At 37.4% G+C, this 72,089-nt stretch overlaps 4 protein-coding genes and 1 pseudogene across 4 annotated transcripts; 1 reads left to right on the top strand and 4 right to left on the bottom strand.

Moving 5' to 3' along the window:
* Positions 1-2,566: 2,566 nt before the first annotated feature.
* On the bottom strand, positions 2,567-3,499 carry LOC118854337 (olfactory receptor 1013-like). The gene has a single exon (XM_036764694.1). It carries the CDS (start codon positions 3,497-3,499, stop codon positions 2,567-2,569), a length of 933 nt encoding a protein of 310 aa, XP_036620589.1.
* Positions 3,500-27,223: 23,724 nt separating this feature from the next.
* On the bottom strand, positions 27,224-28,156 carry LOC118854429 (olfactory receptor 1013-like). The gene has a single exon (XM_036764788.1). It carries the CDS (start codon positions 28,154-28,156, stop codon positions 27,224-27,226), a length of 933 nt encoding a protein of 310 aa, XP_036620683.1.
* Positions 28,157-46,881: 18,725 nt separating this feature from the next.
* Positions 46,882-47,833, top strand: LOC118855378 (annotated as a pseudogene).
* Positions 47,834-50,252: 2,419 nt separating this feature from the next.
* Positions 50,253-51,176, bottom strand: LOC118855176 (olfactory receptor 1013-like). Its single transcript, XM_036765268.1, has one exon. It carries the CDS (start codon positions 51,174-51,176, stop codon positions 50,253-50,255), a length of 924 nt encoding a protein of 307 aa, XP_036621163.1.
* Positions 51,177-70,649: 19,473 nt separating this feature from the next.
* LOC118854442 (olfactory receptor 1013-like) lies at positions 70,650-71,573 on the bottom strand. Its single transcript, XM_036764800.1, has one exon. The coding sequence runs from the start codon at positions 71,571-71,573 to the stop codon at positions 70,650-70,652; it is 924 nt and encodes a 307-aa protein (XP_036620695.1).
* Positions 71,574-72,089: the final 516 nt, after the last annotated feature.

Genomic DNA, 72,089 nt, shown 5'->3' with positions numbered 1-72,089 from the left:
TTAAAGTGCTTTAGAAATTCTTGCTGTTCAGTCATTTTAATTGAATACAACTCTTCATAACCCCATTTAGGGGTCTTGGTGAAGATACTGGAGTAGTTTGGCATTTCCTTCTCCAGTTCATTTTACAGATTTGGATGGAAAGAAGGAAGGGAGGAAAGAAGGAAGGGAGGGAAAAGAGATAGGTATGGGGAGAGAGAGGGACAAAGGGAGGAAAGAAGAGGATCTTTTTTGACATTATATAGAAGAAAATGAAAAAAAAAAGTTCAGAAGAATATACAAAACAAAAGGACAGTTCCCTTACTACTTTGTTAAATTTGCAATATACTTCTTAAAAACAACATCATAAGTTCATGGTTTCATACAAAATCTTCTTTTTCTTCTTTGTGTATTGAAATGTTTCTCTCTTTTGATAATGGAGAAATTTATAATAAATAAAAATTATAAGGAAGATCATCAAGGGAAGGGAGAGGTTCTATGTTGGTACAGAGACTTGCTATCGCATAGTGGATAGAAAGGTAACCTTAAAGAATCAGTTAGGTGGTGTTGTGGATAGAGCTATAGACTTGGAGTCAAGATCTGAGCTAAATTTTGCCTCAGACACTTACTAGCTATGTGACCCTCAGCAAGTCGCTTAACCTCTGTATGTCTCATTTTCCTCATTTAGAAAATGGAGATAATGATAATACCTACCTCCCAGGGTTACTGTGAGCATCAAATGAGATAATATTTGTAAAAACATTGCCTAGTTCCAGTAGCAGAGTAAATGCTTATTTTCTTTACCCTTCCTTTCTTCCTCCCTCCTCCCTCCCTTCCTTCCTTTCTCCCTCCCTTCTTTCCTCCCTCTCTTCCTTCATTTCTTCCTTCCTTTGTTCCTTCCTTCCTTTCTTCCTTCCTTCCTACCTTCCTTCCTTCCTTCCTTGTTTCTTTTCTCAAAGCCACAAGATATGAGATCCAATCTCACCTCTGACACATACTGGCTGTGTGACTTGCAGCTAGTCATTTAACCCCTTAGAAAGTTGTTCTAATCAACTCTTTATGAGAATAAGTTGCATAGAAGGTGCCAGCTGGTCTTGGTAGAGGCAAATCCTTAGCTCACAGAACTTCCTAGACCAAGGAACAACAGGTGCAAGCCCAATTCTTTTTGTAGTTATCAGGATTGCTTATATATTAGTTTAGGAAATGTAATGAGCTGAAGTACATACTCCATTTGTGCAGCTTCATTGAACAACTTCTACCATTTCCCACCAGCCAGTAAGTTTGTACTCTTCCAGCATAAGCTTTACGTAATTCCTTGTGGAAGCTTTCAGATAAGGAATCACCATCCTAAGCCTTTTGTTTATATAAACAAATCCACTTAACATTTTTTTTCTATTTAGACTTGTTCTTGGTTTAGTTTATGTGGGTGCCTTGGTGTTGTTGCCATTCTTTTCGGAATTATAGGCTTAGTTACTGTTCTGAAATGAGGACAGAGTAGGGGTGTGCTGGTTGTTTCTTTCTTTGAATCACAGTCTTATTTATCCACTTTTTTATATTTTATTTCTCAGACTCATGTTTCTAATGGAAATAATCTGCAACCAGGAATAATGAGAAATGGCTCTGGTCTCAACACTACTGCTTCTTATTTGTGTGATCTTGATCACCTTATCTCTTTAGATTTCAATAGCTGCCTCTGTAAAATTAAGGGAATTCAAGAATTCCAGAGGCATTGAGAAAATAAAAACAAAGTGGTACCAATTGACTAAGAAAAGTCTAAATAAACCATTGCCTACAAATGTAATGGAATGTTATACTGAAAGGAAATGATTGCTGTGTGGAATTCAGAGATATTTGGGAAGATTTTCTTATGCTCTGATGCAGAATTTTAAAAAGCAGAAACAAGGAAGAATATACCCAAAAGACTAAAATGTTAGTGAAATAGCATTAAAAGAAATCCAGAATATTGATTTGATTATTATGTAATTATAATTAGATATCATAAATATTTTGATTGAACTTTACCCAAGATTCAAAGACCATTGGCATGGGAGTCTTTTCTCATTAGTGGACATCAATATGCATAATTAATTATTATGGCCAATCTTTGGTGCTGAATAACAGAAGATGAAAAACACCTTTATCTTCATAGAGTGAATTGGAAGACCACAAATAAAAGATGTTTTATATTCTACCAGTAGTGTTCACTAAAACACTTGGTTTTGCTGAGTCATTTTTTTAATGAGGCATGATTTGATTAAAATAATTGGATGAAGCATAAAAGGCATGAATTTGTTTTTATTATTTCTAAATTAATGGGTGGGATCAGATAATAACTAAGGTTCTTCCTGCTTTGAAATACTGAAGACCACAATAAATCAAAAAGAGAAAACTGAGCCTCCTTATATCCCAAGAAATTAATAAATGCATTCAAACCAGCACATTAATACAAAATACAGTATTAAATTAGAGACATAGAGTGATTTCTCTACCCTGAGAAAAGTTTTTTTTAATTTAAAAAAATTTTTGGAGAGAATACTATAATGAAAAATGCATATACATTTTACTTCCTTTTCTGTATTAAAACATCTGTTTAGGAAACTCGCATTCGATCTCGCATTTTCTTCAAAGCATCTTTAACATCTTTGTTCCTGAAGCTGTAGATCATTGGGTTCAACATGGGCATTGCCACAGTGTAGAAAACAGACACAATCTTATCCCTCTCCAGAGAGTAGCTAGTACTAGGACGGGAATAAATGAAGAGAATGGAACCATAGTACAGGGTCACAGCTGTCAGATGGGAGCCACAAGTGGAGAAGGCTTTAAGTCTGCCCTGAGTAGAATGAATCTGCAAAATGGCAGCAATAATGAAGAGATAGGAGGCCAGGATGAGCACAGTGGGACTGATGACATTGGAGGCCAGGATGAAATAGAGCACATCCTGGTAACTGTCCTTCACATCACATGCCAGCTTCACCAGGGGGGGCAAGTCACAAAAGAAGTCATCAATAACATTATCCCCACAGAAAGTCAGGGTGAATGTTTCACTTGTAATGATGATAGAGTTAATGAAGCCTCCAGTATAAGAAGCTGCTACAAGAAAGGAAGATAATCTTGGGGACATAGCCTGAGTGTAGAGCAGTGGCTTAGAGATGGCTACGTAACGGTCATATGCCATAGTGGCCAACAGGTAACATTCACTATATGCCAGCCCAGCTGAGAAGAAGAACTGAGCTAGACATCCAGCAAAGGAAATACTCTTATCCTCAGAGATACATGTCAACATGATTTTAGGGGTATAAACAGTGGAATACCAGAGATCAAGAAATGACAGGTTCCCAATGAAGAAATACATGGCTGTGTAGAGCCGGGAGTCTGTACAAATTAACGTAATCAGAGTAATGTTCCCAACTACAGTTACGCAATACATTAGAAGGAATAACACAAAGAGGACCAGCTGCATCACAGGGTCTGTGGTAAAACCCACCAGAATGAATTCAGTTACAGTGTGATTACATTTCTCCATGTGTAAGTAAAAATATTCTTAGGAATTAAAATTTTTTCAAAGAATGTTTGCTTTGGGATATAATGAGTTCCCTGGCAAAGGTCATTTTCAGGAAGTTGTATGATCACTTATTCAGGACTTGGCCAGGTTGTATTTGATGTCTTCCAACTCTTCAGTTCTATTATTCTGTGGCTCCATCTATATATGGGAAAAAAGAGACTGAATTAGATCAGGGCCTTCGCTTTTGAAGAGGAAATTACTAATTACTTCAGAACCTGAAATAGAAAATGAAGGAAGAAAAAAGAAAAAAAAAAGAAAGTAGTTTGTAAGACAAAGCAAACTACATAGTATAAGGTAAGTGGAATATTAAAGAGTAAAATAAAATTGATAGAGTGGATTGGAGAGGGTTGAAAATTAGTAAATTAAGAGGGTGATTTTTGCCAGGCTGAAGAAGAGGTGGAGTACAGTTATTGAGTTTTTTAGACTAGAGAAAGGAAGCTGAGTGGGGATGTGAAGTTATTGTGAGTTGATAATACACTAGGGCTCACATATAAATATCCACAAATTATTTTTAAAGTTAAAAATATCAGGATGTTTGAGCAGAAAAATATTAAACAGAGGAGAAAGATGGAAAAGGATAGTCAAGAACAAAAATCGACTTTTTTCCAAAAGAGGAAGGGGAAAATGCACAGAGGAGGAAGAGAAAGCTGCTCATGCTCCAAACAATGATAGTGTACAGATGCAGAACCAAACAAAATGGGTCAAGGGTGTTTTGTAGTAGTTGATTCATTCTGACAAGTATCGAGATAGCTATGTTTGGTCTGATAAAAGCAATAGAAAAGTCTGCTTTATCCAAGTCACAGCAAAGAAACTCTTAAGACATATTAACATGGATGACAACTAGCCACTAATAATGATTCATATGGGCACAATGATTCTTCATTAGGAAATATTGGACAAGAATCTTGGGTCTGTATAGACAGGCTGTGTTTTCCCCACTCCTTCCTACTAAAATCAAAATTTAGAGAAGAAAACAATAAATTTGAGAAATAAAGAGCTGGCCTCATAGCAGAGGTTTGGTCCTTGACTCCTCATTCTCTCTCATTCCCCCATAGCCAATCTGTTGCCAAGGTCTGTCAATTTTACCTTTATAACATTTCACTCACATGGTTTTCTCTCTTCTGATACTGTCGCCACTCTGGTACAGGCCCTCATCATCTCATCCTTGGATTATTGCAATAGGCTTCTGGTTGGTCTTCCTGCTACAAATATCAAGGTCTAAGGGCCACAGTTTTAAAAGTATGTTAATGGAGGAAGGTAACCCAAATAGTGAAGAGCCCAGAATCTCTATTGTATGAGGGTCAATTAAAGGGATTTAGGATGTTTAGCTTGGAGAAGAAAAGACTCATTCAGGACAGGAAGAGGACTTGATGACTGTTTTCAAGTATTTGAAGGACTTTCACCTGAAGTAGAGATCAAATTTTTTTCTGTTCAGCCTCAGACGGTCAAAGTAGGAGATACGGTTAGAATTCGCAAAGAGGACAATTTAGACTTGTGGTCCGAAAAATATAACTCAATAATAAAAACTGTCCAAACATAGAATAGGTTGCCTTAAGAAGGGATCAATTGGTTCTTTTTGGAATTCTTCAAGTAATGAATAGATGACAGTTTGTCAATGATGATTTTAGTAGCAATTCATTTCTTGAGTTGAACTATGTCTCCCTATGGTCCCTTCTTCCCCTCAAATTCTGTGATTGTGTGATTTTTTGTCAGCTTCATATCAGGATTTCACCTCTTTTATAAGAAGATTTGACAACATTTCGCAACACCCATATAATGTTCTGAACACTATCACAACTGTAGTAAATTTTCACACAGCTCCAGCCATATGATAATAGAGATCATGCAGACATCAGTGCCTGGGATCCCATTGCTCATATCTATCCACAGAAATTGTCTCAGCTGAGAGAATAGTACTCAGTGGATGAATACTCTTTCAATTGACTTGATTGCCTGTATAAGAAAATGTGTGGCTTTTTACGGCAGGCCTCTTCATGAAGAGGAAACTAACATAAAAATCAAAAATTTAATTAATACATCAAGTATAACACTAATATTTACATGAATTTTGGTTCATATTGTTATTTTCATAACTTACATAACGTTACTTAACCTTGTGGAATTCATTTCCCCTCTTTGAAATTCAGGTTATTAATCTATAAAATGATGGAATCAGGCAAGATGGTCCTTATGGTCTCTTCTGTTCAAAGTCTATGAGTCCATAATTTTATATTTTGGATACACTATTATTTCATATAGATCTCTTAAAAATTATCAGTGTTAGTAATGTACCTTATTTTCAAATATCCTGCAGTTGAAACTTCAACAATTCTTAATTGCTTTGTTTCTTAATTATTCCAAATTAATAGATATTTTTTTCCTTCTAGGAAAGAGCTAGTCTAATGTCTAACCAGAATGCATAGATGTCTCTAGGTTCTCAAACCCTGTGACAGCAAAACAGCAAGGGAAGGAAAGGAGGGAAGGAAGGAATGAACAAAGGAAAAAGGAAGAAGGAAGGAAGTAAAGAAAGAAGGAAAGAAGGAAGGAAGCAAGAAAGAAAGCAGGGAAGGAAGGAAGGAAGGAAAAGAAGAAAAAAGGTAGGGGGTGTCTTTTTCTAACGTCATTGACCGTAGTCTCCATAAGGGTGTTTCCCCTGAAGGTAATCTGTTGTGAAGCACTCTATTGGCCAGCCTAAAGTACTTTTTGAAATTGTTATTTACCAAGGTGGGACAGTAAGAATAGTTAGTACAAACATTCACACACATGTCTACGATACACTTTTTCATACAGTTCAGGTGATACTGGGCTCCAATTTAAATAATGCATGTGACAAAAGGGAACTCACTGATTTTAGATCCTGGAATTTTTTTTTCCTTCCCCCATTTGTGAAAGGCTCAAATATGTCCCCTTCATTACAGTGAACTTATTTCCATTTGACCTTGACTATTCATACAGAAACTCTCATCAATTGATCCAGGAAATGCAGGTAGAACACTGATCATAGGGAAGATAATAGGTTGAACATCCTAGGAACATTTGAAGCTTGCAAAGAGGTCGTCCAGCCAAAGATATAGTAGAGACAGAGAAAGAGCCCAAGACAAAAGTCGAAGCTAGAGAATATATATTTTTCCCCTAAAGTAGTTTCTTATCAGAGGATTTTGCCAAAACCATTCTTGATCAATTTTAAAATGACTCTAGTTTTCTAGGTTGTTTATTTATAAATGATCCTTAGGCATGGCAAGTTCCCTTGACCTATCCAAATACGGATCTTTTGCAATATATCTCAAGTTCAAAAGATTTTTTGTCTTTAGTCTAAACCTTATGGAGAAGAGTAGGGTGTGTTGACCTCATTCTTACCTTGCTATTTTGTATTTACAGATCTTCTTGTATTTCATATCCACCCTAAAGAATGTAAGGTAGAATATTTTTTTTTGAAATTTGTATCTCTAGTGCCTAGTATTTTATCTCTGACACAAAGTAGCAATTAATAAATGATGGTTGACTCACCTTGCACGATATCAGCATATAATAAATGTACCTTGAATTTTCATTAAAGTGATTGTGATCTTTTACACCAGATGCCATACCCACACAAAGACAATCCTTCAAGTAGTGAAGTCTTACTAACATCTATTTCATAGCTGGGAAATGAACCCAGAATCTTTCTCAGTCACAGGAAACCACTACCAAGAGTCAACCCAATCAGATTTGGATTATACTGTCTCCTTCTTTCCATCTCCAAGCCTCATATTCTCAGATAAACAGTCAGAAATTATCCACAGATAGAAAAGAGAAGCTCACTCTCTCCCGTGTCTGCACGAGTTATGAGAATCCATCTCTCCCTCAAGCACCCAGTAATCCCTGGGGCTACGAAAGAGACTCCTTCTGTCTCAGCGCTAACTCCTACGCCTCACACTCCTCCTGTCCCTTATCTCTCCAGCTAAATGTTCTTTTCTGTCATGAGTGACAAGTGTATATGGAATTAAATAGGGAAGATATATTTACTCATATTTGAAGCTCTTAAAGGTGCTTTGAAAAATCTTGCAGAAATTAAAGGAAGAACAAATTTGACAGTGAGGATGAATTTTCTAAGTGGACTAAGTGGAAGAACAAATTGACTCTGATTTCTAAATTACAAATTCTTCCTTCTTTCTCCCTCAGATATAGGAGTATTTGAAAAAAAATGTGACTGTAACTTAGTTTCAGAAATACAGTGAGGGTACATGACTATGAGCTATTCAAAGCTTGCTTTCTTTTCCTGCAGACCTTTGCTTTGTGCCTGCCTCCCAAACCCTCAATGCCTAATGCTCTCTTACCTATTAGCTGGCTATCCAGTGACCTCTTCTAAAAATATATTGGGAAATCTTAATCTGGCCATTATCCCATATTGTGGCAACCTTCTGTTATACATCAAAATTCCCTCCTCTATCCCTAGACTTCTAAGCCTCAGATATCAAATCTGATTCCATCATACACGGTACAGTTGGTGAGCATGAACGGGCTACTGTGTTACCTGTCTCAAGTGATATTTTTGGATCTTAATTTTGACTTTCTAAGGTGATAATGACAGATTAATTAGTGATTCTAATGGAATTTTAGATACTGAGACAGGTCAGTGGAGGACGTATTTCAAGACAGAAAAGGCGTTATGCCTTAGGTCCAGATCTCATGATATAAGCAGGTTTTAACTTTTCCAATTTGAAGGGGCAAATCTTGTAAAAACAGGAAGGTGTGTGTGTGTGTGTGTATGTGTGTGTGCGTGTGTGCATGTGTGCATGTGTACATTGCATCCTGGTTACTGGAATAAAAAAACTTACCAACAACTGCAGTACTGCTATTATCACCATGGAATCTAAATCTGTGGATACTACAACCTTTATATATCTGTTCTCACATCCCCAGAGTACTACCAGAGTATATTGAGATTCCTAACCCCACAGGGATCCATGTCTTGGGCAATCTCTAAAAAGGCAATTAGACAAAATGATATGTTCTCTGATTCTAAATAATTGTCATAGAAGATCTTGAAGCACAGATTTAGCAGTCTTAGAAGAACAAAGAAAGTTAGCTTTTGGACATGGCAGGCCAGAACTAGGTGCAATCTTAGAAAATAGAATATTATGATGGAGAAAATCAGGCTTGGAACACAGAATTGCAATGCTGGAAATGGTCAACCAAACAGGTCTGGAAGGGACCTTTTAATGGAATATCAGATTTAGAAGGATCTTTAGAACATAAAATGTAAAAGGTGGAAGGAAACTTAGGACATAGAATACCAAAAGTAGGAGGGAGTTTGGAACATAGATCAGAGAATTTCAAGTTAGAAAGGAATTTAGAATATTGACTATCAGACCTGAAAATGACCTCAGAAATCACTGAGTCCAATGTGCTCATTCTTTTCATAATGGCAAAGTAACATGGTGGTGGTCTCTTTACTTCCTGACCTTATCTCTTTATGAAAACATTCCATCTTCTATTATATGGATGTATATTATATTCTACTATACACATGTATTACTGTTATAAAAAATAATTTAATATATATTATAATATATGGTATAATATATATTACATGAATAGATTTCCTCATACAAGTTGAAATATAGAGAGTTCAGGCAATGAAAATCAGTCTATAATACCACAGACACTGATTTATACTGTGCCTAAATAGACTAAATTCACAAGATACTCATTCCTTTCTACCCTAATATTTGATTTCTACCCCATAAGTGGCTTTACAAATTTTTACACTATTTAAGCTAGAACATCAGAATAAATACCTAACCCCTAGAACTGATATACATGCAGAATTACTTAATTTAATTAGGAATTTTCAATCATGAATACAAGAGGATTTGAGAGCTAGAGGTATATTTTATAGACTTAAATGATATAGGAATACACACACAGACAAATATAGATGTGTGTGTGTGTGTGTGTGTGTGTGTATGTATATTCTACATGACAAAAATCTCTCTTTTCACTGTAACTCAGTGTCTCTGTCCTTCCTTCCAGGCACACTAACATCAGGTGATTTTGCCTTTGGTGTTTTATAAAGAGCACTAGACCTGGAATCAGGAGATCTGACCAAATGAACAAACTGTTTCTCCTCTTAGAACCTCAATTTTCTAAATTGGAAAACAGGCACTACCTATCTCAAAGGGCTGAAGTCAGGAAAGCCCTTAATGTTATCAAAATGTAAATTATAGTTAAGTAGGTGAAAATTGTATTCCTACTCATAATGTGAAGGAATTTAAGTTCAGAAGACTGATGGGCATAGCAGTAGGTGACACAATCCCTAAATTTCAAATGTGGCTTCAGATACGTTACCAGCTATGGAAACCCAGGAACATCATGTAACCTTGATTTGTCTCAGTTTCTTCAAACGTAAAAGGGATCAATAATAGCACCTACCTCATGGTGTTGTTATAAGGATCGAAGGAGATAGCAACTGTAAAAGAAAATGCTTAGCACAATGCCTGGTACACAGCAGGCACTATATGAATATTTATCACCTTCTTTTTCCCCATCAATGTTCTCATATGTAAAATGTGGTTAATGACATCTACTTCCCAGGGTTATTGTAAGGATAAAATTTATGTAATTACATTTATATAATTTAATTCATTATTTACTGAGTGCCCATTTTGTTTAAGGCTCTGGGCTAGGTCACTTTCATTTTCTAAAAATGATTCTAGAGGAGAATCAATGTCGGATGCCCCAGGGGCAAGGGGTTCTTGGCCTTGGATCTTTGAATTTTTTTTAAAATTAATTATCAATATTGTCATCACTATTATTAATGTAACAATTATATTTCAATATAATTGGTTTTATTTTAAATATTATATATTTTATTTCATGTATTCAAAAACATTATTTTGAGAATGGCAAGGGTGCATGAATTTCAACAAAATGCCAAAGTAGCCCATGATAAAAAGAAGATAAAGAGTCCCTGCCTTAGGAGAAACCATGGGCATAGCAAATTCTGATTTCCAACGGGAAATCCTCAATGGCAACATAATCCAAAGGATATTATTGTAAAGACCTGAAGACTAAATCCAAGATATGTAAACCAAGAGATTTGTTTGTAGGCTACAGATTGCTCATACAAAAACCTTTATTAGGTGCCTAACATAGAAAAAGAGTACAATATTGAACACTGGAAAACAAACCAAGTGTTTAAAGATAACATTCTGGCTTTGTGAAACAATTTAAAGGGAAAACAAAAAACACAGCAAAATATGGAATAATAAAATATATTAGAAAGATACTAAAAATACTACGTGTTTTAGCAGAAAGGTGACTACTGAATGAGTAATCACTGAAGGCTTCTTGGAAGAGGTGCTATTTGGGATGGGCTTTTAAAGGATGGGCTTGAATCCAAATGGCAGAAGAATTCAGTTCTTGGCACAGACAAGTTTGAACAAAGCCCAGAGGTCGGAGAGTGAGTGGCCACTTGGGGGCAAGAGAGGTGTAGAGTTTTCTCTACTGGCTGGAGAGTAAAAGGTCCAAAGGGAAGTAATTGAAGCCAGCTGGATTAGAAGACTTAGATAACCAAGACTTAATTCTGTTGGCCTCAGGAATATGAAAGACTAAGGATTTCCTGTGACCTCTTTCTCCTGGTGCTGCTTGAAGCCCCCAAGGACCAGAAGTTGCTATTGATCCCAGTTCTAACAAGCTGCTCTGGGCACTATTAAGATTGATTGAGTGCTGAGAGACAGACAATTACCAAACTTGGAACCAATTTCATTCCTCATTCCTAAACAAGTAACAAATGACCTAATTAAGTGAGATGGATTGTAAACAGGAAAACTTTCTGGGTGATAACAAATTTCAGTCAGATTTTGGAGGTCAATTTCTATGGCCTGACATGATCAGGGCACTTCTAATACAGACTGATGGGCTATAAAATTCATTTGGAAAAACAAACAAAAAACAATATCAAAGGAAATAATGAAAACAAAATGTAAAGGAAGGAAGTTTAGCAGTACCAGATGTTAAATTGCATTTTAAGGCACTAATTTTTGAAACCAAATGCTACTGGCTAGGAATTAGAAAGGTAAATCAATGGAATATAACAGACATACCATTTGCAGCAGGAAATAAAATAACCTCGTATATGATAAGTGTCAAGACTTAACATGTTGGGATAAGAATTCACCATCTGGTAAAAAAAAAAATGTTCAGAAAATTGGAAAACAGTGTGGTAGAACTATGAATTGGCCAATGTCTCAAACCACTTACCAAGATAAGATCAAAATGGATACATGATCTTGATATAAAGATTTTACAGTAAAACTAGAAGAACATGAAGCATATTACTTATCAGATTTGTGGATAGATGAAGAATTTAGGAAGAGACAAGAGAGAGGAAAGTCAGGTGTGAAATGGATAATTTTGATTACATTAAATTAAAATGTTTTGTACTAATAAAATGAATACAGCCAAGATTAGAAAGAAAGCTAATAATCTGGGGAGAAGTTTTACAGTGGGTTTCTCACATAAAGGTCTCATATCTAAGTTTTTTAAAGGAATTTGGTCAAATCTGCAAGAATATGAGTCAATCTTCAAGTGATAAATTGTCAAAGGGTATGAACAGGCAATTTTCCAATGATGAAATCAGAATAATTTATAATCATGTAAAATGCTCTAAGTCTTATTGATTAGTGAAATGAAGGTTAAAACAACCTTGAGATATCATTTAAATCTTCCAGATTGTCTAAAATGTTAGAAGGGCAAAGTAACAAATGTTGAAGGGAATGTGAAAAAATTGAGACAGTAATTCATTGTTGGTGGAATTGCAAAATGATCCAAACATTTTGGAGAGCAATCTGGAATTATACTCAAAGAGTTCTTAAACTACCTCTACCTTTGGATACCACTACTTGTTGTGCTTCCAAAGATGATTAGGGAAAAAGAAAAAGAACCTGTATTTCTAATAGATTTATAGCGGCTCTCTTTGTGTTGCCAAAAAGTGGAAACTGAGGGGATACTCATCAATTGGAGAATGGCTTAATAACTTGTGGTATATTATTTTGATGGATTTTACTGACCTATTAGAAACAATGAGCTCAATAATTTTAGAAAAGCATGGAAAGACTTGCATGAAATAATGAAGAGAAATATGAGCAGAACCAAGAGAACATTGTACAGAGTAACAGCAATATTGTTTTAAGAATAACTTTGAGTGAAGAAGATATTGTGTCAGTTATAAAGACCAAAATTAACTGTAAAGAACATAGGAAGACAGTATTTGCATCCATTGAAAGGTACTATAAATAGAAGTATGCATAGAACAATTTATATATATATAATATATATAAAAAATATATAATATATGTGCATATATATATATATATATATATATATATATATATATATATATATATATATCATTGTATTTTTTGTGTCTAAAAGTAGCCATCTCCAAGGATGGATGGAGGGAAGAAAAAGGGAAAAAGAAATTTACATTATAATTTTGTTGTGGAAGCCCCAAGGGGGCAGCCAAGATGGGAGCATGAAAACAGCATCTTACCGGAGCTCTCTCGCAAGATCTGTCAGATTCCTATAAAAAAGTGAATTTGACCAGATTTGAGAGAGTTAGAAACTGCGAGCAGTCTGAGTGGGGCAACTTTCCAAGCTGGGAGAGTCTGAAAGGCGGAAGGCAAAAAACTGTAGGCTTGGAGAGGGCTCTGCGTGCGGAGCTGCTCCAGACCAAAGCGGAAGCTGCTGGCTGGGAAACCCACGTGGGAGACAGGCTGGGAGAAAGCTGGGTGCCCGAAACTGGCAGAGATCTCCAGGCCTCCCAGCACAGGACGGCAGTCTGTGGAAGTGACAAGAGGCAGTGCAACGCCACTGGCCATGAAACATCAATTCCTGAGGCTGGCAGCCCAAAGGTATGAAACACAGCTTCTTGAACTTCCAGGAGACATAATGACCAGGGAAATGGCTCTAATCCCTCCCCCCCCCCCTCACCCAGATAATTCCTCAGAAAAAAAGAAACCTGGAACAGAGGAGATAGAAGTAGGGTTTCAGTGGCCAAATAGCAGAAGTTCTTTAGTCCCAGAGGGGCAGAGCCGGCAGGGGTCAACACCAGGAGGCCAGACTTAATCTTACTCCCCTAGGGGAAGTGCCCACACCAGCTCAAACAATAAAGAGCTGAGACCATTGCTGAAGAGCAACAGTGCTGGAGAGCACCCCTAGGGAAAGAGACATCAGGGAGCCAGAACCCTCCGCCCCACCTCAGGAAACTGAAGGGTATAATTCACAAAGACAACAACTAGACTCACAATCCCCAGAATAAGAAAGCTGGGACAGAGAGCCCTGAGGCCCAAAGGCAGATATTTGTTGTAAAGCCAGGAAAAGGCTAACCAACATGAAGAAGAACACAAAAACACCAAGGACCATTGATTCTTTTTATGGAGACAGGCATGATCAAAATACCAATTTGGAAGGGGACAGCAATGACACTACAGATACATCTGATACCTAAAAAGGTAATGTGAATTGGTCTCCATCCCAAAAACATTGCTGGAAGAGTTAAAGGAGGATTTTAAAAACCAAATTAGGGAGCTAAAAGAAAAAAATGGAAAAAAATCCACTGATGAAATCAAGTCCCTAAAGAATAAGACTGGTGAAATGGCTATGGAGATTCAGAATCTAAAGAGAGAAAATGACACCCTGAGAGGTAAAATCAACCAATTGGAAAAGGAGACTCAAAAGCAAAATGAAAACACTAACTCATTAAAAATTAGAGTTGAGCAAGTGGAAGCTAATGAATCTGTGAGGCACCAAGAAGTAGTAAAACAAAATGTAAAGAATGAAAAAATAGAAAAAAATGTGAAATATCTGATTGGGAAAATAGAACCAAGAGAGACAATTTAAGAGTTATTGGTCTACTGGAAACCCACGATGGAAAAAAGAGCCTTGGCAGTATCTTCAAAGAAATTATCAAAGACAACTGCCCAGAGGTCCTAGAACCAGAGGGAAAAATAGTCATTGAAAGAATTCACCGATCACCCCCTGAAAGAGATTCCAAACTGAAAACACTAAGAAATATTATAGCCAAATTTCAGAACTACAAAGTCAAGGAGAAAATACTATAAGCAGCCAAAAAGAAACAATTCAAATATCATGGAACTACAGTCAGGATCACACAGGATCTCTCAGCTTCCACATTAAAAGGCAGGAAAAATTGGAATATGATATTCCAAAGGGCAAAGGAGCTGGGACTACAACCAAGGATCAACTACCCAGCAAAACTAAGCATAATTTTTCAGGCAAGGAGATGGACATTCAATGAAATAAGGGAATTCCAGACCTTCCTGATGAAAAGGCCAGAACTCAATGGAAAATTTGATCTCCAAATACAAAACTCAAGAGAGATATAAAAAGTTAAACAGGGGGAAAAAACCCCCACAAACCTCATTAATCAATAAGGGCAAATTATTTGCATCTTTATATAGGATTATATCCTCTTATGTAAGTTATATATATATATATGTCAGTCTTGAGAATAGTACAGCTATTATTACAATTGAAAGGGATACACAGAGATTGTGAATGCATGTATAAAATAACAGATATAAGGATAAAAACATAAGTAAGAGATATAAAGGGAGGGCTATGAAAGAAGAGGTAAGGAGGTAATACAAAAGGTTAAAATACACCAAATGAAGAGGCACAAACACATATTATAGTAGAGGGAAAGAAGGAAGGGAGAAGAGCAGTATTTGAGCTTTACTGTCATCTGATCTGGTTCAAGAAGTGAATAACATACTTTGATAAGTACTGAAATCTAACTTGTCCTACAGGAAGTAGGAGGGGAAGGGGGGAAAAAGGGAGGGGGTTGGGCAGAAGGGAGGGGAGAAGTAGCAAGTGGGAAATGGTGAGATAAGGGAGGGGAATAAAGAGGAAGGGTAAACTGAGGAAGGTGGCAGTCAAAAGCAAAACTTTGTTGAGGAGAGGAAGGGGAAAGGGAGATATAGAAGCATAAACAGGGGGAAATAGGATGGAGAAAAAGACAGACAGAAATCAAAACTGTGGATGTGAATGGGATGAACTCTCCCATAAAACAGAAGGAGATAGCAGAATCAATTAAAAACCATAATCCTACAATATGCTGTTTACAAGAAACACATTTGAAACAGGGGGATACACACAGGGTAAAGTTGAAAGGCTGGAGTAAAATATATTGTGCCTCAGCTAAAGTAAAAAAGGCAGGTGTAGCAATCCTAATCTCAGACAAAGCACAAGTAAAGATAGATTTAATTAAAAGAGATAAGGAAGGACATTATATCCTGCTAAAAGGCACCAAAAACAATGAAGCAATATCATTGTTTAACATATATGCATCAAGTGGTATGGCATACAGATTCTTAGAGAAGAGGTTAAGGGAGTTACAGGAAAAAATAGACAGCAAAACTATAATATTGGGAGACCTCAGCCTCCCCCTTTCTGAACTTGATAAATCTAACCTCAAAATAAATAAAAAAGAAGTTAAGGAGGTAAACAGAATTTTAGAGAAGGCAGGTATGATAGACCTCTGGAGCAAACTAAATATGGATAAAAAGGAATATACTTTATTCTCAGCAGTACATGGCACATACTCAAAAACTGACCATGTACTAGGGCATATAAACCTCACAATCCAGTGCAGAAAGGCAGAAGTAGTAAAAGCATACTTTTCAGATCATGATGCGAAAAGAATTATTTCTAACAAAGAACCATGGAAAAATAAGCTAGAGATTAATTGGAAAATAAATAATCTAATTCTAAAGAATGAGTGGGCCAAAGAACAAATCAGAGAAACAGTTAATAACTTCATTCAAGAGAATGACAATAATGAAACAACATACCAAAACATATGGGATAGCAAAAGCAGTTCTTAAGGGAAGTTTTATATTCCTAAATGCTTACATGAATAAAATAGGGGAAAAGGAGATCAATGATTTGGGCATACAGCTGAAAAAGAAGGAAAAAAAGCAAATTGAAAATCCCCAATTAAATACCAAATTAGAAATACTGAAAATCAAAGGAGAGATTAATAAAATTGAAACCAAGAAAACTATTGAATTAATAAATAAAACAAAGGGCCGGTTTTATGAAAAAAAACAATAAAATTGATAAAACTTTGGTCAATTTGATTAACAAAAAAGAAAGAAGAAAATCAAATTACCAGTATCAAAAATGAAAAGGGTGAGTTCACCTCTAATGAAGAGGAAATCAAAACAATAATTAGGAATTATTTTGCCCAATTGTATGCCCATAAATTTGAAAGCTTTAGAGATATCGATGAATATCCACAAAAACATAAATTGCCCAGGTTAACAGAAAAGGAAGTAAAATTCCTAAATAAACCCATCTCAGAAAAAGAAATTGAGCAAGCTATCGATGAACTCCGTAGGAAAAAATCTCCAGGGGCAGATAGTTTTACATGTGAATTCTTTTTCTTTTTTTTGGTTTTTGTTTTCTGGGCAGCCCAGGTTTTCTCTGAGCTCTCTTCTTTATTTTTTTAATTTAAATTTATTTATTTAACATATTTGGTTTTCAGCATTGATTTTCACAACACTTTGAATTACAAATTTTCTCCCCATTTCTACCCTCCCCCCCACTCCAAGATGGCATATATTCTGGTTGCCCTGTTCCCCAGTCAGCCCTCCCCTCTATCACCCCCCTCCCTTCTCATCCCCTTTTCCCTTCCTTTCTTGTAGGGCAAGATATATTTCTATGCCTGTCTATCTTATTTTTAATTGCATGCAAAAACTTTTTTTTGTTTCTGAATATCTGTTTTTAAAACTTTGAGTTCCAAATTCTCTCCCCTCTTCCCTTCCTACCCACCCTCCCTAAGAAGTCGAGCACTTCAACCTAGGCCATGCATGTATCATTATGTATAACCCTTCCACAATACTCATGTTGTGAAAGGCTAACTACATTTTGCTCCTTCCCAACCCATCCCGCTTTATTGAATTTTCTCCCTTGACCCTGTCCCCTTTCCAAAGTGTTTGTTTTGATTACCTCCACCCCCATCTGCCCTCCCCTCCATCATCCCCGCCCCCTTTTATTTTTTTTTATCTTCCTCCCTCTTCTTTCCTGTGGGGTAAGATACCCAACTGAGTATGTATGGTATTCCCTCCTCAGGCCAAATCTGATGAGAGCAAGGTTCACTCATTCCCCCCTCACCTGCCCTCTCCCCTCCTCCCACAGAACTGCTTCCTCTTGCCACCTTTATGCAAGATAATCCACCCCATTCTGTCTCTCCCTATCTCCCCCTCTCAGTATGTTGCTCTCTCATCCCTTAATTTCATTTTATTTCTTTTAGATATCTTCCCTTCATCTTCAACTCACCCTGTGTCTTCTCTCTTTCTTTTACATATATGTATATATATACATATATAAAAACATATATATATACATACATACACATGCATACATATACACATAGATACATACATACATACACATTCACTTACATATATATATATATATATATATATATATATATATATATATATATATATATATAAAATATGCATATTCCCTTCAACTACCGTAATACTGAAGTCTCATGAATCATACACATCATCTTTCCATGTAGGAATGTAAACAAAACAGTTCAACTTTAGTAAGTCCCCTCAATTTCCGTTTCTTGATTACCTTTTCATACTTCTCTTGATTCTTGTGTTTGAAAGTCAAATTTTCTATTCAGTTCTGGTCTTTTCACTGAGAAAGCTTGAAAGTCCTCTATTTTATTGAAAATCCATATTTTGCCTTGGAACATGATACTCAGTTTTGCTGGGTAGGTGATTCGAGGCTTTAATCCTAGCTCCATTGACCTCCAGAATATCGCATTCCAAGCCCTTCGATCTCTTAATGTAGAAGCTGACAGATCTTGGGTTATTCTGATTGGGTTTCCACAATACTCAAATTGTTTCTTTCTGGCTGCTTGCAGTATTTTCTCCTTGATCTGGGAGCTCTGGAATTTGGCGACAATATTCCTAGGAGATTTCTTTTTGGGATCTATTTGAGGAGGCGATCGATGGATTCTTTCAATTTCTATTTTGCCCTGTGGCTCTAGAATATCAGGGCAGTTCTCCTTGATAATTTCTTGAAAGATGGTATCTAGGCTCTTTTTATGATCATGGCTTTCAGGTAGTCCAATAATTTTTAAAATTATCACTCCTGGATCTATTTTCCAGGTTAATGGTTTTTCCAAGGAGATATTTCACATTGTCTTCCATTTTTTCATTCCTTTGGTTCTGTTTTATAATATCCTGATTTCTCATAAAGTCACTAGCTTCCACTTGCTCCAATCTAATTTTTAAAGTAGTATTTTCTTCAGTGGTCTTTTGGACCTCCTTTTCCATTTGGCTAATTCTGCCTTTCAAGGCATTCTTCTCCTCATTGGCTTTTTGGAGCTCTTTTGCCATTTGAGTTAGTCTTTTTTTTAAGGTGTTGTTTTCTTCAGTGTATTTTTCAGTATTTTTTTGGGTCTCCTTTAGCAAGTCATTGACTTGTTTTTCATAGTTTTCTCGCATCCTTCTCATTTCTCTTCCCAATTTTTCCTCTACTTCTCTAACTTGCTTTTCCAAATCCTTTTTGAGCTCTTCCATGGCCTGGGACCAGTTCATGTTTTTCTTCGAGGTTTCTGTTGTAGGCTCTTTGACTTTATTAATTTCTTCTGTCTGTATGTTTTGGTCTTCTTTGTCAGAAAAGAAAGAATGCAAAGTCTGAGACTCAATCTGGGTGTGTTTTCGCTGCCTGGACATATTCCCAACCAAGTAACTTGACCCTTGAGTTTTTCAGTGGGGTATGACTGCTTGTAGACTAGAGAGTTCTATGTTCCACGTTTGGGGGGGAGGTGCCAGCTCTGCCACACCAGCACTGCTGCTTCCCCAAGAACCCCCAACCCGAACTGGGCTTAGATCTTCAGCAGGCTGTGCACTCCTGCTCTGATCCGCCACTTAATTCCTCCCACCAGGTGGGTCTGGAGCCGGAAGTAACAACAGCTATAGCTGCCCCACCTCCGCTGCCCCCCGGGCTGGAAGCTGAACCGCGAACTCCTTCCACTCCCGCAGCTTTTCCCACTATCCTTCTCCGCAGTCTTTGGTGTTTGTAGGTTAAGAAGTCTCGTAACTGCTGAATCAGGGTGCTAGGGGCCCCTGCGCCCAGCTTCTGGTCTGGATGGTCCACGCTGCTCAGGCTGGGCTCTGCTCCACTCCGTTCCCAGCTCCCAGCTCCCAGCTCCCAGCTCCGTGTGGGATAGACCTCACCCAGAGACCATCCAGGCTGCCCTGGGCTGGACCCCTGCTTCCCTCTGCTGTTTTGTGGGTTCTGCCATTCTAGAATTGGTTCAGAGCCATTTTTTATAAGTTCTTGGAGGATCTCTGTACGGAGCTCACACTATTCCCTGCTTACCAGCCGCCATCTTGGTTCCACCCCCTACATGTAAATTCTATCAAACATTGAAAGTACAACTAATTCCTATACTTTGTAGACTATTTGGGAAAATAGGTGAAGAAGGAACCCTACCAAATTCTTTTTATGACACAAATATGGTACTAATACCCAAACCAGGTAGAGTCAAAACAGAGAAAGAAAATTATAGACCAATTTCCCTAATGAATACTGATGCGAAAATTTTAAATAAAATATTAGCAAAAATATTGCAGCAACTTATCACAAGAATAGTACACTATGACCAGGTAGGATTTATTCCAGGAATGCAAGGCTGGTTCAATATTAGAAAAATTATTAGCATAATTGACCGCATCAACAACAAAAGTAGCAGAAACCATATGATCATCTCAATAGATGCAGAAAAAGCCGTAGGGAAAATACAAAACCCATTCCTATTAAAAAGACTAGGAAGCATAGGAATAAATGGAACCTTCCTTAAAATTATAAATAGCATCTACCTAAAACCATCAACAAGCATTATTTGTAATGAGGATAAGCTAGATGCATTCCCAGTAAGATCAGGGGTGAAAGAAGGATGTCCATTATCACCCCTACTATTCAATTTGGCACTAGAAACATTACCTGCAGCAATAAGAGAAGAAAAAGAAACTGAAGGAATTAGAATAGGAAAAGAAGAAACTAAATTATTGCTTTTTGCAGATGATATGATGATTTATTTAGAGAATCCTAGAGAATCAAGTAAAAAACTAGTTGAAATAATAAACAACTTTAGCAAAGTTGCAGGATATAAAATAAACCCACACAAATCCACAGCATTCCTATACATTACTAGCAAAGCCCGACAGCAAGAGACAGAAAGAGAAATTCCATTCAAAGTTACTGTAGACACTATAAAACATTTGGGAGTCTATCTGCCAAGACAAACCCAGGGCCTATATGAACATAATTATGTAACATTTTTCACGCAAATAAAGTCAGATCTAAATAAATGGAAAAATATCAGTTGCTCATGGTTAGGCTGAGCAAATATAATAAAAATGACAACTTTACCTAAATTAATCTATCTATTCAGTGCCTTACCAATTGAACTACCAAAAATTGTTTTACAGAGCTCAACAAAATAATAACAAAATTCATCTGGAAGAACAAGAGGTCTAGAATATCTAAGGTATTGATGAAAAGAAATGCTAGAGAAGGTGGCCTAGCCATACCGGTTGTTAAACTGTACTATAGAGCAGCAGTCATCAAAAGTACCTGGTACTGGCAAAGAAACAGAGTTGTGGATCAGTAGAATAGGATAGGAACACAAGATGGAGAAGTCAACAACTATAGCAGTCTACTGTTTGATAAACCCAAAGAGGCCAGCTTTTGGGCTAATAATTCACTATTTCACAAAAACTCTTGGGAAAATTGGAAAATGGTAGGACAGAAATTGGGCATAGACCAATATCTTACACCATATACCAAAATACAGGCAAAATAGGTTCATGATTTAGGAGTGAAGGCTGATGCTATAAGTAATTTGGGAGAGCAAGGAAAAGTTTACTTATCAGATTTATGGAAAAGAAAAGAATTCATGACCCAACAAGAGATAAAGAGCATTACAAAATGCAAAATGGATAATTTTGATTATGTTAAATTGAAATGTTTTTGTACCAAAAAAGCAATGCAACAAAAATTAGGAGTGAAGCAGAAAATTGGGAGAAAATCTTTACAACTAGTGTCTCTGATAAAGGCCTCATTTCTAAAATTTACAGGGAACTGAGCCAAATATATAGGAATACAACTCATTCCCCAATTGAGAAATGGTCAAAGGATATGAACAGGCAATTTTCAGAGGAAAAAATTAAAGATATCTATAGGCATATGAAAAATGCTTGAAATCACTACTGATTAGAGAAATACAAATCAAAACAACTCTTAGATACCACATCTCTCCTGTCAGATTGGCTAAAATGACAAAACAGGAAAATGATAAATGCTGTGGGAAAATTGGAACATTGTTACATTGCTGGTGGAGTTGTGAGCTGATCCAGCCATTTTGGAGAGCAATTTGGAACTATGCCCAAAGGGCTATAAAAATGTTCATACCCTTTGACCCAGCAATACCACTTCTAGGGTTGTATCCCAAAGAAATCACACAAGCGGGAAAAGGAACCATATGTACAAAAATAGTTATAGCAGCTCTTTTTGTGGTAGCTAAGAATTGGAAATCAAAGCGATGCCCATCAATTGAGGAATGGCTGAATAAGCTGTGGTATATGAAAGTAATGGAATACTATTGTGCTATAAGAAATAGGGATGATACGGACTTCATGACAACCTGGAAAAACCTACACGACATAATGCTGAGTGAGAACCAGGAGAACATTGTACACAACCACAGATATATGGATTCTGTGAGGACTAACCCTGACATATCTCACTCTTCTCAGCAACACAAGGTACAGAGACAACTCCAAAGGACTCACGATGGAGAATGCTATCTACATCCAGAGAAAGAACTATGAAGTATGAATGCACGCTTCATGCTAGCCTTTCCTGCCCCCCTTTTTTTTCTTTTTCTCTCTTTTGTTTTTGTTTTTGGGTTGGCTTTTTTTTTTGGTCCTGTTTCTTCTTTCGCATGATTTATTTCATTGATCACAGTTCTTCTCCATAACTTGACTAGTGTGTAAATTAATTCAATGCGAAGATATACATGGAAGCTATATGGGATTCCATGCCATCTTGGGGAGGGAGGGGGGAGGGAAGGAAGAAAATGTGGAACTCAAAATTATGTAGAACCGAATGTTGTAAACTAAAAAGAAAAAAAAAGACACAAAAAATCTTGTTGTATATTTGAAAGCAATAGCAAATTGTGCATAATAGATTTTCAGTTTCAAGTACAATCATCCTTTCTATTGTACTATGTCATGGAAATGCTTGCTTATTCCATAAATGAAAAATAAGATTTTTTTTTTAAAAAATGGGAAAAAGCATTTAACTCAACAATATTTATTAATAAGATTAGTGAGAGGAGTTGTGCTAGAAAGTGCTTTTTTTAAAAGTACTTTAAAATTTTTGTGTGTGGTGGGGGGGGTATGTGTGTGTGTGTATTTGTGTCTGGGTGGGTGGGGGGTGTGGCAATCCCAGGGTCACATAGCTAGTAACTGTCAAGTGTTTGATTTGAAGTCAGGTCCTCCTGACTCCAGGGCTGCTACTCTGTCTAATGTGCCATTTAGCTGCCCCTTATTATCTATTTTTGATATTTTTTCTTCCTCGTTAAATTTTGAGTTCCTAGGTCTCTTCCTCTTTCTCACCTCTGGCCCCACCTACTGAGAAGGCAAGCAATATAATATCAATTACACATATGACATCAAGCAAAAACATTTTCATATTAACCACATTTCAAAAAAAGTGAGAAAAATAAAGAAAGGGAGAATATTATATTTCAAACTTTACTGAGAGTTCATGAGTTCCCTCTTTGGAGGTGGACAGCATTTTTTCATGATGAGTCCTTTGGAATTTTTTTGGATCTTTGTATTGATCAAAGTAGCTGAATCTTTTACAGGTGATCATCATTACAACATTGCTATTATTGTGCACAATGACTTCCTGGTTCTCCTCACCTCACTTTGTGAAACTGCCCATCTCATCATTTCCCAAAGCATGATAGTACTCCATCACAACTTGCCACCATATCATATGTCACAGCTTGTTCAATCCTTTCCCATTTGCTGAACATTCTCCTGAAGAACTGTCATACATGCTTTTGTACACATAGCTCCTTTTGCTTTTCCTTTGATGTCTTTGGATAGAGGCCTAATAGTGATATTGCTGGGTCAAAGGTATGCACAGTTTTATAGCCCTCTGAGCCTATATCCATTTTTTTTTTCTCCTAAACGGTTGGACCAGTTCACTACTGCAAAAACAGTTCATTAGTTTCCCTATTTTGCCCTCGTCACCTCTAGCATTTGTCATTTCTGATGGATTTGAGGTGGTACCTCAGAGTTGTTTTAATTTACATTTCTTTAATCAATAGTGATTTAGAACACTTTCATATGACTATAGATAACTTTACTTTCTTCTTCCGAAATCTGCATGTTTATATACTTTGAGCATTTATCAACCGAAAATGGCTCTTATTTTTAAAATTTTTACTCTGCTCTAGGTTCAGTATACATTTAAGAAATGAGACCTTTCCTCATCTCTAAAATATAAAGGCAACTGAGCCAAATTTATAGGAATACAACTCATTCCCCAATTGAGAAATGGTCAAAGGATATGAACAGGCAGTTTTCAGAGGAAGAAATTAAATATATCTATAGGCATATGAAAAAATGCTCAAAATCACTATTGATTAGAGAAATGCAAATCAAAACAACTCTTAGATACCACATCTCTCCTGTTAGATTGGCTAAAATGACAAAACAGGAAAATGATAAATGATGGAGAGGATGTGGGAAAATTGGAACACTGTTACATTGCTGGTGGAGTTGTGAACTCATCCAGCCATTTTGGAGAGAAATTTGGAACTATGCCCAAAGGGCTATAAAAATGTTCATACCCTTTGACCCAGCAATACCACTTCTAGGGTTGTATCCCAAAGAGATCACACAAGTGGGAAAAGGACCTATATGTACAAAAATATTTATAGTGGCTCTTTTTGTAGTAGCAAATAATTGGAAAGCAAGGGGATCTCCATCAACTGGGGAATGGCTGAACATATTGTGGTATATGAAGGTAATGGAGTCCTGTTGTGCTATAAGAAATGGGGAAGATACAGACTTTATAATAACCTGGAAAAACCTACATGATATAATGCTGGGTGAGTGGAGCCGAACTAGGAGAACATTATACACAACCACACATATATTGATTCTGTGATAACTAGTCTTGATAGACCTCACTCTTCTCAGCAATACAAGGTTCAAAGACAACTCCAAAGGACTCATGATGGAGAGAGCTATCTACATCCAGAGAAAGAACTATGGAGTCTGAATGCAGATTGAGGCAAACTGTTTCCTCTCCTTTTTTTTCTTTTGTTTTTTTTTTGTTTTTTCTTTTGTTTTTGTTTCTTCTTTCTCATGATTCATTCCATTGGTCATAATTCTTCTTTACAACTTGACTATTGTGTAAATAAGTTTCATGCAAAGTTATATGTAGAAGATATATCAGATTCCATGCTGTCTAGGGGAGGAAGAGGGAAGGGGGGAGAAAATCTGGAACTCAAAATCATGCAGAACTGAGTGCTGCAAACTAAAAATAAAAAATCTTAATTAAAAAAAGAAATGAGGCCTTTAACAGAGAAACTTGCTACAAAAACTCATGATGTTGCTTAATTGTCTATGATACTACTTGGCAACATGTCATTTCCCTGATTATCCCTTTTACTTAGGTCTATTTTGCTTTTGCCTCATCTAAGATCAAGAGTATTCTTCCTGCCTTATTTTTAGTTCAGCTGAAGCATATTAGATTCTACTCCAGGTTTTATTTTAACTCTGCGTGTGTCTTTCTGTTTCAAATGTGTCATGTGTAAATGAATTCTAGTTTCTAATTTGTTCTGCTATCTGCTTTCTTTTCAGGGGTCAGTTTATTCCATTCACATTTAGCTGTGATTAACGGTGTAATTCCTTCAATTCCATTTTCTTCTGGTCTCTCTCTGTCTCTGTGTCTCTCCTCTTTCTCTCTCTCGGTCTCTCTTTCTCCTCTCTCTCTCTCTCTCTCTCTGTCTCTCTCTCTCTCTCTCCTCTTTCTCTCTCTCTTTCTCTATCTCTCCTACCACTCCTCAAAGGCTATATGCTTCTGACCACTGTGTCCCTTAATATGTCCTGTTTTTTATCATTCCCTACCTTCCACTTATCCTCTCCTCCTCCTATTTCCTTATTGGGCAAGTTACATTTCTATATATCACTTAGAGTGTATACATATTTTTTCCTCTTTGAACAAATTCTGATAAGAGTGAGGTTCAAGCACTGTCTACCAGCGCCACCCCCATTTCCCCTGCACTATGAATGCCCTTCCTTCCTTGTGCATTTCTTTTTTGTGAGATTATTTTCTCCATTCTACCATTCCTTCATCCTTCTCCCAATGCATCCTTCTTTCTCACCCCTTCATTTTCATTGGATATCTTCCTAATATAGCTGACTCCATCCCATGTGTCTATGTAAACCCCTGTTTAATAACCCTAATAACGATAAAGTGCTTAGGAATCACATGTATAATTTTCCCACATAGGAATGTAGATAGTTTAGTTTTATTGAGACCTTTATGGTTACTCTTTCATGTTTCCCTTTTTATGATTCCCTTTAATCTTGTGTTTTAATTTTTATTCAGTTCTGGTCAATTTTCTTTTTAAATTCAGCTCTCATCTTTTCATCAGGAATGCTTGAAATTCCTCCATTTCATTAAATGTCCATTTTTACATGAAATATTGTATTCACTTTTCCTGGAGAGGTTATTCTTCGCTTGGATCTTAGCTCTTTCACCTTCTGGTTTATCATTTTCTAAAGCCTCCATTCCTTTAATAGAGAAGAAACTAAATACTGTTCGTTCCATACTGTGGCTCCTGACTCTGTCTTTCTCACAACAACCCAGTGACATAGGTCTTATTATTATGCTGTAACAATCTCTCCTCATGAGATGTAATTTCCTTATAAATCAGGACTAGCTACTTTTTGTTATTCTATGCTCAGTGTATAGAATGAAGGAGATGGAAGGAAATAAGCAATTACATATCACCTACTATGTGCCAGATACTTTTCTGAAATATTATCTCATTCAATCCTCACAAAAATCCTGTGAAACAGGTGATGCTATTATCCCCATTTAGAGCTGAGTTAACTGAGGAAAGCAGATTATAAATGATTTCCCTAGGGTCACACAGTAAATATCTGAAGCCAAGTCTGAACTCAGATCTTCCTGACTCTAGGTCAGGAAACAAGTGGTTTAAAAAGACTTAAAAGACATGAAGTTATTATTATTATTATGATGATGATGATGATTTATTGAATTGGTGGGAATAGATAACAACTAAGGTCCTTCATGCTTTGAAATAATGAAGACCGCAATAAACATAAAGGAGGTAACTAAGCCTCCTTTTATTGTAAGACATTTAGTAAATGCATTTAAACAGACCACATGTCAATAAAACATACAGTTTTAAAACTAGACATATAGAATGATTTTTCTACCCTGAAAAATGACTTTTTTAAATTTTTTGAAAAGAATTCTACAATGAAGAATACATATACAATTTCTCTTCCTTTTCACCATTGCAAGTTCTGTTTATGAAATTCGTATTCGATCTAGCATTTTCTTCAAGGCATCTTTGACATCTTTGTTCCTGAAGCTGTAGATCATTGGGTTCAACATGGGCATCGCCACAGTGCAGAACACAGACACAATCTTATCCCTCTGCAGAGAGTAGCTGCTACTAGGACGGGAATAAATGAAGAGAATGGAGCCATAGTACAGGGTCACAGCTGTCAGGTGAGAGCCACAAGTGGAGAAGGCTTTGAGTCTGCCCTGGGTAGAGCGAATCTGCAAAATGGCAGCAATGATGAAGAGGTAGGAGGCCAGGATGAGCACAGTGGGACTGATGACATTGGTGGCCAGGAGGAAATAGAGAACAGCCTGGTAACTGTCCTTCACATCACATGCCAGTTTCACAAGGGGGAGCAGGTCACAGAAGAAGTCATCAATAACATTATCCCCACAGAAAGTCAAGGTGAATGTTTCACTTGTGAGGATAATGGAGCTAGTGAAGCCTCCAGTATAAGAAGCTGCTACCAGATAGGAAGATAATCTTGGGGACATAGCCTGAGTGTAGAGCAGTGGCTTGGAGATAGCCATGTAGCGGTCATATGCCATGGTGGCCAACAGGTAGCATTCACTACATGCCAGCCCAGCTGAGAAGAAGAACTGAGCTAGACAACCAGCAAAGGATATACTCTTGTCCTCAGAGATACATGTCAACATGATTTTAGGAGTATAAACAGTGGAATACCAGAGATCAAGAAAAGACAGGTTCCCAATGAAGAAATACATGGCTGTATAGAGCCGGGAGTCTGCACAAATTAATGTAATCAGAGTAATATTCCCCATCACAGTTATACAATATGTTACAAGGAACACAACAAAAAGGAGCAGCTGCATCACGGGGTCTGTGGTAAAACCCATCAGAATGAACTCAGTTATAGTGTGATTAACTTTCTCCATACTACAACGAGTATAAAAGGGGATGTGGAATTATTTTTTTTCAAAAGGGAATGTTTGCTTTGGTATATAATAAGATACCTGGCAGAGGTCATTTTCAGGAAGTTGTACGATCACTTATGGGGACTGTAATGTCTTCCAACTCCTCAGCTTTGTGATTCTATGGCTCCATCTATATGTGAAAGAGAAAAAAGACTGGCTTGGAACAATTATGGCCAATGCTTTGAAAAGGAAATTACAAATTACTTCAGAACCTGAAGCAGAATATGAAGGATGAAAAAATATATTTAACAAGACAAAGTAAGCTAATTAATATGGGGTAATGGGAACAGTTAAAGAGTAATGTAAAATTAATAGAGCGGATTGGCGAGTGGGGAAAATTGGTAAATTTGTGATTTGTATTAGGCTGAAGGAAAAACGGAGCACACCTACTGAGTTGTTGACCCTAAAGAAAGAAAGTTAAGTAGGGATATGAAGTTATTGAGAGATGATAATTCACTAGGGTACATATGTAAAAATACATAAATTATTATTTTAAAAGCTAAAATTATCTGGATGCTAGAATGGAAAAATAGTACACAGAGGAGAAAGAAATGGTAAAAGAGTTAAGTGGAGGAACAAATACTTGAGTTTTTTTTTCCTTAAGAAGCAGAGTAAAAATGCTCAGAGGAGGAGAAACCTGCTTGTGCTCCAAACAATGATAACTTACAGATACAGAAGCAAACAGAATGGGTGAAGAGTGTTTTGTAATAGTTGTTGATTCATCATCAAAAACATTAAGATAGCTGTTTTCTGTTCCTATAAAACAGAGAGGTTTGCTTTTACCCAAGACAGAGCAAAGAGTCTCCTAAGACCTGTCAACATGGAAAACAACTAGCTAATTCTAATGATTCATGTGGGCACAAATGATATTTCATTAGGAAGTCTTGGGCAAATATTTTGGGTCCATCTGGACAGACTGTTTCCCTCACTCCTTCTTAATAAAGTCAAAGTGTAGAGAAGAGAACAACCAATTTGTCTTTTTTCTTTGTTTTTAATTTATTTATTTATTTAACATATTTAGTTTTCAGCATTGATTTTCACAAGAGTTCGAATTACAAATTTTCTCCCCATTTCTACCCTCCCCCCCACTCCAAGATGGCGTATATTCTGGTTGCCCTGTTCCCCAGTCAGTGCTACCCTCTGTCACCCCACTCCCCTCCCATCCCCTTTTCCCTTCCTTTCTTGTAGGGCAAGAAAAATTTCTACGCCCCATTGTCTGTGTATCTTATTTTCTAGTTGCATGCAAAAACATTTTTGTTTGTTTTTGAACATCTGTTTTTAAAACTTTGAGTTCCAAATTCTCTCCCCTCTTCCCTTCCCACCCACCCTCCCTAAGAAGTCAAGCAATTCAACATAGGCCACATGTGTATCATTATGTATAACCCTTCCACAATACTCATGTTGTGAAAGACTAACTATATTTTGCTCCTTCCCATCCCATCTCCCTTGATTGAATTTTCTCCCTTGACCCTGTCCCCTTTCCAAAGTGTTTGTTTTGGATTACCTCCACCCCCATCAGCCCTCCCCTCCATCATCCCCCTCATTTTTTTTTCTTCTTCCCTCCTCTTTCCTGTGGGGTAAGATTCCCAATTGGGTATGTATGGTATTCCCTACTTAGGCCAAATCTGATGAGAGCCATGTTCACTCATTCCCCCCTCATTCGCCCTCTCCCCTCCTCCCACATAACTGCTTCCTCTTGCTACCTTTATGCGAGATAATCCACCCCATTCTATCTTTCCTTATCTCCCTCTCTCAGTATGTTGCTCTCTCATCCCTTAATTTGATTTTATTTCTTTTAGATATCTTCCCTTCATCTTCAACTCACCCTGTGTCTGCTCTCTCTCTCTCTGTCTCTCTCTCTCTCTCTATCTCTCTCTATCTCTCTCTCTCTCTCTCTATATATATATATATATATATACACACACACATACATAGATATATACATACATACACATTCACCCATATATATACATAAATATATATGTATGCATATTCCCTTCAACTACCCTAATACTGAGGTCTAATGAATCATACATGTTATCTTTCCATGTAGGAATGTCAAGAGAACAGTTGACCTTTAGTAAGCCCCTTGCAATTTCTGTTTCTTGTTCTTTTTCTTGATTACCTTTTCATGCTTCTCTTGATTCTTGTGTTTGAAAGTCAAATTTTCTATTCAGTTCTGGTCTTTTCACTGAGAAAGGTTGAAAGTCCTCTATTTTATTGAAAATCCATATTGTGCCTTGGAACATGATACTCAGTTTTGCTAGGTAGGTGATTCTAGGTTTTAATCCTAGCTCCATTGACCTCTGGAATATCATATTCCAAGCCCTTCGATCTCTTAATGTAGAGGCTGCCAGATCTTGGGTTATTCTGATTGGGTTTCCACAATACTCAAATTGTTTCTTTCTGGCTGCTTGCAGTATTTTCTCCTTGATCTGGGAGCTCTGGAATTTGGCAACAATATTCCTGGGAGATTTCTTTTTGGGATCTATTTGAGGAGGCGATCGATGGATTCTTTCAATTTCTATTTTGCCCTGTGGCTCTAGAATATCAGGGCAATTCTCCTTGATAATTTCTTGAAAGATGATATCTAGGCTCTTTTTTTGATCATGGCTTTCAGGTAGTCCAATAATTTTTAAATTATCTCTCCTGGATCTATTTTCCAGGTTAATGGTTTTTCCAAGGAGATATTTCACATTGTCTTCCATTTTTTTCATTCCTTTGGTTCTGTTTTATAATATCTTGATTTCTCATAAAGTCACTAGCTTCCACTTGCTCCAATCTAATTTTATAAGTAGTATTTTCTTCAGTGGTCTTTTGGACCTCCTTTTCCATTTGGCTAATTCTGCCTTTCAAGGCATTCTTCTCCTCATTGGCTTTTTGGAGCTCTTTGGCCATTTGTGTTAGTCTATTTTTTAAGGTGTTGTTTTCTTCAGTGTATTTTTCAGTATTTTTTGGGTCTCCTTTAGCAAGTCATTGACTTGTTTTTCATGGTTTTCTCACATCCTTCTCATTTCTCTTCCCAATTTTTTCTCTACTTCTCTAACTTGCATTTCCAAATCCTTTTGGAGCTCTTCCATGGCCTGGGACCAGTTCATGTTTTTCTTGGAGGCTTTTGGTGTAGGCTCTTGCACTTTATTGACTTCTTTAGGCTGTATGTTTTGGTCTTCTTTGTCAGCAAAGAAAGAATGCAAAGTCTGAGACTGAATCTGGGTGCATTTTCGCTGCCTGGCCATATTCCCAGCCATCTAACTTGACCTTTGAGTTTTTCAGTGGGGTATGACTGCTTGTAGACTAGAGAGTTCTATGTTCCATGTTTGGGGGGGAGGTGCCAGCTCTGCCACACCAGCACTGCTCCTTCCCCAAGAACCCCCAACCCGGACTGGGCTTAGATCTTCAGCAGGCTGTGCACTCCTGCTCTGATCCACCACTTAATTCCTCCCACCAGGTGGACCTGGAGACGGAAGTAACAACAGCCGTAGCTGCCCCACCTCCGCTCCCCCCAGGGCTAGAAGCCGAACTGCGAACTCCTTCCACTCCCGCAGCTTTTCCCACTAACCTTTTCAGCAATCTTTGGTGTTTGTGGGTTGAGAAGTCTGCTAACTGCGGCAGCTCACTGATTCAGGGCGCTAGGGCATGCTCTGCCCAGTTGCTGGTCTTGTTGGTCCACGCCACTCAGGCTGGGGTCTGCTCCACTCCATTCCCAGCTCCCAGCTCCCAGCTCCCAGCTCCCAGCTCCGCGTGGGATAGACCTCACCCAGAGACCATCCAGGCTGTCCTGGGCTGGAGCCCTGCTTCCCTCTGCTGTTTTGTGGGTTCTGCCATTCTAGAATTGGTTCAGAGCCATTTTTATAGGTTTTTGGAGGGACTCGGTACGGAGCTCACACTAGTCCCTGATAACCAGCTGCCATCTTGGCTCCGCCCCCCAAGAACAACCAATTTGAGAAACAAAGAGCTGGCTAAGAAGTCTTTCAAGCTTACAAAACAGGTGTGACCCTTGGATCCTCATTCTATCTCATTCCCCCATATCCAATCTATTGCCAAAATCTGTCGATTTTACCTTCATAACATCTGACATACACCCTCTTCTCTCCTCTAACATTGCCACCACTCTGGTACAGGCCTTCATCATCTCATCCTTGGAGTATTGCAATAGGTTGCTTGTTCATCTCACTGCCACAAGTTTTTCCAACTCAAATCCACCCTCCACTCAGCAGTCAAATAGATTTTTTTAAAAGCACAGGTATGACCATGTCAATGCTCTCAATAAATCCAATCAACTCCAGAGGCTCCCTATCACCTGTAGAAGAAATTCTAAAATCTTCTATTTGGTAGTCAAAGCCTTTCATAACCTTGCCCCTACATATCTAGGCTTGTAACACCTGACATCTCGAATTTCACTTACTCTGTGATAGAGTGACACTGGCCTCCTTGCTGTTCTTATAACAGGAAACTTCATCTTGTGACTTGGCTAGTTTCTACATCTCGAACACTCCCCTCCTCTTCTCTGTGTCCTGGATTGAGACTATCTTTTAATTTTTGTATATTCACTGCTAAATTCAGCACATAATAGATGCTTAATAAATATTTATTGACTTCTGACAATGTATTTTGGATGATAGCTTAAAATATAAGGATGAGAAATCCTGGCCAACAATAGAATATACCTAATAAAGGCTGGTAAAAATGAATTTTCCAAGACTCATATGAATCCAATTAAAATGGCTTCAAGTGATTAAGTATGGGAGATTACCCTCTATGTATATCACCCAAGTTAGATACTAGAGAATTACTACAAAAATCAAGGTACAGTAGAAAATTACATTGCTTTATAGTCCATATGGAAAAGTCCAAATTTTAGGGAACAAAAAAAGTATCTAAAAGTCATGACAAAAGGACAAATTTGAACACACATTTATATGAATGTATGTACATTCCTCCACATGTAGAGACAGATAGATGGGTAGATAGATAGATGATAGATAGATTCCCCTCACCTAGACTTGATGAGATAAAATCCATGACACAAGAATCATAAAGAGTAAGATAGAGGGAAAGTTTGGGAAAAGAATTCAGTGGAGAACAGAACAGAGAATCATTGGTACAGACTACAGAAAATTTGAACAGAAAGAAAAAAAATAGTAATAGAGAATTTCAATTGTACAGACACTTAATTAATATTTTTCTCCGTCAAAAACAAAGAAGCTAATGAGTTCTTAATTTGTTTTAGTCATAATTTCATCTTTCAAAAAGTAGAAGAGTCAACAAGGGAAAAGGCTATTCTGGGTCTAATTTTCACTACTAGGGAGAAATGATGTTGGGGACAAAATTATGTGATCCTGTGGAAGAAAAGAAAACTTCTGGGGTGGAGGCAGGATGGTGGCTGGAAAACAGGGACTTGCCTAAAGCTCTCCCCCGGGTCCCTCCAAACACCTATAAAAAGGACTCTGAACAAATTCTAGAACTGCAGAACCCGTGAAACAGCAGAGGGAAGCAAGGCTATAGCACAGGACAGCATGGATGGTCACTGGGTAATGTCTATCGCAGGGTGCTGGGAGTTGAGCAGAGCAGAGCCCAGGCTCCACCTGGACCAACCAGACCTGGAGCTGGGAGGAACAGACCCTAGCGCCCTGAATAAGTGAGCTGTGGCAGTTACCAGACTTCTAATGCACAAACACCAAAGACAACAGAGCAAGTTAGTGGGAAAAAGCTGCTGGGACAGAGTAAAAGGAGTTCCCAGTTGGCCACCACCCCAGGGGTGGTGTAGGTGGTGCAGCCTTGAGACTGCTTCTAGAGCTACAGCTGCAGTTGCTTCTGACCCCAGGACAATATGGTGTCAGGAATTAAGTGGCATATTAGAGAAGGGGTGCAGAGCCTGCTATGATCAAAGTCCTGGTTCAGGTTGGCAGTTATTGGGGGAGGAGGGGAGCTGGTGTGGCAGAGCTTGCTGTGTAGAAATAGCTCTGAAAACAGCAGCGCAACACCTCAAGCTTGGGGCAAAGTACACTCTACAAGCACTCATACGCTGACAAAAAGCTCAAGGGTCAAGTAGTTTGCTGGGAACATGGCCAGGCAGCGAAAACAGACTCAGACTCAGTCTCAGACTTTGGAATCTTTCTTTGGTGACAAAGAGAACTAAAACGAACAGCCAGAAGAAAGTCAACAAAGTCAAGGAGACTACATCAAAAGCCTCCAAGAAAAATATGAACTGGTCTTAGGCCATGGAAGAGCTCAAAAAGGATTTGGAAAACCAGGTTAGAGAAATAGAGGAAACATTGGGAAGAGAAATGAGAGTGAGGTGAGAAAACCATGAAAAACAAGTCAATGACTTGCTAAAGGAAACCCAAAAAAATGCTGAAGAAAATAACACTTTAAAAAATAGACTAACACAAATGACAAAAGAGCTCCAAAAGCCAATGAGGAGAAGAATGCCTTGAAAGGCAGAATTAGCCAAATAGAAAAGGAGGTCCAAAAGACCACTGAAGAAAATACTACTTTAAAAATTAGATTGGAGCAAGTGGAAGCTGGTGACTTGATGAGAAACCAAGATATTATAAAACAGAACCAAAGGAATGAAAAAATGGAAGACAATGTGAAATATCTCATTGGAAAAACTGCTGACCTGGAAATGGATCCAGGAGAGATAATTTAAAAATTATTGGACTACCTAAAAGCCATGACCAAAATAAAAGAGCCTAGATATCATCTTTCAAGAAATTATCAAGGAGAACTGCCCTGATATTCTAGAGACAGAGGGTAAAATAGAAATTGAAAGAATCCACAGATCGCCTCCTGAAAAAGATCCCAAGAAGAAATCTCCTAGGAATATTGTCGCCAAATTCCAGACCTCCCAGATCAAGAAGAAAATACTGCAAGCCACCAGAAAGAAGCAATTTGCGTATTGTGGACACACAACCAGGATAAAACATCTAGCAGCTTATACATTAAGGGAACAAAGGGCTTTGCAATATGATATTCCGGAGGTCAATGGAGCTAGGCTTAAAACCAAGGATCACCCACCCAGACAAACTGAGTATAATGCTCCAAGGCAAAATATGGATTTTCAATAACATGGAGGACATTCCAGCTTTCTCAGTGAAAATACCAGAGCTGAATAGAAAATTTGACTTTCAAACACAGGAACCAAGAGAAGCATGAAAAGGTAAACAAGAAGGAGAAATCTTAAGGGACTTACTAAAGTTGAACTGTTTTGTTTACATTCCTACATGGAAAGATAATGTGTATGATTCATGAGATCTCAGTATTAAGGTACTGAAGGGAATATACATACATACATACATACACACATATACATACATACATATATACATATATGTGTACATATATATATATGTATATATATAGACAGAGGACACAGGGTGATTTGAACATGAAGGGATGATAACTAAAATTCAAAATCTTGTGGAAATCAATGCTGAAAACTAAAAATACTAAATAAAAATATTGAAAAAAAGAAAACTTCTTCCCTGAGTGTGTTACAAATAAAGTCAGCCTGGGATTATACCCTAGATCTGAAGAAAGAAAATTTCAAAAGGTTATAGAGGTTCCCAAACTTATTTGGCCTATTTCTCCCATTAAAAAAAAAAAAATTCAGTGCCCCTCCCCCCCCCTGGAGTTAGGTTAGGCTAACTGTTATTTTTATTCAAATCCTTCCAATTGCCCCCTAGGCTACTACTCCCCGCCCCCATCATTCCAGTAATCCCAGGTGGAGGTATCACCCATTTTGGGAACCTATGTTCCAAAAGAATGGTAGGATCCCATGGACTAAAAAATGCTATCGGGGGAGTTAGCCCTACAGGCAAAGAAAATTTTGCCTTAGGTTCTGATTTCAACATTTCAACAGATATAACATATTTGTACTTTACCAATTTGAACAGAGCAAATCTTGTTCTAAAACCAAGAAATATGTGTGTGTGTGTGTGTGTGTGTGTGTGTGGATATATGTGTGTATACATACATACATACATACATATGTGTATGTATATATGTGGGTATATGTATTTACACACACAGAGACACACATACACACACACATAGCCAGTCTTGGTCACTGGAATAAAAAACTTCCCAACAATTAGAGGTGTGTTATCATCACAACAGAACCTAAATCTATGGATACCAGAACCTTTATATATCAGTTCTCACACTGCCAGAGTACAACCAGATTATAATCAGAAATGTTAGATTCCTAAACCCTCAGGAATCTATGTCCTTGGAAGTCTCTGAAAAGGCAATTATACAAGATATTGCATTGTCTTATTCTAGACATGTTGTCATAGGAGATTGTGAAGTGCAGGCTTAAAAATCATGGAATAACATAGGAAGTTAGCCTTTTGAACATAAAAGGCCAGACCTGGAAGCAATCTTAGAAAGTAGAATATCAGTTGTGGAAGGGACCTTACAATGGAGAAAATAAGCCCTGGAGATGGCCTTGGAACATAGAATGGGAATACTGGAAATCATCTACAGAACATAGAAAGTGAGAAATGGGAGGGACCATTGAATGGAATAGAAGATTTGGAAGGGTTGTCAGAATATAAAATGTAAAAGCTGGAAGGGACCTTAGGACAAAGAATAACAAAGCTAGAAGGGAGCTTGGAACATAGACCAGAGAATTTAAAGTTAGAAGGAAACTTACCTGAAAGTTACCTCAGAAATCACTGAGTCCAGTGTGCTCATTCTATCCATAATGGCAAAGTAATGTGGTATTGGTCTCCTTACTCCCTGACCTTATGTTTACGTCAAAAATTCCAGCTTCTACGATATGAATATATATTATATAATATGTCTATACATAATAATAATAATATATTAAATCATATAGATGTTTCCATATGCATACATACATATACATATATACATATATTCATATAGATATAGATATAGATGTAGATATAGATGTAGATATAGATGTAGATGGAGAATTCAGGTAGTGAAAATCAACCCAAAATATCACAGACACTGATTTATACTGTGTCCAAATACACCAAATTCACAAGATAGTCACTCTTTCTTTTCCACGCTAATATTTGGTTTTGGTGAAGAAATGACAAGTGATCTGTCTACCCCACAAGTGGCTTTACGAATTTCTATACTATACAAGCTAGAATATCAGAGTAATTACCTAACCCTCTGAACTGACATACATGCAGAATTACCCAGTTTTCATTAAGAATTTTCCATCCTGAATAAAACAGGATTTGTGATAGATCAATTATTGACAAGAAGAAAGAGAACATGATATACTACAAAAAGAAATTGCCTCAGGGGTCTGGAGACTTGAGTTTGTTCATTTAATACCTGAGTGAACTTGAGGTGATAATTTATGAACTTTATTTAAGCTTCCCTTTCCTCACCTATAAAATGACTGAAATCAATCCAATGTTGTGTAAACACTTGGTTGTACAAAGACAAAATTGAAACAGTCCCTGCCTTTGAAGAGTTTACAGTTGATTGGAGAGGATGGCATGAGTGCATATAATTCTCTCTCTCTCACTGTCTCTCTGTCTCTCTGTCTCTGTCTCTGTCTCTCCATATAGGTGTGTGTGTGTGTGTGTGTGTGTGTGTGTGTGTGTGTGTATATATAATATATATCTGTATATATATATATACACATACACACATATACATACACATATATGTGTGTGTATAGACACATACACATTTATATATATATACACACATATGTATATGTGTGTGTATACATGCATATAACCAATCCAAAATCATTATAGCAAAGAGGATACTGGCATCCAAAAGGATCACTACAGAACCACAGCAGAAATGTACCAATTGATCTAACTTTGGAGGAAATAAGAGAATCTAAGGCATGAAGTAAAGAGGTGGTGTGCGATGTGTGCAAAATGGTGAATAAGCCAGCATGAATGAATTGCAGAGTGATGGGAGGAGAGTAATGTTGAAGAATATTGGAATAATCAGAAGGATCCTCCTTGTGAGAAAGCTCTAAGTGACATAAAGAATAGTCTCTGTTTGATTCATAAAGGAATAGGAAGGTAATTTAGCTTTTCAAGCAAAGATATTACATGATCAGATCTGCACTTCAGGAAAATGATGATTTGTGGAGAGAGTATTGAATGATTTTCTGTTTACAGATGATTGTGCACTCAATGCAGCCTCTGACACTGAGATGCAACAAAGTGTGAATCAATAGCTGCTTGAGCTAATTTTGGCCTAAAAATATCTAGAAAACACAGGTGTTCCATCAGCCACCACCACATCATCCATATGCAGAATTATCAGTTACAGAAAATGGAGAGGTTCTGAATGCTGTGGATAAGTTCACTTACCTTAGTAGTGCACTTTCGAGAGATGTACACATTGTTAACGAGATTGATGTGCACATTGCCAGAGCTAGATCAGTGTTTGGGAGGCTCCGAAGGAAAGCATGGGAGAGAAGAGGTATTAGACTGATCAAACTGAAGGTCTACAGATCTGTGGTGCTGACCTCAGTGTCCTTTGCTTATGAAAACTGGACAGTCCACCAGTGCCATGCCAGGAAACTGAATTGCTTCCATTTAAATTGTCTTAGGAATATTCTAAAGATCACCTGACATGGTTAGATACAAAACACTTAGGTCCTTTCTTGAACTAAACCGCCAACCATTCAAACTCTACTTCAGATAGTGCAACTCGGATGGGCTGGCCACACTGTTTGAACGCAAAATGTATGCTTGCCCCCAAAAAAAGACTATTAAGGGCGTAATCTATAAAAAGAGTAGAGTATCCGGTACTGGAAGAGCAGCAAAGTGTTAAAAAGTCTTACTTTTTCATTTAACTTTTGAGGAACAATTTAATAGGTTACTAAAAAACAAATATGGAGCAATAAAATATGTTAAAAAGATTCTGTGTGTTTTATGGGAAAGGTGACGGCTGACTGAGAGATCACCGAAGGTTTCTTGGAAGAGCTGTTATTTGGGTTAGACTTTTAAAGGATGGGTGTGAATTCAAAAGACAGAGAGAGCCAGTTCTAGGCCCAAAGATACTTGGTTCTAGGCACAGAGAAAAGTTTGAACAAAGCCCAGAGGTAGGAGAGTATGTGGCTTAATAGAGGCAGGAGGAGTGTAGAGTTTTCTCTATTGGCTGGAGAAAAAAATGTCCAGAGGAAAGTAATTGAAGCCCACTGGGTTGGAAGCCTTAGGTAACCAAGACTTAATTCTGTTGGCCTCAGGAATATGAAAGACTAAGGATTTCCTTTGACCTCTTTCTCCTGGTGCTGGTTGAAGCCCCCAAGGACCAGAAGTTGCTATTGATCCCAGTTCTAACAAGCTGCTCTGGGCACTATTAAGATCAATTGAATGCTGAGAGATAGGCAATTACCAAACTTGGAAGCAATTTCATTCTTCATTCCTAAACAAGTTTCAAAGAATTTAATTAGGTGAGATGGATTGTAAACAGGAGAACTTTCTGGGTGATAACAAATTTCAGTCAGACATTGGAAGTCAATTTCTATGGCCTGCCATGGTCAGGGCAGTTGTAATGCAGACTGAGGGGATGGTCAACATCTGGGCTAAGGGATATGTGGTCCAGGTTGTAAAGTTTGCCTCTCATCCTCATCGAAACTACTCACATTCATTGGCTGCCTTCCTATTCTCTGGTTTTAACCTTCTGTGAGAGAAATCCCTCCAAGTCAGAGTCCCAAAGGTCAAAAGACCCAAATGGCTGATGAGATGGAAAAGAGTGAGAAATTCTATTGAAGAATTAAGGATTCCCACTAGTATTCAACCCTTGCCATTCTGATCCCATATATAATTCTCTGGTGATCTGAATCCTGATCTATAGCCAGGATGGGACAATATTTGGAAAGCCATCTTGCAAAATAACCATTGTATTGGTTCACTAAGTTTAAAACCCACAGTTATTCTTGCTTCTCTCTGTCAAAATAGAAAAAACAATTAGAATTAGATAAAAATAATAAAATTCATTTGGAAAAACAAACAGGCAAAACTATCTAAAGAAATAGTGGAGGGAAAAGCAAAGAAAGCAGGGTTAGCAGTACCAAATGTTAAACTGTGTTTAAAGCAGTAATTATCATAACTATCTGGTGCTGGCTAAGAAATAGAAAGATAGATAAACGGGATATAGTAGACATAAAATTTATAACAGCAAATAAATGTAATAACCTTGTATTTGACAAGTTAAAAGATTTAAGACGTTAGGAGAAGAATTAATTATTTGGTAAAAATTGGTGGGAAAATTGGAAAGCAGTATGGAAGAAACTTCACAGGCTGATATCTCACACAATTTATCCAAATAAGGTCAAAAAGGATACACAACCTAGATTTAAAAAAATAGAGGAACATAGAACTTAATACATATCAAAATGATACATATATACATATATATGTGTGTGTGTATATATATATATATATATATACACATACATACACACACATTTGTCTCTGATGGTAGTCATCTTTAAGGCAGGGAGAGAGAAGAAAAAAGGAGAAAAAAGAAATTTGCATCATAATTTTGTGGTATATTGGAAAGGAATTACAAGTTGTACATAGTAGATTTGCAGTTTCATGTGCAATCGTTTTTATTGTACTATTGGTTATGGAAATGCCTGTTTTATCCCATAAATTCAAATTAATTTTTAAGAGATTTCTGCCAGGATTAATTATAACAGAGGGCAAACACCATTCAAATAAATAAATTTTATTAATAAGCCTTTCTATTGGGGAGGATTTGTGCTAGATAATGATATTTTTAAAAAATATATTTCATTTTTTCAGTTATTTTTAACATGCCTTCTTAAAATTTTGAGTGTGAATTTCTCTCTCTCTCTCCCTCTCCCTCCCTCTCTCTCTCTCTCTCTCTCTCTCTCTCTCTCTCTCTCTCTCTCTCTCTCTCTCTCTCTCTCTCTCTCTCTCTCTCTCTCTCCCATCTGCACCTAGTGAGAAGGCAAACAATATGATATCAATTATGCATATACAATCAAGCAAATTTTTTTTCACTTTAGCCACATTTCCAAAAAAAAATTAAGAAAAATAAAGTGAGAATATTATACTTCAATTTGCATTCAGAGTTCATTTGTTCTCTCTCGAGGTGAATAGCATTTTTTCATGATGAGTTCTTGGGAGTTTTCTTGGATCTTTGTATTGAACAGAGCAACCAAGTCTTTCACAGTTGGTTATCATTACAGATTCCTGTTAATATTCACAGTGATTTCCAGGTTCTTCTCATTTTATTTTTATCATTTTATGAAACCACCCACCCCGCCCCACTCATCATTTCCCACAGCATGATAGTTCTCCATCACCACTTGCCACCATTTTGTGTGCCCCAACTTGTTCAATCCTTTTCCAATTGCTGAACATTTCCTTGATTTTCAATTCTTTTCTACCACATAAAGAACTGCCATAGATATTTTTGTACACATGGGTCCTTTTCCTTTTCCTTTGATGTCTTTGGATACAGGCCTATTAGTAATATTGCTGGGCTATAGCCCTCTGAACCTAGTTCCATTTTTTTTTCTCCAGAATGGTTGGACCAGCTCACTACTACAACAGCAGATCATAAGTGTGCCTGTTTTTCCATCTTCATCTCTAGCATTTGTCATTTCTGATGGGTGTGATATGACACCTCAGAGTTGTTTCAATTCGCATTTCTTTAATCAATAGTGATTTAGAACATTTTATATGACTATAGATAACTTTAATTTCACCTTCTGAAATCTGTATGTTTATATTCTTTGAGCATTTATCAATTGAAGAATGGCTCTTATTTTTATGGATTTGACTCTGCTCTATACTCAGTATAAATTTAAGAAATGAGCCCTTTAACATAGAAACTTGCTACAAAAATTCATGATGTTGCTTTATTTTCTATGATACCATTTAATTACATGCTGTTTCCCTAATTGTTCCTTTTTTATTAAATTTTATTTTTTTAAAATTTATTTATTTAATTTATTTAATATAATTATCATCATTGATTTTCACAAGAGTTTCAATTATGTATTTTCTCCCCATTTCTACCCTCCCCCCCACTCCAAGGTGGCGTATATTCTGGTTTCCCCATTCCCCAGTCAGCCCTCCCTTCTGTCACCCCACTCCCCTCCCATCCCCTTTTCCCTTCCTTTCTTGTAGGGCAAGATAAATTTCTATGCCCCATTGCCTATGTATGTTATTTCCTAGTTGCATGCAAAAACTTTTTTTGTTGTTTTTGAACATCTGTTTTTAAAATTTTGAGTTCCAAATTCTCTCCCCTCTTCCCTTCCCACCCACCCTCCCTTAGAAGGCAAGCAATTCAATACAGGTCACGTGTGTATCATTATGTAAAACCCTTCCATAAAACTCATGTTGTGAAAGACTAACAATATTTTGCTCCTTCCTAACATATCCTCGTTTATTGAATTTTCTACCTTGACCTTGTCTCTTTTCGAAAGTGTTTGTTTTGATTACCTCCTCTCCCTATCTGCCCTCCCTTCTATCATACCCCCCTTTTTATCTTCTTCCTCCTTCTTTCCTGTGGGGTAAGATACTGAATTGAGTGTGTATGGTATTCCCTGCTCAGGTCAAATTGGAGAACAAGATTGACTCATTCCCCCTCACCTGCCCCCTCTTCCTTTCCTACAGAACTGCATTTTCTTGCCACTTTTATGCAAGATAATTTACTCCATTCTATCTCTCCCTTTCTCTCTCAATATATTCCTCTCTCATCCCTTAATCTGATTTTTTAGAGACATCATTCCTTCATATTCAACTTATGCTGTGCTCTCTGTCTATATATATATATATATATATATATATATATATATATATATATACACACATATATATACACACACATATATACACATACATATATGTATATTATATATAGACACATATATACATACATGAATACACATATACATATATATGTGTATGTGTATATGTGTATATATATATGTATATATATGCATATTCCCTTCAGCTACCTTAATACTGAGGTCTCATGAATCATACACATCATCTTTCTACATAGGATTGTAAACAAAACAGTTCAAATTTAGTAAGTCCCTTAAGATTTCTCTTTCTTGTTTACCATTTCATAGTTCTCTTGATTATTGTGTTTAAAAGTCAAATTTTCTATTCAACTCTGGCCTTTTCACTGAGAAAGCTTGAAAGACCTCTATTTTATTGAAAATTCATATTTTGCCTTGGAGCATGATACTCAGTTTTGCTGGGTAGATGATCCTTGGTTTTAATCCTAGCTCCATTGACCTCTGGAATATCATATTGAAACCCCTTTGATCCCTTAATGTAGAAGATGGTAGATCTTGTGTTACTCTGATTATGTTTCCACAGTACTCAAATTGTTTCTTTCTGGTGGCTTGTAGTAATTTCTCCTTGATCTGGGAGCTCTGGAATTTGGTGACAATATTTCTAGGAGTTTTCTTTTTGGGACATTTTTCAGGAGGTGATCCGTGGAATTTTTCAATTTCTATTTTACCCTCTGGCTCTAGAATATCAGGGCAGTTCCTCTTCATAATTTCTTGAAAGATGACATCTAGGCTCTTTTTTTGATCATGGCTTTCAGGTAGTCCAATAATTTTTAAATTATCTCTCCTGGATCTATTTTCTAGGTCAGTGGTTTTTCCAATGAGATATTTCACATTGTCTTTCATTTTTTCATTCCTCTGGTTTTGTTTTATAATATCTTGGCTTCTCATCAAGTCACTAGCTTCCACTTGCACCAATCTCATTTTTAAGGTAGTATTTTCTTCAGTGGTCTTTTGAACCTCCTTTTCCATTTGGCTAATTCTACCTTTCAAGGCATTCTTCTCTTCATTGGCTTTTTTGGAGCTCTTTTGCCATTTGAGTTAGTCTATTTTTAAGGTGTTGTTTTCTTCAGTATTTTTTTCTGTATTTGGGGCTCTCCTTTAGCAAGTCATTGACTTGTTTTTCATGGTTTTCTCAAGTCATTCTCATTTCTCTTCCCAATTTTTCCTCTACTTCTCTTAACTTGCTTTTCCAAATCCCTTTTGAGCTCTTCCATGGCCTGATACCAGTTCATGTTTTTTCCTGGAGGCTTTTGATGTAGGCTCTTTGACTTTGTTGACTTCTTCTGACGTATGTTTTGGTCTTATATGTCACCAAAGAAAGATTCCAAAGTCTGAGACTGAATCTGAGTGCGTTTTCGCTGCCTGGTCATGTTCCCAGCCAACTTACTTGACCCTTGAGTTTTTCGTCGGTTTATGACTGCTTGTAGAGTAAAGAGTACTTTGTTCCAAGCTTGAGGGGATGTACTGTTGTTTTCAGAGCTATTTCTATGCAGCCAGTTCTGCCACACCAGCACTCCTCCTTCCCCAAGAACCCCCAACCCGGAACTGACTCAGGTCTTAAGCAGGTACAGTACTTCTGCTCTGATCTGCCACTTAATTCCTCCCACCAGGTGGGCCTGGGGCCAGAAGCAACTGTAGCTGTAATTCTGTAGCTGCACCACCTCCATGGCCCGAGGGCAGTGGCTGAACCTTGAACTCCTTTCACTCCCTGCAACTTTTCCCACTAACTTTCTCTGTTGTCTTTGGTGTTTGTGGGTTGAGAAGTCTGGTAACTGCCACAGCTCACTGATTCAGGGTGCTAGGGCCCGTTCCACCCAGCTCCTGGTCTGGTTGGTCTGCATGGCCCAAGCTGGGCTCCACTCCACTCTGCTCCCAGCTCCATGCATCATAGCCCTCACCCAGACACCATCCAGGCTGTCCTGGACTGGAGCCCTGCTTCCCTCCGCTGTTTTGTGGGTTCTGTAGTTCTAGAATTTGTTCAGAGCCATTTTTATAGTTTTTTGGAGGGACTTGGCAGGGAGCTCATGCTAGTCCCTGCTTTCCAGCCCCCATCTTGTCTCTGCCCCCCTGATTGTTCCTTTTAGTTAGGTCTATTTTGCTTTGTCTTTGTCTGAGATCGTGGTTGTTCCTCTGTTTTTAGTTAAAGTGAAACGTATCAGATTCTGCTACAGGCTTTTACCATAACTCTGTGTGTATCTTTCTGTTTCAAATGTGTCATTTGTAAATGAATTCTAGTTTCTAATTTGTTTTGCTATCTGCTTTCGTTTTATGGGTCTGTTCATCCCATTGACATTCACAGTTACGATTACTAAACTGTGTATTTCCCACCATTCCATTTTCTCCTCCTCCTCCTGCTCCTGCTCCTCCTCCTCCTCCTCCTTCTTGTGCTTCTGCTTCCTCTTCTCTCTCCTTCCTTCTCTCTCTTTGTCTCTCTCCTGCCCCTCCTCAAAGATCTATTTTTCTTCTAACCCCTGTATCCATTAATCTATCCTTCCTTTTATCATTCCCTGCCTTCTTCTTATCCCCTTCTGCTCTTGTTTCCCTCTTGGGCAAGTTACATTTCTACACACAACTGAGTGTGTGTATGTATGTGTATACATATATATTCTTCACTCTCTGAAATGATCCTGATAAGAATGAGATTTAAGCATTGCCCATCACCACCATCCCCACTCCCCCCTTCACTATTAAAGTTCTTCCTTCCTTGTGTACTTCTTTTTGTGAGAATATTTTCCCCATCCTACACTCCCTTCATGCTTCTCCCAGTGCGTCACTCTTTGTCACTCCTTTATTTTCTTTGGGCATCATTCTGGCATAGTTGACTTCCCTCTATAACTCCTTTTAACAGCCTCGATTAATGTTAAAGTTCTTAGGAGTTACATGTATCATTTTACCATATAGGAAAGTAAATAGTTTAGTTTTATTGAGACCTTTATGGTTACTCATCTATGTTTTCCTTTTTATGTTTCTCTTTATTCTTGTGTTTCATCATTAGATTTTTTTATGCAGCTCTCTCTCTTTTAATCAGGAATGCTTGATTCTCCTCTATTTCATGAAATATCCATTTTTATCCTAAAGGAATACACTCAGTTTTGCTGTATAGGTTATTCTTGGTTCTGATCCTAGCTATCTTGCCTTCTGGAACATCATATTCTAAGGTCTCCATTCCTTTAATAGGGAAGCCACTAATTCTTGTGCTGTCCTTACTATGGATCCTGAATCTGGCTTTTTCACAACAACCCAGGGAGATCAGTGCTATCATTGTGTTATAATCTCTCCTCATAAGATGTAACTTCCTTATGGTAGGATTAACTATTTTTATTTTAAGCCCAGTGCATAGAATGATGGGAATGGAAGGGATTATGCAATTATATAACACTTAATGTGTGAGAGACACTTTTTAGAATTATTATCTCATTCAATCCTCACAAAAATCCTGTGCTATCATTATGCCAATTTTATAGTTGAGAACACTGAGGCAAGCAGATTTTGAGTTGTTTCCCCAATGTCACACAGTTAGTAGGTGTCTGAAGTCAAATTAGAACTCAAAACTTCTTCACAGTTCAGGAAATAGCTGGTTTAGACTTAAAGGGCATTTATTATTATTATTATTATCATTATTAATTATCATCGTTGTTGTTGTATGAATTGGTGTGAATAGATAATAAGTGAGGTCCTTCCTGATTTGAAATAATGAAGACCACAATAAAGCAAAGAAGGGAAACTGAGCCTCCTTTTATCTGGCCATTAATAAATGCATTCAAACAGACAACATGTTAATAAAATATACAGTTTCAAACTGGAGAATAGAGGGCAAGTCGAAGGGAGCAAGATGGCCACGGTGGAAGAAGAGAGCACATTGTTCACCGACCCGGACATGGACGAACTTCTGGAAAGTGCCCTTGATGATTTCAATAAACTCAAACCCTCCCCAGGATGCCCTCCTCTCACCAAGGCCCCGATGCTTCAGGTTCCCAGAAGAGCTTGCCTGCAGCCACAGCTAAAGGTGCCCTCTTCTTTGTCTCCTGAGAATTCTTCCAAGAACTGTTTGACAGTGAGCTAGCATGCCAAGGAACTGCGGAGTTTGAGAAGGCTATGAAGGAGCTGGCTGAGGAGGAGCCCCACCTGGTAGAGCAGTTCTAGAAGCTTTCTGAGGCAGCGGGGAGAGTGGGAAGTGATACAACATCCCAACAAGAGTTCACTTCCTGCCTGAAGGAAACACTCAGTGGACTAGCAAAGAATGCCACTGACTTTCAGAACTCTGGCATGTCTGAAGAGGAGCTGACCAAGGCTGTGGAGGGGCTGGGCATAGAAGAAGGGAAAGGAGAAGGCAATATACACAGAGCATTATGCAGAACCTATTATCTAAGGATGTTCTATATCCATCACTAAAAGAAATCACAGAGAAATACCCAGAGGGGTTGCAGAGCCACTGTGAAGCACTGCCCCCAGAACACAGAGCATTATGCAGAACCTATTATCTAAGGATGTTCTATATCCATCACTAAAAGAAATCACAGAGAAATACCCAGAGGGGTTGCAGAGCCACTGTGAAGCACTGCCCCCAGAACAATGAGAAATATCAGGAACAGCACAATGTAATGGGCAAGATTTGTGAATAGTTTGAAAAAGAGACAGCTGCAGACAGCGAGGCCACAAATCCGGCCCTCTTCGAGATGGTAGTAGATCTCATGCAGCAGCTTCAGGATTCAGGTCATCCCCCAAAGGACCTTGCAGGGGAAACACACCATGCCTTCAACTTTGACCTTGATACCTTGAATCGGTCAGGTTCAGCAAGTGCCAATGGAGAGCAGGGTCTGATCATGTGAAATTCTTCACCCTTCCCTTCCCATCCCTAACCATGAGTGAACACCTGAAGTCATCAGAGCCATCGGGTGCTGGGAGGGGTGATGATGCTGTGGAGAAACTGCCTGCCTGTCCCACTTGTCTTCTGCCCCATTCCAATTCCTTCCTCAGCTCTTACTCCAAGACTACTCCACACCAGCATGGTCCTGCTGTAAAGCAATTGAAGCTGTTGTTTCTGGGAATGGGACCTATTATTCAAATTGCTCTCATCAAGTCTTTCACCCCACCTCCCACCCTCCGTTCTCTGCTGCTAGCAAGCATACCTATTTCTACCTGCTTAAGGTCTTTATGGACTACGTTCCCTTGCCTCTCCCCCTAATATTGAGTGTACCTGTTGTGTATACCTGCATTGATGCTTCCTCCTCTGACTGCTAGGGTTTTTGTGCCGTGTCCCCTATTCCTTTTGGAGTCAGGGTGCTGTGCCAGCTTTGGGCATGGGGCTAGGGGAGATCCTTGCTCTGGGCACCCATCCTTGGGTGTCTGATCCCTCGGAGCAGAAACACTGATCAGAGTAGGAACCGGAGAAGAGACACTTGGCATATTCTGGTGAGAATAGTCTTTCTGGTCTTTGCCAGCCATGTGTCCTTTCCCCTTTTGTTGTATCCTCTGAGCTATGAGTTCTGATCTTAATAGATACCTCTGTTCCTGATCCAATCTGAGAAACCAAATGTTATCCTAAATGTTCCACAGTGCTCCTGTTTCTTCAATCGCCCCCCTCCCTTTCCTGCTATTTTCAGCTTCCCACCCACCTTGAACTATGACTGAGGGGAACCCCCTGTCTTTGCTCATTCAACTCTGATCCCCTGGCAAATACACACAGAGTTGGGGAGGGCAGAGAGTGTTCTCTTCCTAGCTATTTTGGGCAGTTTTGAGATTTCTGGTCCTCTCAACATCCTAAACCGTGATTCATGGCAGTGGCTTGAGAGAAGGCTGGCAGCTTGTCCTCCCCCAACCCTTCCCCCTATGCCTTGGCTGGTGCCTAATAAACATCCTGAATTAGGCTGTTGGGAGTGTGGCCCATTTCTTGTGTGGCACAAACTCCCACAGGCTAAGGGTAGAGCTTGATTCTGAAACACCCTGTTCAGAGGTGTTTGGCAATGGCTCCGGCCCAGCCCAGGCTAAGGTATCTGCCTGTTTTTTAAAGATTTCAGCAAAAAACTTCTGAGGTTTCTAATTTTTCACTGACATTCTGTTTAATATTTCAAATTTATTGTTGAACATCAAATCGCTTCTCTTAGCTGCCCTTTCTTTTCCCCAGCCCTAGAACTGAGAGCCATTGATATGGCGGGGCCTCATTTACCTTATAAAGTACACACTACACTCAGACCAACCCTCCTGAATTAAGTGTTATGAAGATAGCTGGCATTAAGATGAATTCGGTTCTTGATTTAAAGTCAAATATATTTCACTATAATATGGGAACCTCTGTGCTCACCATAAGTAAACAGTGTGAGATGGTAGCTAAAAAAAAAAACATTTTTCTGTTGTAGTGCTCAAAAAGTCCAGAATAAAGGGAGAGTAGGAAGTTCTAATTACATTAAGTGCCTATTATATATTAGGCAAATATTAAAAAAGAAAACAATTCCTGTATTCAGTAAGTTTGGGGAGGGTGACAGAGATACAGCTTCAGTGATGTATTTAGTTCTAAGCACCCCTCTTAGGAGGTTGACAAATTGGCTCAGGTTTGAGGGAAGATAACCAGGATGCTGAAGGGGCTTAAAACCACATCATTCAAAAGTTAGTAGCTGAGGGTGGTGGTGGAAGAAAGTGGCTTTGCAACTGAAGGACTTCCCTCCATCTCCTGTCTGCTTTCCTGGTACTAGCTACCACTACCAAGAAACTTGAGGCAGCCCTACCCATTTTTGTTCCTAAACCCCCTCCTCCAAGATTGTTGGTTTGTACTGGGAGGAGTAGACTAATGTAGCTCACTGTATAGAAAGCTGTAGCAAACCTTCCTAGTCGCTCTATAGAACCTTCTTCCCTAATAAAACATTGCTGCAGTACAACTCTACTGGGGGTGCGGGGGAGGCTGTGGGGTACACTAGAAATACTTCTGGAGATAAGACTCAAGAGACCTGGCTTTGAATCCTACCTCTACCACTAACTGTGACCATGGGCAGGTCACTTAATTTCTGGGGCTAGGTTTCTTGATCTGTAAAGGGGGGTTGTGAATTAGTCTCCAAAGTTCCTTCTAACCATCAATGACTGAGCATATAGTATTGGCATTCAATAAATGCTTGTTAAATTGAAAATAAACTGGAGAATAGAGCAATTTATGTACACTGAAAAATTATTTTTTAACTTTTCACAGAGAACACTATAATGAAGAATAAACATATGATTTTTCTTCCTTTTCTCCATTGTAACTCCTATTTGGGAAACTCAACATCTACCTTGCATTTTCTTCAAGGCATCTTTGACATCTTTGTTCCTGAAACTGTAGATCATTGGGTTCAACATGGGCATCACCACAGTGCAGAACACAGACACAATTTTATCCCTCTCAAGAGAATAGCTAGTACTAGGACGGGAATAAATGAAGAGAATGGAGCCATAGTACAGGGTCACAGCTGTCATGTGAGAACCACACGTGGAGAAAGCTTTAAGTCTGCCCTGGGTAGAACGAATCTGCAAAACGGCAGCAATGATAAAGAGGTAGGAGGCCAGGATGAGCACAGTGGGACAGATGACATTGGTGGCCAGGAGGAAATAGAGTACAGCCTGGTAACTGTCCTTCACATCACATGCCAGCTTCACCAGGGGGGGCAAGTCACAAAAGAAGTCATCAATAACATTATCCCCACAGAAAGTCAAGGTGAACGTTTCACTTGTAATGATGATGGAGCTAGTGAAGCCTCCAGTATAAGAAGCTGCTACCAGATAGAAAGATAATCTTGGGGACATAGCCTGAGTGTAGAGAAGTGGCTTGGAGATAGCCATGTAGCGGTCATATGCCATGGTGGCCAACAGGTAACATTCACTATATGCCAGTCCAGCTGAGAAGAAGAACTGAGCTAGACAACCAGCAAAGGAAATACTCTTGTTCTCAGAGATACATGTCAACATGATTTTAGGAGTATAAACAGTGGAATACCAGAGATCCAGAAAAGACAGGTTCCCAATGAAGAAATACATGGCTGTGTAGAGCCGGGAGTCTGTACAAATTAACATAATCAGAGTAATGTTTCCAACCACAGTTATGCAATACATTAAAAGGAATACCACAAAGAGGACCAGCTGCATCACAGGGTCTGTGGTAAAACCCACCAGAATGAATTCAGTTACAGTGTGATTAACTTTCTCCATACCTGCAAGGAGTATATGGGGGTAAATCCTATTAATTAAAACATTTTTTTCCTAATGGGAATGTTTGCCTTAGGTTATAATGAAATACATGGCAAAAGTCATTTTCATGAAGTTGTATGATCACTTACTGGAGGTCTTGGTCAGGTTGTATTTGATTTCTTCCAACTCTTTAGTTCTGTGATTCTGTGGCTCCATCTATATGACTTAGAACAATCATAGTCTGTTCTTTTGAAAAAGAAATTTCAATTTACTTCACAACCTGAAATAGAAGATGAAGAAAGGAAAGGATGGAAGTAGTTGTCAAGATAAAGTAAGATAATTAATATAAGGTCAATATTAAAGAGTAAACTAAAATTGATAGAGTTGATTGGTGAGTGGTAAAAATTGGCAAATATTACAAATAAGCTCTACGTCAAATAAATAGTAATTAAGAAAGACTAGGAAAGGCTTCCTGAAGGAAATGGGATTTTAGTTAGGACTTACAAGAAGTCAGGAAAGGCGATAGGCATAGGCAATGGAGGAGAGTATTCTAGGCATGAGGGACAGTCAGAGAAAATGAGATTCTCATGAACAGAAAGATATAAGTGCATATGTATGTCTGTATACATATATATGTGTATATTCCCTCTAATCAACCTATATTCTTCAAAGAAATATATAAAGCTGGTAGTAAGAAATTAGATAAAATAAACCAAAAAGGAATGATAATAATACTAACTAAATTTATGTAAAGCCTTAGGTTTTACAAAGCATTTCACATGTATTATCTTATTTGATGAATATAATACCACGGCATGAGTCTTTAAAAATAACATCAAGAGTACTAAACTTTATAATGGACTGAAGGTAGTGAAGGAAGTAGTGTCTTAAGTTCTAAAAGCCACAATGTCAAAAGTATGTTGAGAAGCTGGAGAACATCTGGGAGGAATATAACTAGGACGTGAAGAACCCAGAGTCTTTATCATATGGGGGTCAGTTAAAGGAATTTAGGATATTTAGCTTGGAGAATAAAAGACTCAGTGGGGGTAAGAAGTGGACATGATAACTATCTTAAAGTATTTGAAGCATTGTCAAGTAAAGGATGGATCAGATTTGTTCTGTTTGGCCCCAGAGGGTCAAATTGGGAGTCGTGTAGAAATCACAAAGAAGACAATTTAGACTTGTGGTAAGGAAATATATCCCAGAAATTAGAGCTGCCAAAATGTAGAATAGGCTGCCTTAACAGGTAATTGATTGGTTCTTTTTGGAATTATTCAAGCAGTTGTTAGATGACAACCTCTCAAGTATATTTTTAGTGCAGATTAATTTCTTGAATGAGTCTAACTCCATCTCCCTATTGTCTGTCTTCTAAAATTCTGTGATTTAGTGATTTTGGTGTTAGTTTCATAGCAGCATTTCACTCCTTTTGTAAGAATGTTTCATAGCATGGTAACTAAACTCCATACATTTTGCATCACTCATGTAATGCTCTGAACACTATCACAAACATGAGACATTTTCACAAAACTCCAAGCATATGAAAATAGAGATCATACAGACATTGATACCTGGGATCCCATTGTTTATATCTATCAGTAGAAATTGTCTCAGAGCTGAGAGAATATTACTCAGTGAAAGAATACTCTTTCATTTAACTTGACTGCTTCCATAAAAAATGTTAAAATGGTTTTTTTTTTGTTTTTTTATGCCAGGCCTTTTAATGAAGAGGAATTTAGTATAAAACGAAGTTTTTAAATTAATAGATCAAGATATCAAGATATCCAGGATAGCACCAACATTTGCAGAAATTTAGGTTCATACTACTATTTTTATAAGTTAAATATTTTATTTAACCTTGTGGAACTCTTTTCTACTCTTAAACCCTCAGTTAATTCATCTTTAAAATGACAGAGTTGCGCAACATGATTCTTGTGAGCTCTCCTATTCTAACATCCTCTGAATCTATGATTTTATATTTTTGATATACTACTGCATCATATAGATCAGTTAAAAACTCTCAGTGTTACATATGTACCTTATTTTCAAATAGTCAACAGTTGAAATTGCATTAATTATGAATAGCTTTGTTCTTAATTATTCCAAATTAATAGTTTGATTTTTCTTCTCGTAAAGTTCTACTCTAATGTCTAATCATGATGTACAGATGGATGTCTCTAGATTTTCAAAGACTGTGACAGGAAAACAGAAGAGGAAGAAAGGAAGGAAGGAAGGAAGGAAGGAAAGGAGAAAAGAAGGGAGTATCTTTGTCTAATGTCATTGACTCTAGTCCCCATGAGAGCATTTCTCTTAAAAGGTAATGTTTTTGAGAAAAATTATTTTAGCCATCCTTAAGTATTTTCAGAAATGGTTATTTACCAAGGTAGGACATTAAGAACAGTAGGCACAACACACACTCACACACACACACACACACACACACACACACACACACATACACACAAGCAAACAAGTCAATGTTACACTCTCCAAAAGAATTCAGGGGAAAATGGGTTCAAGTTTAAAAACAAATGTGACAAAGGGGAACTCACTGCCCCTGGTTACTGGGTTACTGGGATCTATTTTATTTCCTCTCTCATTTGTGAGGTACCCAAGAATTTCCCATGAATCACTATCTCTGTCCATTTGTCCTTGACTACCTATATAGACAATGTCATCTGTCATCAACCAATCCAGGAAATGTAGCTAGACCACTGATGGGATGATAGTAGATCCAAAATCCTAGGAAAAGTTGAAGTCTGAAAAGATCTCCTCTAGTCAAAGGTGTGGAAGGGACAGAGGAGAACAAGACCAAAGCTGGATCTAAGACTTTTCTTTTTTTTCCAAAGCAGTTAATTCTAAGGGGATTTTGCCGAACACTATACTTGTTCCTAACCTTTCAAAACTCTTTTTCTCTAGGTTGTTTATTTGCAGGTGATCCTGGACATGACAGGGTCCCTTGACCTATTCAAATATGATTCTTTTGCAATATCTCTCCAGTTCAAAAGGTTTTTTTTAACCCTTAATCTAAAGCTTATAATCTTACTTAGTTGAAATACCAAGGCTAAAATGTAGTAGAGTTGTTTTACCCTCGCTCTTATATTGGTATTCTGTATTTATACTTGTTCTTAAATGTTATATAGACCCTTGAAGAATGTAAGCTCTTTGAAGATAGCGACTTTTTAAAAAAATGTTTCTCCAGTACCCAGCATTCTATCTCTAACTTGCATGAAGTGGGTGATAGATGATTATTGACTTAACTTGTGCATTATCAGCATATAATAAATACGTTATGAATTTTGTTAGAGTGATTGTGACCTTGGACACCAGATGTCAGACCCATACCAAGGCAGTCCTTCAGTAGTGAAGTCCAATTCACATCCATTTCATGACTGGGAAATGAACCCAGAACTCTACTCAATCTTAGGCAATCACTAACATGAGTCAACCCAACCACATTTGGCTTACACTATCTCTTTCCTTCCATTTTCAAGTCTCATATTTCCAGATAATCAAGCAGAAATCATCCACAGATAGAAAAGAGAAGCTCAACCTTTCCCATGTCTGCAGAAGTCATGAGGATCCATTTTTCAAGCACGCAGAAATCCCTTTGGGTGCTAACTAGGGGTCTTCTGTTTCAGCACTAACCCATGTGCCCCACACTCCTCCTGTCCCTTCTCACTCCAGTTCAATGTTCTTCTCTCTCATAACAGTGAAATAGGGAATATTCACTCTCTTTAGAAGCTCTCAAAGAGTCTTTGATGGATCTTGAAGAACTTGTAGAAAGAATAAGGCTGAGAACAAGAATGAAATGTCCAAGTGGAAGAATAGGAATACTCATTGATGTTAATTTCCAAAGTAAAAGTCATTGCTTCTCTCTCCATCAGAAACACCAGAAATGTGATTGTAAGTCAGTTTTCAGGAATGTGGTCAGTATATGTGACTATGAGGTATTCAAAGACTGTTTTTTTCTTTTTATCTCCTCCAGACCTTTACTTTGGCTTACTTCCCAAATCTTCAATCTTCGATGTTCTCGTACCTTCTGGCTAGCTATCTAGAAGCCTCTTATAAAAAAATTGCAAAATCTTGATCTGGCCATATCCTATGCTCTGTGAACTTTCCACTCTACATCAAAAATTTTCTCCTCCCTCCCTAGAGTCCTTAGCCTCTGCCATCTAATATGATTCCATCATACATCGTAGGGTTGGTGAGCATGAATGGACTCCTGTCTTGCCCCTCTCAAGTGATAACTTTGTATGTTAATTTTGATGTTCTAAGGTGTCAGTGACAGACTTATCAGTGTGTTTAATAGGATTTTAGATAGAGACAGGTCAATGGAGGACATATTTCAAGACAGAAAAATCCTTAGGCCATAGCTCAATCTAACTATATGAACAGATTTGTGCTTTGATGATTTAAAGGGGCAAATCTAGTATAAAAGCAAGAAGAAAAAATATGTATCCAATCCTGACCACTGGAACAAAAACTTACCAACAACTGGAGGAGTGCTATTTTCACAATGGAACCTAAATCTGTGGATACCACAACCTTTATATATCTGGTGTTGCACCCCCAGAGGATGACTAGAGTACAATCAGAGGGGTTTGATTCCTAATGCCTCAGGGATCCATGCCTTGGGATGTCTTTAACAAGGCAATTATACAAAATGATGTGTTGTCTGATTCTAAATGTTTGTTGTTATAGGTGATAGTGAAGTTCAGACTTGGAAATCATGGAAGAAAATGAATGTTAGCCTTTTGAATATAGAAACCCAGAGCTGGAAGCAGTCTTAGAAAATAGAATATTAAACATAGATGGGATATTAGAGAAAAATCAGCATTGGAAAGGGCCTTGGAACATAGAATGGCAATATTAGAAATAGTCAACAAAACATAGAAAGTCAGAGCTGGAAGGGACCTTTAAATGGAATAGTAGAATTGGAAGGGCCTTAAGAATGTAAAATGTAGTAATTAGGACATAGAATACCAAAGATAGAAGGGAGCTTGGACCATAGATCATAGAATTTCAAGTTAAAAGGGATATTTGAATATAGACTCTCAGACCTAAATGTGATCTCAGAAATCACTGAATTGAATGTGCTCATTTTATTCAGAATGGAAAAATAACATGTTGGAGGTTTCTTTATTCCCTTATCTTATCCTTATTTCAAAATATCCCAGCCTCTATTATTATATGGATAAATTTCCTTGTATATATTGAAGTATAGAGAACTCAGGTAGTGAAAATCAACCCATAATATCAAGAAGCTATTTTATATTGGGGGATTAAATAGATCAAATTCACAAGATAGCCACTCTGTGCTTTTGACCCTAATATTTCATATCCCTGAATCTAGCATTAGAAATGACAAATGATCCGTCCAGCCCAAAAGTGACTTTATAAATTTCTATACCATATAGGCTAGAAAATCAAAATAAATACCTAACCACTTGAACTGATATATACGCAAAATGACCCAATTTTTATTAAGAATTTTTGATCCTTTTGCGGGGGGCAAGATGGCAGCTTGAGAACAGAGACTCTCTTAAGCTCTCCCCCAAATCCCTCCAAATACCTGTGAAAATGACTCTAAACAAACTATAGACCTACAGAAAGCACAAAATAACAGAGGGAAACAAGTCTCCTGCCCAAGATGCCCTGGATAGTCGCTAGGAAATGTCTATTCCACCATGCTGGGAGCAGAGTGCAGACCAGCTTAGGCCATGAAAGGATAGACCAGGCACTGGGGTAGAACAGGTGGAACAGGCCCCAAGGCCCTGAATCACTGAACTGAGCCAGTGCAATGGCTATAACAATGCAAATAGATAGAACTTCTCAATCCACAAATGCCAAAGACAACATATCAGGTCAGAGGGAAAACTTCTGCATCTAGGTGAGGGAAGTGCACGGTTCGGCTGCAGCCCCAGGGTGGCAGAGGTTGCTGCAGTGGTGGGAACAGCAGCAGCAACAGCAGCAGTGCAGTGGCTGCTTCTGGCCCTAGGCTCACACAGGGGGAGGAATCAAGTGGCTGATCAGAGCAGGAGTACAGAGATTGCTTTGCTGGCAATGAGGCAAGGTTTTCTTGCTTTGCCCTGCTTCGATCTGGGTTTACAGTTCTTGGGGAGGGAGGAGTGCTAGTGTGGCAGAGTATTCTGGTGGTTGTGGAGAGGGAGTCCTCCTGGTGGTTTCACAGCAGAAAGAAGTGCTTGCACTCACAGACTAGAGCATGGGCTAGGAGAGGAGCATCATACCACCTCAGAATAGAAGTAGATCTGAAAACAGCAGTGCAAAACCTCTGAAGCTTGGGACAAAGCACTCTCCACTCTGAAACCAGTCATAACTTGACAAAAAGCTCGAAAGTTGAGTAATTGGCTGGGAAGACAAGCAAGCAGGGTAAAAAGACTCAGACTACAGAATCTTTTTGGTGACAAAGATCAAAATACACAGCAGAAGAAGTCAACAAAGTGAAAGATCCTACATCAAAAGCCTAAAAGAAAAATATCAATTGGTCTCAGGCCATGGAAGAGAACAAAAAGGATTTAGAAAATCAAGTAAGAGAAGTAGAGGAAAAATTGGGAAGAGCAATGTGAGTGATGCAAGAACATCATAAAAAACAACTCAACAACTTTCTAAAGGAGACCCCAAAAAATACTGAAGAAAATAACACCTTAAGAAATAGACTAGCCCAAATGTCAAAAGAGCTCCAAAAAGCCAATGTGGAGAAGAATACCTTAAAAGGCAGAATTAGCCAAATGGAAAAGGAGGTCCAAAAGACCACTGAAGAAAATACTACTTATAAAATTAAAAATGGAACAAGAGGAATGTAGTGAATTTATGAGAAATTAAGAAATTATAAAACAGAACCAAAGGAATGAAAAAGTGGAAGACAATGTGAAATATCTCATTGGAAAAACCACTGACCTGGAGAATAGATTCAAGAGAGAGAATTTAAAAATTATTGGACTACCTGAAAGCCATGATCAAAAAAGAGCCTAGATATCATCTTTCAAGAAATTATCAAGAAGACTGCCCTGATATTCTAGAACCAGAGGGTAAAATAGAAATTGAAAGAATCCACTGATTGCCTCTTGGAAAAGATACCAAAAATAAAACTCCTAGGAATATTGTAGCCAAATTCCAGTGTTCCCGGGTCAAGGAAAATATATTGCAAGTAGCCTGAAAGAAAAAAATTTGAATATTGTGGAAACACAATCAGGATAACACAAGATCTAGCAGCTTCTACATTAAGGGATGGAAGGGCTTGGAACATGGTATTCCATAGGTAAAAGAAGCTAGGATTAAAACCAAGAATCACCTACCCAAAAAATTAAGTATAACGTTCCAGGGTAAATATGGATTTTCAATAAAATAGAGGCTTTCAAGCTTTCTTAATGAAAAGACCAGAGCTGAATAGAAAATTTGACTTTAAAACACAAGAATCAAGAGAAGCATGAAAAGGTAAACAAGAAAAAGAAATCACAAGGGACTTACTAAAGTTGAACTGTTTTGTTTACATTCCTACGTGGAAATATGATATTTGTAACTCATGAGACCTTTCTCAATATTAGGGTAGTTGAAGAGAATATGTGTGTGTATGTATGTATAGGTATATATGTGTGTGCATATATATATATATATAGAGAGAGAGAGAGAGAAAGAGAGAGAGAGAGAGAGAGAGAGAGAGAGAGAGAGAGAGAGAGGGGGCACACGGTGAGTTGAATATGAAGGCATGATATCTAAAAAGAAATTAAGTTAAGGGGTAAGAGAGGAATATATTTGGAGAAGGAGAAAGGTAGAGATAGAATGGGGTAAATTATCTCAAACAAAAGTGGCAAGAAAAAGTAGTTATAATGGAAGGGAAGAGGATGAAGATGAAAGGGAATGAATGAGTCTTGCTCTCATTGGATTTGACTTAAGGAGGGAATAACATATATACTGTTTATCTTGCCCTACAGGAAAGTAATGGGAAAGCAGACAATGGGGGGATGATAGAAAGGATGACAGATTCAGGGAGGAGGTAGTCAAAAGCAAACACTTTTGAAAAGAGACAGGGTGAAGGGAGAAAAGTGAATAAAGACGGACAGGATAGGGTGGAGGTCCAATATGGTTAGTCTTTCACAACATGACTATTATGGAAGTGTTTTGCATAATGACACAAGTGTGGCCTATGTTGAGTTGCCTGCCTTCTCAAGGAGGGTGGGTGGGGAGGGAAGAAGGGAGAGAATTTGGAACTCAAAGTTCTAAAAGCAAATGTTTCAAAAAGTTGTCAAGTCAATCAATAATTATTGGTTATTTTTTTCTTTAAATAATTCATTATCTCTCAGACCATACAAACACTGGAGTTGTAAAGACAAAGTTGAAGCAGTCAATGCCCTCAAGAAGTTTACATGTGATTAGAGATGATGATATGTTGCATATAACTATATACATAATATACACAAAATCAATCCAAAGTCATTATGGAATAGAGTATACTAGTAGTCAAAAGGATCAGTAAAGAACTCCTGCAGAAATATACCATCTGAGCTAAGTTTTAGTGGAAATAAGGGATTCCAAGACATGGAAGTAAGGAGGTTGAGTGTGAAGTGTGTAAAATGGTAAATAAGCCAGCATGACTGGATTGCAGAGTGATGGGAATGAAGTAATGCATAAGAAGACTAGAATGATAGGAAGGATTCTGCTTGTGAAAAAGCTCTAAATGGCAAACAGTGGGATTTGCGTGTTAATTCCTGAAGGAAAAAGATCCCACTTTAATTTTTCAAGCAGGGATGTGACAAAATCAGACCTGCATTTTGAGAAGCGGAGATTTCTAGAGGGTGTATTGGAGTGGGAGGAGGCTTGAGGTGAGGAGAACTAGCAGGAGGCTATTGGAATAGTCAAGTCCATTATGAAGGGCTGAACTACAGTGATAAGGGTGTTATTAGAGAACAATGAACATACACAAGAGATATCTTAGAGGTAGATTAGACAAGATTTGGAACCTGAATAGATATATAGCATGAGCATAGAGTCAAGGAGGAATTCAAGTTTCAAAGAGGTGTGTTTGGGCAAAATATAATAATAATAATAAGTTCTGTTTTTTATGATTGGAGCTTGAGACAGCTTTAGGGAATTGAGGAAGGTAGTAACATAACTGGAGCTCAGATATATAGATCTATATACTATCTGCGTAGAGAAGATAATTGAACAGATGGTGAATGATCATATCAACAACTATGAGAAAATAAAAAGGCAAGAGAAGATGTGGTATAGAATAGAGCCTTGGGGTGCACCAATAACAGTGTGATGTGATACAGTAGGATGATCTCAGAACCAAGAAATCTTGTGTTCAAGTTTTAATTATGAAATATATATGCTGTATGACTGTGGGTAACACTTTAAGACTTCATCATAAACTTTTTTTAAGTACAGGAATGAAAACAAACATTACTACCACCCAAATGGCAGAGCCACCAACTGAGACTTTAATATTAATAGTTCTTTTAAAAGAGAGATCCCATATTAGTCGTGAAATGTCTAAACATTCTACTTAAATTCAATAGAATATCACTGAGCTAAAAGCATCAATAGATATGAAGAATACAAAGAATGGAAAATTTCAAATGAACTGATGCAAAAAGGAGTGATGCAAGGAAAATGTTTTGTACAATGGCTGTAACAATCCAAATAGATAGAACAAAATAGGTAGACTTGAATATTGTATAATTAAAATGACCAAGCTTAATTATGCTCTCCAGTAAAAGAGATATGAAAAAATACATCTCGCTCTATTCTTTGAAGTAGTGTGTAACTATGGATGTTGAACATGGCTGACATCTTAAGACAATGTGGAAACTAGGTTATCGGAATTCTTTTCTTATTATTGTTTGCTTGCTCTCTTTGTGTGTTTTGATTTCCCTTTTAAATTTTTGTTACAAGAGAAGGCTTTCTGGATAGGGAGAAAGAAAGGCATATATTTGGAAACAAAGATTTTATTAAAAGCAAAATATATCAATCAAAATAGAATTTTGAAAAGAGAGCGATATCATCGTTTAACCCAAACATCACTTTGTCATACATAAGTAACACTTTAGTGTGAATGAGTTGATCATGTGCTGATAAAGCAGGGCTCTTGATGGGGAACATGAGCTTTTTCCTATCTTAAGTACACGTGGATTTTGCTTCTGAAGTTAGTCCTTTTCTGTTATTTTATCTAAAGTAATAAAAAAAAACCCGTTGAATTGTATATGAAAATTTGAGCTTTTAGTCCTTATCCTGTGGGTTAATACCCCTCTATCCTAGAAAAGTCATTTCTCCCTTCTCAACCCAAGTTTCTTCAGCTATAAAATGAGGACACTGAAATTCATCCTACCTGCGATACACAGTTGTGGTAAGGACCAAATGAAATGAAGTATATACTGAATGGATTTGGGATCTCATACATTCAGGAATTAACTACAGTAATGAAAATTGCAACCTCTTCATGTCTGCTTGTTAAACATTCATTTGTGTCTTCTACCCCCAAAAAATATATTTGTGCATGAGTGTGTGTGTATATATACGTATATACACACCTATACATACATACATACATACATACATATATACACACATGCATATGGATACATATACAAACATATACATATATACATATATACACACATGCATATATATGCATATGCCTATATACACATATATGTACACATGCATAATATATTATATTATATGAATTATTATATTATATATCATATGAATTATAAATACATATATGTATTATATCATATATTATATACATTATAGATATGTATGTGTGTGGATAGATAGATAGATAGATAGATAGATAGATAGATAGGGGAGAAGACATGAATATTGGTGTATATGCATGTGTGTGTATGCATACACACACATATATGGGGGAGGACACGGATGGATAGATAGACAGATAGATAGACAGATAGATGGATAGATAGATAGATAGATAGATAGATAGATAGATAGACAGATAGATAAACAGATAGATAGATAGGAAGAAAAACCCTTTGTAAGCTATCAAGGACATCATCCAAGGCCTCACATACAATAAGGATGCACTCAGTTAAATTATACAAAGATCTGATGTTATTTTTTTCCTATCAGCTCTGTGTCTATACTCCTAGGGATAGTGCATTTCAAATACTAAGAAGAATTTATAAATATACAAAGTACCATGTAAATTTGAGTTGAGATCATTACTATTTCTCCATTTAAGTCCTCATTGAATGCCTCCTCATGGAAGGACCTTGTCCTTGTGTTCTCCAAGGCTATGGCAGCAGAATTCATCCATTGCAAGGCCCTGCCAAGCAAGAAAGGCATCTGTGGTGACTTTATTAATGGGCTGTACATCTGTCTCTCAAGAACCAGAAAAGCTAAATTCATGCACTTTCCTAGTTCCAAGAGTGATATGAATTGTGTAAGTCCAGGTAGGTAGGTCAATTTTTTTATTGACTGAATTCTTTCCCTTTGTGGGGCTAAGTCTCAACTTCAGGATAATAACGCAATTCTGGGGGATGTTAGTTTTGGGACATGTGAGGATCATAGGAGGGGTGGCTTATTTCTTTCTCTCTCTTGCAGGTATAAGGAAGGACAATTAGGGTAGTGATATATCTAGAAGTATTTAAGGAAAAAAAAAACAAGACCCAATGAAGAGAGAAAGAAACATGTTTTTACTACTTATGGATTATGGTACAAGTCTTTTGCTTTCTCTCCCTGGTGAAAAAAGACATTTTGTCAACCTGAATATTTACAAAGTAAGTGTAGACTTTTAGAAATATATCCCAGTATTTGAGTTAAATCACTTCCAAGAACATAGAACTATGACTCAAAGGAGGGAAAAAGTAATATAATACACTTGTGTAACGTACTTAGTTAGCATTGAGTGCCCATTTTGTTCAAGGCTCTGGGACCTAGAAGAGAATCAAATTTTCATGCCACAGGGGCAAGGAGTTCTTAGCCCTGGTTCTTTGAATCTGTTTCTTTAATTATTACTATTATCATCACTATTATTAATGTAATAATGATATTTCAATCAAATTGGTTTTCTTCGAAACATTCTACATTTTATTTCATTCATTTAAAAATATTATTCTGAGATTGGTAAGGGTGCATAAATTTCACCAGACTGTCAAAGGTATCCATAACAGAAAGAAGGTAAAGAGAGAAGGTAAAGCTTTAGGGGAAGTGATGGGCAAAGCAAATTTTCCCATGGGAAATCCTCAGTGGCAGCATAACCCAAAGGGTGTCATTGTGAAGTCCTGATGACTAAGCCCAAGGTGTGTAAACTGACAAATTTGTTTCTCAGCCACAGGTTACTCATACAAAAAAAAATATTAATTATCTAGTATATAAAAAGAGCATTGTGTTGGGCACTAGAAGTTGAGCCAAGTGATAAAAGGTAACATCTTACCTTTGTGAAACAATCTAATGGGAAAACAAAAAGCAAACTATGGAACAATAAAATATATCAGAAAGATTCTAAAACTGTTGTATGTTTTAGGGGAAAGGTGATTACTGACTGACTAATCACAGAAAGCTTCTTGGAAGAGGTGTTTTTGGGACAGGCTTTAAAAGATAGGTATGAATTCAAAAGGCAGAGGGAGTCTATTTCTAGGCAAAGAGAAAAGTTTGAACAAAGCCCAGAGGTAGGGGAGTATGTGGCCTATTGGGGGCAGGAGGAGTGTAAAGCTTTCTCTATTGACTGGAGAATAAAATGTCCAGAGGGAAGTAATTGAAGCCCACTGGACTGGAAACCTAAGTTACCAAGACTTAATTCTGTTGACCTCAGGAATATGAAACACTAAAGCTTCCCTTTGACCTCTTTCTCCTGGTGCTGGTTGCAGCCCCCAAGGACCAGAAGTTGCTATTGATCCCACTTCTAACGAGCTGCTCTGGGCACCATTAAGATTGATTGGGTGCTGAGAGATAGGCAATTACCAAACTTGGGAGCAATTTCATTCCTCATTCCTAAACAAGTTGCAAAGGACCTAATTAAGTGAGATGGATTGTAAACAGGAAAACTTTCTGGCTGATGGCAAATTTTAGGCAGACTTTGGAAGTCATTTTTATGGGCTGCCATGGTCAGGGAAGTTCTAATACAGAATGAGGGGCTGGTTAACTTCTGGGCTAAGGGATATGTGGTCCAGGTTCTAGAGTTTCCTTCTCATCCCCATAAACAGTAAACACATTCATTGGCTGCCTTCCTATCCTCCAAGGTCTTATTCTTCTGTGACAGAAATCCCTCCAAGCCAGTCCCAAAGATCAGGAGACACAAATGATGGATGAGATGCAAGAGAGTGAGAAATTCCATTGAGGAATTAATGATCCTCACCAGGGTTCAACCTCTGTTCTTGTGATCCATGTATCCTTTCAGCTTATCTGAATCCTTATGTGTGGACAATATTTGCAAAGCCATTTGAGAAAATGCCCATGGTACTTGTCTACTTGGTTTGAAGACACATAAGTACTCCTGCTTCTCTCTGTCAAAAAATTGAAAATTAGCATTAGAAAAAAAAATAATAGCAAAAGTCATTTGGAAAAAAGTCAAGAATATAAAAGGAATAAAGAAAAAAGTATAAATGAAGCAAATTTAGCAACACCAAACTGTATTTTATGGCAATAATGATGAAGAAATAGCAAGGTAGATCAAGGGCACAGAGTAGACATACAATATACATCATAAAATAAACACAATATCCTTGTATGTAACAAGTGTAAAGACTTAAGATGTTGGGATAAGAATTCATTATTTGGTAAAAATTTTAGGAAAATTGAAAAGCAGTATGTCAGAAACTGTGCATGGACCGTTATTTCACACCATTTACCAAGATAAGGTCAAATCTGATACATGATCTAAATATAAAAAGAGATTTTACAAGAAAATTAGAAGACCATGTAACATACTACTTATCAGACGTATGAATAGGTGAACAATTTATGAATAAATAAGAGATAGAGAAAAGTTAGGTATAAAATGGATAATTTTGATTCTGTTAAATTTAAAAGGTTTTGTACAAATAAAACTAATATAGCCAAGATTAGAAGGAAAGCCAAAATTGGAGGAAAAATAATTTGTAGACAGTTTCTCAGATAAAGGTCTTATTTCTTTTTGTCTTCTTAATAGTATTTTTTCAATTACATGTAAAAATAGTTTTCAGCATTCTTTTTTTTGTAAAACTTTGAGTTCTAAATTTTTCTCCCTCCTCTTCCCTGTCCCCTCCCCAATACAGCAATCGGTCTTATGTAGGTTATATGTGTACAATCATGTTAAACGTATTTCCACGTAACTTGTGTTGTGAAAGAAGAATCAGAACAAAAGTTAAAAAACCCAAGAGAGGAAAAAAAGTGAAAATAGTAAATTTTAATCTGCATGCATCCCCCATAGTTCTTTCTCTGGATGCTATTGGCATTTTCCATCGTGAGTTAAATTTCTCATATCTGAAATATATAGAAAACCATTTGTCAAATCTGTAAGAATACAAATCAATCTGCAATTGGTAAATCGTCAATGGCTATCAACAAGCAGTTTTCCAATGAAGAAATCAAAACAATTTATAGTCATATGAAATGTTCTAAATCATTATTGATTAGAGAAATGCAGGTTAAAGCAACCTTGAGATATCATTTTACACCTTCCAGATTGGCTAAGATTACAGAAGGACAAAATGACAAATGTTGGTGCGTATGTGGAAAAATTGGGACCCTAATTCATTTTTGGTGGAATTGTAACAAGATCAAACCATTTTGGAGAGCAATCTGGAATTATACCCAAAGAGTTATTAAACTACCCATAACCATTTGACCCAGAAATACTACTACTTGCTCTATTTCCAAAGATGATTAGTAAAAAAGTAAAAGAACCTACATGTTCTAAAATGTTTTAGCAGCTCTCAATGTGGTGGCAAAGAATTGGAAATGGAGGGGGTGCTCATCAATTGGAGAATGGCTGAACAAACTGTGGTATGATTGTGGTATGATTACGCTATAAGAAATGATGGGCTCAATAATTTTGGAAAACATGGAAAGACTTGCACAAAATAATGAAGATCAAAACAAGCAGAACCAAGGGAATATTGTATACAGTAACAGCAAGATTGTTTTAAGAACAACTTTAAGTGAATAAGTTATTTGACTATTATAAATACCCAAAGTAACTGCAAAGGTCCTATGAAGAAAGACTCTATCTGCATCCAGAAGGAGAACTGATGAATAGAATTATGCATTGAATAATTTTACACACATACACACACACACAGTATAGATATAGATATATAGAGATATAGATGTAGATGTAGATATAGCTATAGATTAGATATAGATATACGTATAGATACAGATATAACTTTTTGTGTCTAAGGGCAATCATCTCTAAGACATGGGGAGAGGAGAAAAAAAGAAATTTACATTATAATTTTGTTGTGTATTTAAAAGGAATAGAAAGTTGCAAACAGTAGATTTGTAGTTTCATGTATGATCATCTTTTATTGTACTATGTTAAGGAATTGCTTGTTTTATTCCATAAATTTTAAGTAAAATTAAAAAGAATTCTCCTAAGGTTGATTAGGACACAAGGCAAATATTATTCAACTCAACATTTATTAATAAGCCCTAATATTGAAGAGGAGTTGTGCTAGATACTGATATTTTTAAAGTTTTTTACTGACATTTTTGATATATATATATATTTTTTTAATTTTGAGTTCCAAATTCCCTCCCTCTCTCTCACTTCCAACCCCACCCACTGATAAGGCAAGGAATATGACAATTATACATGTAAAATCAAACTTTTTCATATTAGCCATATTTTTTAAAAAAAGTAATAAAATGAAAAAGTAGGGAAATTATCCTTCAGTTTGCACTCAAAATTCATCAGTTATCTCTGCGGAGGTGGATAGAATTTTTTCCTCAGAAATCTTTTGGAACTGTCTTGGATTAGTGTTTTAATCAGGATAGCCAAGTTTTTCACAGTTGATCATCATGAAAGCATTGTTTCTGAGACAATGATTTCCTGGTTCTTCTCACGTTATTTCGTATCAGTTTGTGACACGCCACCCCCCCGTCATTTCTCGCAGCAGGATAGTACTGCATTACAACTTGCCAACACAGCATGTGCCACAGCTTGTTCAGTCACTTCCCAATTGCAGAAAATTCCCTTGATTTTCAATTCTTTTCTATCATGAAAAGAATTGTGATAAATACTTTAGTACACATAGGTCTTTTTTTTCCTTTCACCAAATCAAAGAGTACACACAATTTTATAGCCATCTAAACCTAGTTCCAAATTCTTTACCAGACCCCCAAAGATAAATGGGCAAAGGTTGTGAACAGCCAGTTTCCAGAAGAAGAAACTAAAGTTATCTATAGTCATATGAAAAAATTCTCTAAATCACTACTGATTAGAGAAATGCAAATCAAAACAACTATTAGGTGCCACACCTCTCCTGTCAGATTGGCCAACATAACAAAACAGGAAAATTATAAATGCTGGAGAGGATGTTAGAAAATTGGAACACCATTACATTGTTGTTGGAGTTGTGAACTGATCCAGCTATTCTGGAGAGCAATTTGTACCTATGCCCAAAGGGCTATAAAAAAGTGCATACACTCTGACCCAGTAATACCACTTCTAGGGCTCTATCCCAAAGAGATCACACAAGTGGGAAAGGGACACATAAGTACAAGAATATTTATAGCACCTCTTTTTGTGGTGGCAATGAATTGCAAATCAAGGGATGCTCATCAATTGAGGAATGGCTAAACAAGTTGTGGTATATGAATATAATGGAATACTATTGTGCCATAAGAAATGAGGAGCAGATAGACTTCATCATAACCTGGAAAGAGTTATGTGGTCTGATGATGAGTGAGGCGAGCAGAAGCAGAAGAACATTATACATGATTACAGACACACAGTATCTGTGATGACTAACTTTAATAGACTCGGCTCTTCTCAGCAACACAAGATCCAAAGATAGCTCCAAAAGACTCATGATGGAAGAAGCTATGCACATGCAAAGAAAGGATTATGGAGTCTGAATACAGATTGAGGCAAACCATTTGCTCTCTTCTTTTTTTCCTTCTTTTTTGGTTTTGTTTCTTCTTTCTCATGATTCATTCCATTGGTTATAATTCTTCTTTACAAGTTGACTATCGTGTAAATAAGTTTAATGTGAAGGTATATGTAGAACCTATATCGGATTACATGCCATCTGGGGCAGGGAGGGAGAAAAAAGGGAGAGGGAGAAAATTTGGAACTCAAAAACTTGTGGAACTGAATGTGGTAAACTAAAGATTAAAAAAAAAAAGAAATGTTCCTGAAAATGATTGGACCAATTCAATATTCCACCAACAATTCATTAGTGTACCTATTTCTGCCTTGTCCCTTCTAGTATTTGACATTTCTTATAGGTATGAGGTGGCACCTCAGAGTTGTTTTAAATTTCATTTCTTTAATCAATAATAACTTAAAGCTTTGTTTTTTTCTTTATTTATGACTATAGATAGCTTTGATTTCTCCTCTGAAAACTGCCTGTTTATATTTCTGAGCATTTATCAATTGAAGAATTTTTTGTTATTTTTATGAATTTGACTCAGCTCTATGCTCAGTATACATTTGATAAATAAGACCTTTAAGAGAGAAAATTGCAATAAAAAATTTTCATATTTCTTTATTGTCTATGATACATTTTATCAACATGCCATTCACTTCCCTGATAATCCCTTTTGGTTAGGTCTATTTTGCTTTTGCTTTCTCTGAAATCATGATTAATTCTCCTGCCTTATTTTTAGTTAAGCTGAAGCATATTAGATTCTGCTCCAGGCCTTCATTTTAACTGTGTGTGTGTGTGTTTCTCTTTCAAGTGTGTCATTTGTAAATAAATTCTAGTCTCTAAGCCATTCTACTATCTTCTTTCTGTTCTATTGGTGAGCTCATCCCATTAACATTCACAGTTATGATAATTAATTGTGTATTTCCCTCCAATTCATTTTCCTTTGTTTCTTCACTCTCTTTTTATCCTGCCCTTCCTAGAAAGTCGGTTTTGCTTCTAACCACTGTGCCCTTTTATCTGTCCTCCCTTTTATCTTCCTCCACCTTCCTCTTGTCCCCCTCCTCTCCTATGTGTACACACACACACAACACACACATATATGTGTGTGTATATATATATATATGTGTATATATATATATACATATATGTATATATTCTTCCCTCTTTAAACCAATTCTGATAAGAATGAGGTTCAATCATTGCCCAAAAGCACCACCCCAATTTCCCACTCCACTACAAAATAGCTTCCTTGTGCACTTCTTTTTTTATGAGAAAATTTTCCCCATTTTACCACTCCCTTCACCCTACTCCCAGTGCATCCCTCTTTCTCACCCCTTTATTTTCTTTACAGATCATTCCAACATAATTGACTCACATCCATGCCCTCTGTCTATGTTAACTCCTTTTAACAGTCCATGTAATAAAGTTCTTAGGAGACACATGTATCATTTTTCTATATATCAATGTAAAAAATAGTTTTATTGAGATATTTATGGTTATTCTTTCATGTTTACCTTTTTATGCTTCTCTTGACTTGTGTTTGAACATCAGATTTTTTTATTCAGCGCTACTCTTTATGTCAGGAATGCTTGAAATTCCTCTATTTCATTAACTGCACATTTATACTCAGTTTTGCTAAATAGAGTATTCTTACTTTTAATCCTACATCCTTTGAATTCTGCGACATCACATTTCTAGGCCTCCATGCCTTTAACAGGGAAGCCACTGTGTCTCTTGACTGTGGTTTTCTTACAACAACCCTGAAAGATAGTTGTTATCACGTTATAACACAACCTCTCCTCATAAGATGTAATTTCCTTATGAAGCATGACTAGCTCTTTTTTGTTATTCTATACACTGTGCGTAGAACAATAGGAATGGAAAGGAATAAGGATTAAAAAGCATCTACTATGTGTCAGGAACTTTTTAGAAATATTAGCTCATTCAAATCTCACAAAAATCTTGTGAGGTATGTGAGTTTTTATAGTTGAGGAAACTGAGGCAAGGAGATTTTAACTGATTTGCCCAGGATCACACATTAAATGTCTGAAGCCAAATTTGAACTCTGAAATTCCTGACCTGACCCCAGGTCAGGAAAAAAAAAACTGTTGTAAACTTAAAAGACATGAATTTTTTTTTAATGAATTGGTGGGAATAGATAATAACTTAGGTCCTTCCTACTTTAAAATACTTAAGACCACAATAAACAAAAAGGAAGTAATTGAGTCTCCTTATATCCTAAGACATTAATAAATGCATTTAAACAGGTGATGTGTCAATACAATATAAAGTTTTAAAACTAGAGATATAGAGTTACTTATCTATTCTGAAAAATTATTTTTAATTTTTTTTAATTTTTGAACAGAAAACTATGATGAAGAATACATATATGTTTTTTTTACTTCCTTTTCTCCATTACAACATCTATTTAGAAAATTCATAATCTGTCTCTCATTTTCCTAAAGGCATCTTTGACATCTCTATTCCTGAGGCTATAAATCATTGGGTTTAACATGGGCATTGCAATGGTGCAAAACACAGACACAATCTTATCCCTCTCTAGAGTGTAGCTAGTACTAGGACGGGAATAAATAAAGAGAATGGAGCCATAGTACAGGGTCACAGCTGTCAGGTGGGAGCCACATGTGGAGAAGGCTTTAAGTCTGCCCTGGGTAGAACGAATCCGCAAAATGGCAGCAATTATAAAGAGGTAGGAGGCCAGGATGAGCGCAGCGGGAGTGATGACATTGGAGGTTAGTATGAAATAGACCACAACCTGGTAACTGTCCTTCACATCACATGCCAGCTTCACCAGGGGGGGCAAGTCACAAAAGAAGTCATCAATAACATTATCCCCACAGAAAGTCAAGGTGAATGTTTCACTTGTAATGATGATGGAGTTAATGAAGCCTCCAGTATAAGAAGCTGCTACAAGAAAGGAAGATAATCTTGGGGACATAGCCTGAGTATAGAGCAGTGGCTTGGAGATAGCCATGTAGCGGTCATATGCCATGGTGGCCAACAGGTAACATTCACTACATGCCAGCCCAGCTGAAAAGAAGAACTGAGCTAGACAGCCAGCAAAGGAAATACTCTTGTCCTCAGAGATACATGTCAACATGATTTTAGGGGTATAAACAGTGGAATACCAGAGATCAAGAAAAGACAGGTTCCCAATGAAGAAATACATGGCTGTGTGGAGCAGGGAGTCTGTACAAATTAACATAATCAGAGTAGTGTTTCCAACTACAGTTATGCAATACATTAGAAGGAATACCACGAAGAGGACCAGCCGCATCACAGGGTCTGTGGTAAAACCCACCAGAATAAATTCAGTTACAGTGTGATTAACTTTCTCCATAGCCGCAAGGAGTATAAGCAGAAAAAATTCCTAGGAATTAAACCATTTTCAAAGGAGAAAGTTTGCTTTGGGATATATTGAGATCCCTGGCAGAGGTCATTTTGGGGAAAATTTATGTTCACTTATTGGGGATCTTGGCCAGGTTGTATTTGATGTCTTCCAACTCTTCAGTTCTGTGATTCTGGGTTTCCATGTATCTGCCGGAGAGCAAAAAGAGTAACTTAGAACAATCATGGCCAGCGCTTTGGAGAAGCTTAAACGGAAGATGAAGGAAGAGAAAAAGAGAAAGTGGTTGACAAGACAAAGCAAGCTAACTAATATAAGGTAAGTGAAATATTAAACAGCAAACTAAAATTGTTAGAGTGAATTGGTGTATGAGAAACATTGGTAGATTAAGAGGGTGATTTTTGCCAGGCTGAAGAAGAGGTGGAGTATGGCTATCAAGTTGCTGAGACTATAGAAAGGAAATTGAGTGGGGATGTGAAGTTATTGAGAAGTGATAATTCACTAAATAAG

The sequence above is a fragment of the Trichosurus vulpecula genome, chromosome 6 (assembly GCF_011100635.1).
Source record: "Trichosurus vulpecula isolate mTriVul1 chromosome 6, mTriVul1.pri, whole genome shotgun sequence".
In the NCBI taxonomy this organism is placed as follows: domain Eukaryota; kingdom Metazoa; phylum Chordata; class Mammalia; order Diprotodontia; family Phalangeridae; genus Trichosurus; species Trichosurus vulpecula.
Note: the sequence above shows the minus strand (reverse complement) of the source record. Positions and strands in the feature narration are given on the sequence as shown.

Excerpts from the sequence above, each read along its gene's own strand:
- LOC118854337 (XM_036764694.1), bottom strand. The coding sequence starts at position 3,499 with ATGGAGAAATGTAATCACACTGTAACTGAATTCATTCTGGTGGGTTTT.
- LOC118854429 (XM_036764788.1), bottom strand. The coding sequence starts at position 28,156 with ATGGAGAAAGTTAATCACACTATAACTGAGTTCATTCTGATGGGTTTT.
- LOC118855176 (XM_036765268.1), bottom strand. The coding sequence starts at position 51,176 with ATGGAGAAAGTTAATCACACTGTAACTGAATTCATTCTGGTGGGTTTT.
- LOC118854442 (XM_036764800.1), bottom strand. The coding sequence starts at position 71,573 with ATGGAGAAAGTTAATCACACTGTAACTGAATTTATTCTGGTGGGTTTT.